We start from the raw sequence: 72,089 nt of genomic DNA, 5'->3' as shown, positions 1-72,089 counted from the left end.
ATGAAGACTCTACTCTCAAAGGAGATTACAACCAGGTTATTAAGAACTAGAAGTCAGTCTGCTACTTATTTTATCTTGACATTTGATTAGTCATTATCTAGAAATAGCAATACTATATTCATAAAGAAACTCTAATAGTCAACTGTTACATCTTCCTTACATAATGAAGCTATGCTATGGCAATAAATTGGCTCTGAAATCTCAGCAACTGAACACAATGTATGTTTGTCACCCTTATCATGCCCTGGTGTGGGCTGGGTAGCTCTTCTCCATCTTGGAGGTATACCATTTGAAACACGTGGCCCCCAAGTTTTCCTCATCAGGGAAAGAGAGAGTTTAAAGGCACACTGGCTCTTACCTGCCTCCATCCCTCTGCTCCAGTTCATTGATTATAATTAGGCACATGGTCTGAAACTAACTTTAAGGGAGGCTGGGAAATGTAAAAGAACAAATAAGCAGTGAGCACTAATTGTCTGTGCCATAATAGCCAATATTTGTTGAGTATTTTTATATGACAATACTAAGTGCTTTACGTCTATTACTCACAACTCTATGTAGTAAATATATCAATTCCACTTTACAGATTAAAAAAAAATAACTGAGGTACAAAAAAGACAAGTCATTTACTCAAGATCCCACAGGTAGTAATTGGTGGAAGTCGAATTTTAAACTCAAGCTCTAAAGACTATTTTTTCCATTTACTATACCTTAAAAATAAAATAAAATAAAACCCCTAATAGAAGTTCCTGTCTCCTTTCTGGACAGATCTTTGAGAAACATTGTATAGAATAATATCTTCTTTCAGTTGGTATGATCTGGAAATACTAATCCAACCTGTTATAGAAGTTTTCCTCTTCCAAATTCTCCTAAGTTGATAGAGGAGAAATTCTTCTTATGAGTAACATCTCAGTTTTCTCCCTGCTCTGCATGAAAACACTTGCTATTTTAAATTTTTCATTCTTTATAACAGTCATTAATAGTTCAAGGATTTCAGTGAGCTCCCTTTGAACTAATAAGCTGGACGAAAGTCAGCCAAAAGCCTTACTATTAAGCTGAAAGCTATTGATGATTAAAATTGTATTGTCACTCCCCACCTAAAAAAAAGATCCTTACAATTAGCATGTTCAGAGCCTACTAAAATATACGTGTTCTTTCTAAATAGGCATCTTCAGTGATGTGGGAAAGCAAAGCCCTTCTCAAGGGCTCAGATTTTCTGTACAAGCTTTCATTCCTCCTACTCCACCCTGAATCTTCCCATCCTTATTCCCATGAGAACAAGGGGACCATAGATAATTGAAATTAGATTTGCCTTAATGATGGGTTAAGAAGAGGGATGACTTACAATGCCTGGACAAAGAGGGAAGAGAAGACCCTATATTGCCACCTACTGGGCTCCATGTTTTTATCAGCCTATCCAGTCTACCGTCTCTGGTTTCAAATCTCTGGCCTCTAGCTTCTTTTGCAGGCTAACTTCCCTCTGACATGTGTCAATCTTTTGGTTTCAGTTTGGATGGAAAAATGTTTATGAAAAAGAAATTAACATTTTAGCTTTCAGCATCAACTATTCTTTAAACTTATGCTAATTCATAAACAAAGATAATAACTAACCACTTCTCCCTAGCACTCAGTTGCTTCCAAGTGTTTTTCATTAAACTTAAGTGAAAACATTTCTCAGGATGCAATTTGAAGAGACTATTATTAATCATACGCCTTGATTAGGCTTGAACAGTGGAATAAGTAAACTGGCTGAATAAAAATTATTTTCTTCTTTCTGAATATCCTTATTTTGTAAGCTGGGTATGGCTGGAGGTTTTGGTTGCCTTTAAAAAGTGAGCTATGTGAAGTGATTTTCCAATTATATATTGATTTGCAATCATGCCTGGCATATAATTTTATATGGCTTTACATTTTAACTACTTGATTATACGGAAGATATTGATATGGCTACCTTCAGGGTCGAAGGCAAAATGTTTCAAATCTTTTCTAGGGCACTTAAGAGAATAAACAATTTAACAGCATAGATTTAAGGAATGAACAGAAGCCCCTAGCACTTAGAAAATTTCACGATACAAAGTTTTTACTGTTCTCAAATTCTTTCTTCTCTGTATATTCACAGTTGCCCAGAGTTATCTGAAAAACACACATGACTTTTAAAAGGGAGATGCCAAGAGTCCCACAAAAATGTGCAAAAAGATTGAGTTATTGGTAAAACAAATTAGCCTGAGTGGATCAGCAGAATTCAAGATTGAAGATTTATTATTTAAAACATAGATTACATATTGTGTTCCTGAGTAGAAAAAGTCCATATTGAAAAGATGCTGATTATTACTAAAAAGAATATATAAATTTGATTCAATACAAATCAATATACTAGCAGAATTTTTCAATGTTATTTGACTAGCTTGATTCTAAAATTCATCTAGAAGAAAAAATGAGTAAGAAGAGCCTCCCCAAAAAAAAACTTTGAAAAAGAAACTGGACTTTTCTACACAATATAAAAATGTGCTCTAAAGATATAATCATGTAAGCAGTGTGATAATGTTGTGGACTTAGGAAAATAGATCAAAAGAACAGAATGGAACATCCACAAATGAACGTATTCGTATGTAGGATAAACTAATAAATTATACTAGAAAATTTCACTGGGGAAAAAGTTAGATCCCTAATATGCATCTAATAATAATAATAAAATTTCAGGTAGTTAAGATCTAAACATAAAAACTAAAAATTGTTAGAAGAAAATTAGGAGACTATAGTTTTGGAAGGCTTGAAAAGGCTCTTTAAGCTATACATCATAATCAGAAAGCAGAAAACCAGAGTCTAACGTTTTACTATGTTGAAATGTGTGATTGACTTTAGGACTTCTGATAAGACAACTTCTCTTCCAGATGCAAGGTTACCTACAGTGAGATTGGAGGCTCCCAAAGCTCCCTTAATCCTGAACCACATTTTACACTTCAGTCTAGAAAGGAAATGACTAAGCACCAAGTGCCCCTGAAGCTAAGTGAGGCCCCAAATGCTCCCATTTAAGCCTCCCTGTTACTGACCCACAGAATAGTAAGTGCCCTCTGAACACTGCCTCCCTCCCAGCATCCCTCCTCTCAACATCTCCACCTTGTCCTAGAAGGAAGCTTCAGTTAGAACTGAACAAGCCTTCCCTAAAAGACCCCCAGTACTAATCTCATTGGGAATTATATCCCCATTTAATTTAAATGCCACCAGAAATTCTGGCTTCCCAGAGCATTATGGAGCCTCATATCCACAGACAGATCTGTAAAGTCTCTCATCTTACATTACCCAAACTTCTCCCTGACCTCCAGCCGTATAATTTGCAGAGCCTAGTGCAAAATAAAAATGTAGGTCTCCTCGTTAAAAAAATTATTAAGAATTTCATGATGGTATCAGCAAAACATTAAAACCAGCATGGGGCCCTTCTGAGCACAGGGCTCTGTGTGACTACATAGGTTATACACTCTGAAAGCCAGCCATACTCTCTACTCCCAACCCCTTTCTTTATTGCCTTATGGCCTCAATTTCTTCTCTAAATGTTTGAAAGCATTCTTCTTAATCTAACTAAAACTCAGCTGTCCTTTGAGGACACTGTTGGATTCCCATATTCCACACCACAGGACCCAGGGATGGAGTAGGTACCCTCCTTAGTCCTCATTCCTTTCCCTTTTCAAAACTTTTCCTTCCTTCTTCAAAAATCATTTCTTTCAAGCCCTTGCCACCATCTAGACCCACTGTCTCTCCTTGATGAAGTCATCAACACATTGCTCCATTGTCCAGCTAGTACATGACACCTCATAGGACCTCTGTAAATATGTATTGAGACAGTTAACACTTTCTTGTCTTAACTTGCACAATTATTTTTTAAACTTGATAGAATGCAAATTCTACTTGCCCAACTGCCTAATAGGAGCAGTCATACTTTAAGCAAAGTATCTGTTTTGCCTGAATACACCATATACTTTCTGTTCACAGTATGGTATGTGGATATTTGCATTCTATATGCTGTGTAAGTTTGTCATGAAACTAGCCAAAATGTGACCTGTTATTAAGCCAACTTGATATTTATATCTTAAATATTTATGATTATTTCTTTAAAAAGTTGGGAGTGGGGAGATGAAGGAATCATTTGATATGACTTCAGAAGAAATGCATGCTCCTTTTACAGCTCCCTGCAGCCGTATGAAAAAAAGAGAACCCATCAGCCTGTGAATGCCTGTGCCTGCACCATGAGAATTTCTATGTTCAACACTTCCAAATACTGCCCTCTTCTGGCTAGAGTGTGCTTGTTATTAGAGTTGTATGAAATGAGCCTGCTTCTGAGAAGAGAGGAATAAATGGAGATAGAGACAATGCGATTGTGAGACAATGAAATTAGAAAAAAAAAAATATGGGAACAAAAATGGGAAAGTTAGATTTATAAACTTCCTAATCTTTAGGTCCACCCACATTATTCCTGTAGAGGTCATCTTGTCCAATGACCTCCAGAATGAAAACAGACAAGGCATACAACTTGTCTGACTTGCCTTAGTACCTGTGGAAAGTTAGGGGCTTGAAAGAAATGAAGCCATAACTGCTCTGATCTTTTTGTTGTTGACAGCCCTCTCTTCCCTTGTATACAGACCCCGTTCCTGCCCTTCATCCCTGCTCCAGCTGTTCCTCTGATCTGCTGCCCATTGTTGGTTGGGCTTCCAGATAACCTGCACACACAGCATGGCCACTTTTAGATACCTCCAGAGCCTCCCCTGATAACCCAGCTATGTATGGGTTTTCTTTCTATCCTTCATTGCTAAAAGGTATATGGAATTGCTTCATCGCCTTCTGCATCTGGGTTCTTCAGCTCTCTGGAAAATACTGCATTGGTGATACAAGAAGAAAATGAAGCAAGTAAACAAAGAGAGGAAGAGGAATAATACCTTTAACTAGAGAAAGTAAAACATTAATTTTGATAACTTTTTAAAAGTTGATCCCACATGCAGTTGGATTCCACATCCCATACAGTATAGAATGCTACTGTACTTTTCCTCCCAATGGTCAATGTCACTTACCTGCATGTAGGCTGCAGAGCGTCCCACCATGTTTCACTTTACAGCACATTTAAAACATGCTAATATACAATGCTAGTGTTCACCAATGAGGCTGCTTAGAGCCAGAGGTGAACGCCACAGGCCCTGGAGGACAGCCTGGAGAGCCAAAGGGATTAATGTTTTAGCACACCAATAATGGGCACATTGGTTAGGAAATAGTGGTCTAGAAAATACAACAGATTAAGGCAAAATAACATGCCTTATCAAATTATCAGGAAATCCTGTGGACAAACCCAGGGAGTCAAAAAGAAAAACAGGCCAATTAGAGTGGAGACGAAACAGATCCAACCCTGCAATTCATGGAGTATCCCACAATTTCTATGGGTTTTTTCCTTGGGGTATCCTCTAGTGCCCCCTGCTGCCTCTACCTTCTCATCCTTTCAGGGCCAGCTCCAACTTCTCTCTGCAGTGAGGTTTTCCTAACAACTTCAGTCCTCCCATCTGCTTTGGCTGCAGGAGGTAGAGCCCATATAACATCATTTGGTACAATTACACTAAGTCTTGTGTTGTTCATTGATTTTTTTTTTAAGACAGGGTCTCGCTCAGCTGTTCAGGCTGGAGTGCAGTGGCATGATCATGGATCACTATAACCTCAAACTCCTGGGCTCAAGAGATTCTCCCACCTCAGCCTCCTGGTAAGTGGCGACCACCACACTTAACTAATTTTTTTATTTTTTGTAGAGACAAGGTCTCACTTTATTGCACAGACAGGTCTTGAACTTCTGGGATCAAGTGATACTCCTACCTTGACCTCCCAAAGTGTTGGGGTATTTTTTTTCAACATATTTAGTCATATATCCATGTTCTCTGGCCTTCCATGGTCAGATACACCTTTGCTAGCCAAGAAAAAAAAACCACCAAGATCCAAACCCTTGTTGGATGATGTCAGGAATCCCAGTCCTCTCCTCAGGTGACTCTGAGGATTTCTGTAGAGGATGCACCTACCTTGGCTGTTGCTTGCCATCTGTTGCTTCTAACTGCTTTTTTGCATGCTTCATGAAATTTCATCAGCATAGCTAATAATAGGCAAGAGTGAATAGTAAAACTGTACTGAGGGCGTAAGATAATATTCAGAATTAGAATGCAGAAAAGGAACACTTAAAACTTGGTAATAATGACCACTGCTCTTAAGTCTACCAGTCTTATCCCAATGTAGAGTCCCACCTGCTGTCTCATCTCAGTCTGTATTGCTGACATGTTGCTATGGCTATGGTTTCAGTCCCTTCTCATATAGGTGGACGTTCCTCTTGATCTTGTGCTGAGTCCAAAACTCCAGTTTCTTTCTGTCAGATTCCAGCCAGAGGATGAAAAACTAATTTACTTCATAATAATTACCCGGAGTTGGAGCTCTTTCCACTCTAAAGGCAAACATTCATTATTCACATTCTTTTGCAAAATTGTCTGTCTCATCTTGGCCCCAATGAGACTTCTCATTTATGAGACTAAACCCAAGAATAAACTTTGCATAACAAAACACCCCTAAAAGTGTTTCCTCAAACAAATAAAATGATTCTTTCTTCCAAAAAAGAAATGATGCTCCTATGCCTAATATATGAAAATGGCTACAATTTTTTCAAGTTTCACCTTTTTTTGTCTTTATTTGCCAAACTTGTCTGCCTTGATGGCAAGAGCAATGCCTTGTCCTCCTAGGTTTGTGCCCAAATATTGTTGATTTTCCATAAGAGGGAAAGCAACCCCTTAACAAGAAGCCAGGAATAGATTCATGTTTGAGCTGCTTGGAGACACCATTAATTATTCCCCCAAATTCTTGTGCACCTCTCCGTCCTGCGGCTGCAGTAAGAACACAGTTTTTATCCTTTCTTGCACTTAGGCACTACCATGTGGCTGAGATTCAGCTAAGGAATGTTAGTGATATGAGGAGCATTTTTTCCAATCTGGGCCTGTACAAAACTGCCAAATGGCTAACTCCTTGATCTTTTCTTCTGGCAAGGCTGAAAGGAAAGCCCTCCCCCTCCCCCACTCCCCCACAACCAGGGCAACTTCTGAGTGCCTCATATGGAATGTTGAAAATAGAAACTTCATCAGCCTAGGACCCTGACTGATTTTATGAGAAAGGGATAGCTTCCTAAACTGCTCACTTGCCCAGTGCTCTTTTTAGTGCAAGAAATAATTTTCTATTTTATTTAAGCCATTATACTCTTTTGGTCTTATTTATTGCAGCAACCAGCTTGTCTCAGTTCAAGCTATAAATGGATACCTATAGTCAGAGAAGCCCCTACTCAGATGGAAAGTTAGCAAAGGTCTGTGTGGTGGGATAAGGCACACTAATGGTTAATGAGAGGCTCACTCCCCATGCCCTCTCAGCCTCCATTTCAATACCACTGTCTAAAATTCCACCACATGGATTTCATTACTTTGGATAACGACGTAATACTTCTAGGAATCTTCTTTTAAAATAACTATCACCTGAAAGAGATAGTACATTCAACCATGATCTTCCATGAACCTATTAGGATAGATGAGTTTCTCAGATGTCTTTGCAATGAAATACGTAGTGAAAAGTTGAGAAAGGGATACAGGCAGTAAAATGTTGAAGGGAAGATTAGGGGAGATGAAGGAATATATGGATCATGGAGCACTCGAGTTTTTGCTCCAACAGAAACAGTGGAGCTGTTTTGACTCCACTGCGCAGTGGTGGGCAGAAGGTGGCAATGGAGACTGCAGAAGAAACCTTGATGGGGAAATTGATGCAGAAGGTTCAAAGAGGGAAGATGAAAGAATTGAAGGTGGGTTTCTTGCTTGATAATATAGATGAACTCTGGTCCTCAAATCAGGTGCTTTTGAACACCCTTTGTCTACCCTATAAGCAAGTTATTTTGATGGTCCAGGCTACTTTTTAGATCTGTACATGGCTCCTTAGAAAAGCCCCAGTGAAAATCTTAAGAGAATTTTGGAATTTGTTCAAAACATATGTGCATTTCCAGAGTTCAGATGTTTTGATTATTTTTTCAGTCAGTGCCTTATTTAGAGGTTCCTATAATAACTGTCTACCATTCTAGATTGTGCAGTTATTATCTTCTTTCTGCAGCTCATGGAAAGGAATATGACTTCTCGTACAGACCGGTGGGCAGGGCAAGGCCATAGGGCTATTGGTGCCAAAAGTCAATCATCAAATAATTCAACTGCATTTGTCCATTTATTATTACTTTAAAAACAAGTATGTACATATGACAGAATCAGCTTTATGATTAAGAATATTAAAGACAGTATTTTTCCTTAGCATAACATCAGTAGTCTGCAACCAAAATTTATATACACTGCAAAATAGTTGTGTATTCAATGGTGGCAAATCTTGGAGCCAGTCTTTATATAAGGATATCTGCCCCTCCAGAATGTTGTCTAGTTGCTCTCTTGCTAAAGCAAGCTGTGGAGGTAGCCAGTGACCTTTATGGGCTTGAGAGCTCTATGCATCTGATCAATAGGAGATTTTATTGGTCCTACCTTATGCCACATAGATGCATCTTGCATTCGTTGTCTGTTGTTGCCATAACAAATTACTACAAACTCAGAGGCTGAAACAACACAGATATTCACACAGTTCTGTAGGCTTCAATCCTAGGCTCACCTGAAACAAAATAAGGTAGCGGGGCTGCGTTTCTTTCTGAGGCTCTGAGGGACCATCTGTTTCCTTGCTCATTCCTGTTCTTAAAATAATTTACTTTGCTACTTGTGCTTGTGGAACTGAGGCTCCTGTTTCCTTGCTGGCTCTCAGCTGAGGGTGGCCCTTAGCTCTGAGGGCTTCTCTTACCCTTCGCACGTAGCTCCCTGCAGCTCAGAACCTGCAACAGAGTATTAAACCTTTCTTATGCTGCCATCTCTCTCACCCACACTTCGCCTTCTTCTTCTACTTTTTAGAACTCAAATAAGGTTTCCACAACTCAAGGTCCATAACCTTAATCACATCTGCAAATTTCCTTTTGCCATTTAAGCTCCTGTGTCCACAAGTTTTACAGACTAGGATGTCAACATTTTTGGGGCCCATTATTTTGCCTAACACATTCTCAGCTAACTAAAAGACATCTGAAAACCTTTGGCCTCTAGGGTGATCAGTGTCAACAACGATGGGACCCAGCCCCATGATGCCTAGGGCAGATTTCACTTTCTTATCTCACTCAGTTAAGCTTATGTCTATGCTGGCTTAATTTTATGTTCCTGTAAGTAGGACTGAAAGGCATTGTCAGAGATACCCTGGAATCTTGAGACCCCAGCAACCCCTCCCTGCCATCTTCTTCTTTCTTTTAATTAAAAATAGTAGTAGTTGGAATTTAAACCGTTCAAATTCAACCTCAGTGGATGTCAATGACTAAGTTTACCTAGATGTAGAGAACATGAGACTTCATTATATTTTTCTCAATGAGTGTATCTATTTTATAACAACATTTTAAAAGAACTAAGCATAAATGTCTACCATCCTGTGATAACCAGCAGTGGTTTTCCTGGTGTATATTCTTTTCACAGCACCCAATTTGGCCTCTACTGGAAAATTCACTGGTTCTCATTTGCGTGATTTCTTCCAAGTGCAGAAAAGCTTCCTTTTCATATCTCGCCACAGTGCTCACAGAGAGCAGGCAGGGCTGGCAGAAACAGGTACAGCAGTTTGAGTGGTCCAGACAGTGAGTCAATATGAAAGTCATAAATGATAAGGGAAGTGGGACCATTGCCAGAGGAGGGAAAGGACCTCTCAGGAGTGGGGAAGGAAAGGGCAGGACTTCCCGCCCTGACATTATATGGGATTTAAGCCATATGAGTTGGTCTCAGTAAGGAGTGTAAAGAAGAAGTGCTACTCATGCCAGAAGCAAATGAATACAGAAAGACCAAGTGCTGTTATCTGGTTTGCAGAGGAGAAGACTGGATATTTATTTGCTATGTATATATATGTGTATATATATATATGTGTGTGTATATATATATGTGTGTATATATGTGTGTGTGTATATGTATGTGTGTGTATATATATGTGTGTGTGTATGTGTGTGTACATATATATATATATATGGCTTACAAATGGTCCTGATTATCAATAGGAGCTTCTTTTTTCATAAAGACTCTCAGACTCGTGTTCCCCAGGCTATTATAGCAGTGCATCAGGGAGCCATCCTTGAGACCTCACTTAGAAGTACTTGTTAGAGCCAGGAGTGGAGGCTCATAGCTCACGCCTGTAATCCCAGCACTTTGGGAGGCCAAGGTGGGTGGATTACGTGAGGTCAGGAATTGACACCAGCCTGACCAACATAGTGAAACCCCGTCTCTACTAAAAATACAAAATTAGCCGGGTGTGGTAGTCATGCCTGTAATCTCAGCTACTTGGGAGGCTAAGGCGGGAGAATCTCTTGAACCCGGGAGGCGAAGGTTGCAGTGAGCCGAGATTGCGCCACTGCACTCCAGCCTGGGCAACAAGAGTGAAACTGTCTAAAAAAAAAAAAAAAAAAACAGGTAATGTTTGTTAGAAAATACTATGATATATGGAGCCAAAAAAGAGTCCAAATAGCCAAGGCAATCTTAAGCAAAAAGAGCAAAGCTGAGGGCATCGTGCTACCTGACTTCAAACTACAATACAAGGATACAGTAACCAATACTGCATGGTATTAAAACAGACAAATAGATGAATGAAACAGGGAGAGAGCTGACAAATAAGGCTCCACACTTACAACCATCTGATCTTCAACAAAGTCGACAAAAATAAGCAATGGGGAAAGGATTCCCTATTCATTAAGTGGTGCTAGGATAACTGGCTAACCATATGAAAAAGATTGAAACTGGACACCTTCCTTACATCATATACAAAAATCAACTCAAGATGGATTAAAGACTTAAATGTAAAACATAAAACTATAAAAACCCTGAAAGATAACCTAGGAAATACCGTTCTGAGCATAGGACCTGGTAAGGATTTCATGACAAGATGCCAAAAGCAATTACAGCAAAAACAAAAATTGACAAATGGCAACTGATTAAACTAAATAGTTTCTGCACAGCAAAAGAAACTATTAACTGAATAAACAGAACCTACAGAATGGGAGAAAATATTTGCAAACTATGCATCCAACAAAGGTCTAATACCCAGAATCTATAAGGAACTTAAACAAAACTATGAGCAAAAAACAACTTTATTAAAAAGTTAGCAAAGGACATGAACAGATACTTTTCAAAAGAAGGCATGCATGTGACCAACAAGCATATGAAGAAATGTTCAACATCACTTATCATTAGAGAAATACAAATCAAAACCACAATGAGATACCATCTCATACCAGTCAGAATGGCTATTATTAAAAAGTCAAAAAATAACAGATGCTGGTGAGGTTGCCAAGAAAAGGAAATGCTTATACACTATTAGTGGGAATGTCACCTAGTTCAGCCATTGTGGAAAGCAGTGTGGTGATTTCTCGAAGAACTTAGAATTTCCATTCTGCCCAGCAATTCCATTATTGGGTATATACCCAAAGGAATATAAATCATTCTACCATAAAGACACATGCACATATATGTTCATTACAGCACTATTCATAATAGCAAAAACCTGAAATCAACATAAATTCCCATCAACAGTAGAATGGATAAAGAAAATGTGGTACATATGTACCATGGAATACTACACAGCCATATAAAAGAATGAGATCATGTCTTTTGCAGTAACATAGATGGAGCTGGATGCCATTATCTTAAGTAAACTAATGAAGGAACTGAAAACCAAATACTACATGTTCTCACTTTTAACTGGGAGCTAAACAGCAAAAACACATGGACACAAAAAGGGAAACAACAGATGCCAGGACCTACTTTAGGGTAGAGGGTGAAAAGAGGCAGGAGGGAGAAGATTTTAAAAACTACCTATCAGATACTATGCTTATTACCTGGGTGATGAAATAATCTGGGCACTAAACCCCTGTGACACACAGTTTACCTATATAACAAATTTACACATGTATCCCTGAACCTAGAATAAAAGTTTTAAAAAAGGAAATGCTATAATGAAGCTATCTAAAGACCCCCCATAATGGATCTGAGAGATTGATATGCTCACTCAGAGTGAGAGATTTCCCCTCTCCATGCCCCTGACTAGAACATCCTTGTTCAGCCCCCTTCTGGTAGGACAGACCCTAAAAGTTTGACGTTAATTGAATGCAAATGAGCATCAAGAGATCCTGGAATTCCTCCTATAACTTCAACTAGAGGGGAATTCAGTTAAACTTTGTGCAGTGCCAAGTAACAGAATGGTGAGGAAATTGCATTGTTGTTGATGCCTGTAAGAGCATTACATCCCACACCCACCAATAATGGCCTGGGTTAGTGTAGACTTCCAAGTACCTTCATCTAGTATCTGCTCTTTATAATCTAAAACAGTATCTATGGAACTATTTCAAGGTTTGAATTCATAGTTCATGGAGGTGCCAAGCATTGTTAAAGAAATTATTTTATTTTGAGAGTTACAAAGAGCTGCACAGATGTGAACTCATTGTGGGAGGGCCATTGGCAGAGAAGGTGAGCTCTTTCCCATTAATAGAGAGACTTTAATGACTTGCCTTGATAATAGACCAGAACTCTTGGGTTGATGTCATTATAACTGAGCTTGCTCCAGATTTAATTCCATGGAACATTTGTAGGCCAGCCAAGGTGAAGCCATCGTGGAATCTCCATACTCAGTACCTTGATGTGTCTCAAGCTGGCTCACAGTTCCCTGTGGCTGCAACGATTTCTACAAGAACTCATTCTTTTCAACCACTTCAAGAACTCACTGACTTAATGCTTCATACACATAAGGATGCTGGGTTTTTAATTTTTATTTTTGTCATACTCAAAAGTCACTTATTATGACCTGAGTGACAACTCATTTCATAGTTGAGGCCAGAATTTTTTATATTCCCTGCTACTTGATTTCTGAACATCAGCAAAATGCAGAAGTGTCTTTTGAAAAACTTAACACTGTCCACTTCAAGCTTGTTTTCACCTCAGTCTAAGTTAAACCCAAACCAGCAGCAGAACTGCAAGATTCCCATTTGCCTTAGTTACTTAAATAATATACAAAATGTTTCAGATTTGTCAGATCATTTGTGTTAGTATGGATAATCTTATTAGTGATGAAATCTAGCATATATATAGCAATGGATGAGTGTGGGATTGGAAGTCCAGCAGTCCTGAATTTACTTCCTTCACTATTCCTCAACTCAAGCTCAGTGTGACCTTGAGTTAACTATTTAGACCAAATATCAGTTTTCTGATCTGTAAAATAAAGATAATGATATCCATCTGTAGGCTTGACATGAGATGTATATAATGTAACATATATGAAGCACTTAGCACAGTGCCTGACCCACAGTAAACTCAACATCTATTTGATGTTTTTGTCATTTTGGTTAATAAGGTAAAACAACTAAACCATCAACTATGAGTCATTAAATGCCGTGATTTTTCACAAGATTTTTATTTGAGGGTATCTAAAGACTTTTAAAAAGTTCATCTCTTGCTTCCTTTGAAGCACGCAGGAAAAACAGAAATATCTGCACAATATCCTAACTTAACCCTGTGTAATAAGTAAAAGTATGACCAAAGTATTAGGTAGAATAAATTTGCCTGTGTAATTTGGATCTGACTATGCTGTGTAAAGTCATGAATGTGAGGCTTGCAGGAACCCACTGGATCCAGAACGGCCCTGGAATTCCGCCATAAAATGAACAAAGATCTCAAGCAAAACTGCTGGGAGTCCAGGCAAAGCAGCACAGCCCGGGGGAGCAGAATTTCCTGGGCAGAGTCCCTCCCTGACCCTGGCGTCCTCCCAGGAGAGCCCCACCTCGATGAATAAACATTCAAGGACTCTAAAATACTAAGCAGTTTCACAACCCACTTACTGTGCATGAGCCTTGGGTGGGGAGGCACAGAACTTTCTGGCAGGCATTTAGACCACAACAATAAAACACCTATAAACCCCTATGACGGCATAAAGAATTCATGCTGGACTTCTCCTAAAGAAGGAAGGAGTTAGCCTCCACCTATTTTGATGAATTGTATTGCAGCAGTCTCCTGACACATGAGGCTGGCAGTGGCTCTGAAATATCTTGTATCATTTCTTGCCATTTGAAAGCGAGAATGAGTTAGATATGGTTCCAGTACATTGAGTTCTCAGCGATGTTTTGAATGTCTCTGCTGTTGAACAATCTTATAGAGAAAAGAAGCACCCCAATCAATAACTCAAAAAATGTCCCTGGATAAAAGGACATGTGGAACGACAGGTTATTTCAGAAAGCTCAGGGAGAGGAAGGAATCCGGTTCTTCCTGGGATTAAGGAGTTGCCTGAAGTTGCCTCCAAAACCCTTGTGCACTGAATAAGAGTCCTAATTGTGAAGTTCAAAATCTTGTTCAGGAAAGAAAATGGAAGGAAAATGGGGACCATTGGCTCTGAAATTTCTTTTAGACAAAAATCCGAGCTCTGATGAGAAGCAGCCTGCTTGTAAATCTGCCTGACAAAAGTGTGAAATGGTCCCCAGCGTGCCTATGCACATGCAGCTGCTTGTTAAAACCAGAGCATTTTCCCAACTGCATAATAGTGAGCAATGCTTGCAACACCGAAGCGCTGAACTGGGCCTCCCCTGCTAGACCAACCGTTGGTCAATTCCAGTTTTCCTTGTTTCCCCTCGTCAGCTCCTTTTTCTCCTTCCCATTCTATCCCAATCTCTTTCAAAGGGATTAATTTCTGTAACACTTCAGTAGAGAGAAAAGGGCTTTACTTGGCAGCTTTGGGTTTACAAGATCGTTGGTGAACAATCAGTCTGTCTGGCAGGAAGGTACGCCCACAAACATTACAGGGAACCAACTGGCTCTGGGCACTTGTCCAAGCAGCTTCATTTAAAGCATCAAGATCATAGAAGCCTTTGGCTGGAAAGTTAAAGGAAAAAAGCAAAAAGAAACAAAGAAAAAAAAAATACCAAAAACAAAAGGGAAAGAAAAAGGTAAAATGGATCAGTTTTTATTCGGGAGAACCATATTCTACTTTCTATGGAAAATATTTTCAGGAAATACCTGTTGACTGAGTATTTTAAACAAATTATATTACTTTTGCCTCCAAAAAAGAAAGGGCTGCTCGCTCTTTCATGTGTTGAATAAAATTAGCTGGGAATCAGACAGAGGCTTTTCACTCTTTGGATTTTAAAAAAGGAAAGACATTGTTTACATGTTATGATATGCATTCTTCACTAATTATTAACATCTTTGCATACACATTATTATTTTGCAAATATAACTTTTGGCCTTCTTTCAGTTGACTCTAAATATAAGCTTACAAAGGGGAATGAGCATGTATTTGTATTTTCCTTTTCTGTAATCCTTCAGTGGAATGTTTTTAGAAGCCAAAACTGACAGTTGAGAGTGAATTTAAGATGAATTATATCCTAAAAACTTATCATCTCTTCATGGTCATAAACTCAGATATTCTTTAAGTAATCAAAGTGGAGAATACGAACAGAATAATCTGACAAAAAGATATGTCCTTAAGAAAATAACAAAGACAGATGAGAAATGTATAATCTTCATTGGTAGAGCACAGGGAGAAAAAAGCATATGGCTTTACTTTAGAGAAACAATGTGGCATTTAGCTTTAATAAACCTTAGTTACAATAGAATGACTTTAGTACATTAAATTGACTATGTCTTAGAACCACTGAAAATAGGCCCCCAAAATGTAACAAGGCACTCAAAAACATATTACTTAGTTTTTATCTTTGGCACAGCATAGATTACTTCGTTAAAGCTTAAGCAATTCTCATATGATTTCTAGCTAATGGTTCACACAACTACAGTGAACCTTAAATTTTTTAACATGTCTGCTCCTAATACTCACTTTCTTGCTCCATGGGAATTTAAATCCCAGAAAAATCTAGTATTTATTCTTTGGATAAAGCAAATGTCACTGTCTATGTGGGATATGAATGTGTATTTTGAGTGCTTTGAAAAATGAGAAAAGAATGACACTGACTTTCTCGTTACTCATGCGAGTTTTAAAATGAACTCAAAAATTCCAGAGTAGTCACTGACTCTCACTTGAAGGTGATTCATCACATTTCTAAGTGTTTTTGCATAGGGCCTTGACTTCAGATCAGGAAGAGGGGTTATTTGAACCCTATGACTACAATGAGTTCATGGGATAAAAATGGTAATGTGAATTCTTTTTACCTAGAGAGGAAGGGCATCTTCAGAGATAAATAACACGGGAGTGAGAGGAAGACTGCAGGGAAGTGCAGTTATAGGACCTATCTTTTCCATCTGTAGGCAATAACAGAATAGTGAACCACCAGGGCTTTCAGACCAATCATTCCTCTTACTTCTAGCCTGATGGTAGTTATGGTCAAGCAGAGAAAGTGATAAAGATCAGAAGGGAAGGAAACATCTTTTGACACCCAATGAGAAATGCTGGAAAGAGAGTTTCAATGAGGTAAACAACCTGTTTGTGGAAAATGCTCTAATTTCAGTAGCTGGTTGTTTTCATCTTTAGCTGTTTTCCCACCTGTATGAAAAGTCCTCTTTTTGGCAAGGACTGTGAATAGCTGGGGTCTAGCAGGATATAGAATTTATCATACAATCTAGGCTCTACTTTGTGGGTTGTTATAAAACTCTCTTTGTGTCACATCTCTGACACAAGTGCTTTGGACTAATTGACATTAAATGACCCCCAACGTACTTTTCAACATTGCAAATCTACGGTTACATAGGAGAATGGATGAACTGAAAGATACTCCTCTTAAAACCAACACTGTCCTGTGAGATGGTTTCGGGGATCTACTGAGAAAATGACAATGGTAAAAATATGCTAAGCAAGTCTGAGCTTGCATGGCAAAAATATTTTCTTAACTATTCTCGTACCCTAAAAGAATAAACTTGAGGCTTTGTGATGAGGCCAAACATGGCAGTGTAGTTTCAGTTTCATTTGGTTTGCACCATGCTTTACAAATGATTAAATGCGAAAAATTCTGGACATTTAAAATAGATGTCTAGATTTCTAGTTTGTTTTGTGTTATTGAAAGATATGAGTACATTGGACTAAATTTCTTAATGATAACACCAGCTGGAACTGGGCAGTTGCTTGTCTCCTTTAGAGTGAGCTGACGCTCCACAGCGCATCATAGTCCTTACCTCCCCTTTGTTGCACACACGGACCCAGTTTACTCAATGTCATAACCTGACTAGTGGACTTGGTGAAAATTCGAGTTTTGTATCCCTGCTCTATGAACACCAAGACACATTCATATCTGGAAACATGACTTTGGATGTTCCCAAAGGTTTTTTTTAAGTTTCATATTTTTTAAAGTTTTATTCATTTTTATTTTTTAAATATTTTATTATTTATTTTACATTCAAAGAGTTTAATGATGAATGAAAGAAACTTTTGGGAAATACAGCAAATTCCCATAGGTCCCTCTCATGCACAGTGTTGCCAAGACATAGTGTCTTTATGTCTCAGCATCAGAAGATAATTCTTTGGACAGGCATTTCAGAACTGTTTTTCTTATTTTTCTGTAACCAAGGCAGGAAATGTTGTTGATTTTGGTCGTTTGAACAAGTAAAAAAAGAATACTTCTGCTCTTATTAGTTTAGAGAGAAAAGTCTCCCCTTATGCACTCAAATCTTTTTTCTAGGAACTTACCAGTAATGGTCCTGACTTCTGGTTTTTTAGGTACTGGTCTCCTTAACTCTTTAGGCAACAAGTTGTTTTCATTATGCCATTTTTTCAGACATTGTGGCTCATGAATGCTAATAGATTTTGTTCCATATTCACAACCACAAATGTAGCAAACAACTGCTGGTGGACGCCGTATCATTGTTGGCTGCAAGTAACACAAAATAAGTCATGAGTGAACTCCCATTCACAACTGCTACAAAGAGAATAAAATACCTAGGAATACAACTTACAAGGGATATGAAGGACTTCTTCAAGGAGAACTACAAACCACTGCTCAAGGAAATAAGAGAGGACACAAACAAATGGAAAAACATTCCATGCTCATGGATAGGAAAAATCAACATCATGAAAACGGCCATACTACACAAAGTAATTTATAGATTCAGTGCTATCCCCATCAAGCTACCATTGACTTTTTTCACAGAATTAGAAAAAACCACTTTAAATTTTATACTGAACCAAAAAAAGAGCTCGTATAACTAAGACAATCCTAAGCAAAAAGAAGAACAAAGCTGGAAACAGCACACCACCTGACTTCAAAACTATACTACAAGACTACAGTAATCAAAACAGCATGGTACTGCTACCAAAACAGTTATATACACCAATGGAACAGAACAGAGGCCTCAGAAATAACGCCACACATCTACAACCATCTGATCTTTGACAAACCTGGGAAAAATAAGCAATGGGGAAAGGATTCCCTATTCAATAAATGATATTGGGAAAACTAGCTAGCCATATGCAGAAAACTGAAGCTGGACCCCTTCCTTACACCTTATACAAAAATTAAGTCAAGAAGGATGAAAGAATTAAATGTAAGATCTAAAACCATAAAAACCCTAGAAGAAAACCTAGGCAACACCATTCAGGACATAGGCATGGGCAAAGACTTCATGACTAAAACACCAAAAGCAATGGCAACAAAAGCCAAAATTGACAAATGGGATCTAATTAAACTAAAGAGCTTCTGCATAGCAAAAGAAACTATCATCAGAGTGAACAGGCAACCTACAGAATGGGGGAAAATTTTTGCAATCTATCTATCTGACAAAGGGCTAATATCAAGAATCTACAAGGAACTTAAACAAATTTACAAGTAAAAAACAAGCAACCCCATCAAAAAGTGGGCAAAGGATATAAATAGACATTTCTCAAAAGAAGACATTTATGCAGCCCAAAAACATATGAAAAAAGCTCATCATCGCTGGTCGTTAGAAATCAAAACCACAATGAGATACTATCTCATGCCAGTTAGAATGGTGATCATTAAAAAGTCAGGAAACAACAGATGCTGGAGAGGATGTGGAGAAATAGGAAAGCTTTTACACTGTTGGTGCAAGTCTAAATTAGTTCAACCATTGTGGAAGACAGTGTGGCGATTCTTCAAGGATCTAGAACCAGAAATACCATTTGACCCAGCAATCCCATTACTGGGTATATACCCAAAGGATTATAAATCATTCTACTATAAAGACACAAGCACACGTATGTTTACTGCAGCACAGTTCACAATAGCAAAGACTTGGAACCAACCCAAATGCCCACCGATGATATAGTGGATAAAGAAAATGTGGCACATATACACCATGGAATACTATGCAACCTTAAAAAAGGATGAGTTCGTGTCCTTTGCAGGGACATGGATGAAACTGCAAACCACCATTGTCAGCAAACACAGGAACAGAAAACCAAACGCCCCATGTTCTCACTCATAAGTGGAAGCTGAACAATGAGAACACATGGACATAGGGAGGGGAACATCCAATACTGGGGCCTGTTGGGGGTGGTGGGCTACGGGAAGGATAGCATTATGAGAAAAACCTAATGTAGGTAACGGGTTGATGGGTGCAGCAAACCACCATAGCACGTGTATACCTATGTAACAAAACTGCACATTCTGCACATGTATCCCAGAACTTAAAGTATAATTAAAAAAAGAAAAAAATTCTGTTAGATAAAGCTTAGATTTGGAAATAACATTTTAAAATTATACCACATTTAAGTTAGCTGGAAAATCAACGTGATTTAAAAAAATCCCCACTAGTCTGGTGACTTTATTTTTTTGGCAATTAAAGGATTAAACTATATTATTTGAGTAACTAGGATTGGGGTGAGGACATGGCTTCAGAGGAAATAAAAAAGAGCTAACCAGAATTCTTCATATCGGTACTATATAAATTATATTTTCTCATTTAATAAATATTGATTGATTGCCTTCAGACTATTATATCCAAGTTACTATGCTGGGAGAATACAAAGATAAATCAGGTATAATTGCTCTTCTCAATAACACCAGGCTCGAGTACACCCATATATCTGAGAAGAAAAGTAATAAATGTCAATGGAAAGTTTATAACAGACATTGTTAACACTATTATGCCCGCCCACATTGGGATCATGTCAACAACTTTGTACTGCAAGCACTTGTGATTCTTTGCCTTTTTTGATATGGAGTAGGCTCTGCCCACAGCAGAACAGCTCATCAATTGCAGATGAGAGTTAGCGAATAAATACCCAGCTTCCTCACCAAGGTTGATTCCATATAGTCTTCCAGAAGTCCTTAGAGTGACTGTACCACAGTCGCTTGTTAACACACTATCTAGGCTTTGTTCTCTTCCCTGTCTCTCTTCCTATTCCTTTACTGGGGTATCATGAGATCACCTCCCAAATAAACTACTTGAACTCAAATTCTTAGTTTTCTTGTTCCTGGTAGAACCAAATCTATGGGAGAGTTAAGGATAAGATACAATAGGGAAATTCAGCTTCTGTCTAGGATATAGAAAAGGACAAGAATCATTGCTTCCACCCAAACAATGAGAACAAATTGAATAGCTTACAGAATCATAATTTTTGAGCCCATTGGAGACTCAAAGTTGCAAGATAAATAGATGAACTAAAAGGCCTACCTAAGTTTGAAGATAGATCAATAGTACCAAGAAAAAGCCTCCAAGCTCCAAACTTTATATGAGACATAATTTTCTGCCACAAGAAAAGGGCAGAGTAGCTGAGTGTAAGCCCCTCTAAGGTGCAGGCATGCAGGGACCGTCTGTGTGTACTCTCCTACCCACCATGTCTTACACTCAGTGATAGGAGGTGACAATCTGACATTGGGGAGAGGAAGGGGCATTGACAGAAGCCTCTACCATTTTAGGAACCCAGGGCCTGTCTAAATCTGAGGATAGACCTATAGAAAAGCCTTGCACAGAGTACAAATAAAACTTATAAATACAGAAAGGCAATTTAGAGAAGGAGAAAAACATTGATTTTGTTCTGGATCTGTTGAGTTTGACATAATTGTAGAATTTAAATAAATAAGTGCAGCCAAAACAGGAAATACAGGCCTGCAAATTCAGTATTCATTTATTTCAGAGCTAGTCACACATTAAAAAAATGTTTAAAACCATGAAAATTCTATAAATAGGAGTATGGAAAGAATATATGGAGAAAAATTCTTGGGAGAATATTTATAGTAGGGATATTGGACAAGGGAAATTACAGCCAGAAAACACAGAGAAAGGTTCAAATTTGTAGTTAAAGAAACAGGGCACGCAGACAAAAGATTCTGGAAACATTTCTGGTTTCCAGAAATATGGTGTCATCAACCTTGTCAGATGCTGCAAAGAGTAATGAGGGGCTGAGAAAAGGCTATTAGATGGAGTTATCAGTGGATTCCATACCAGTGACTTTTGAGTGGTTAGTTCCAAAGGAGTGGTAAGGGTAAAAGCTAAATTGTTAGGAGTTAAAAATTATATCAAGGAAGAGAACAATACACTTTCAAAAAACTTGCAGAAAAGAAACTTGAGAGACAAGCAAAGTAGAAGAAAGGTTTGTTTTGTTGCTGTTTATAGGAACGGGATGCCTTAGGCAGAGAGGAAAAGATTATAGGCCCACAATAAAATAGGATAATTAAAAATTACAGAGGAGGCAGTAGAAGATGAGATTAAGGGCATAATTTGAGGTGTCAGCTTCTGAGAAAAAAAGAAAAGTTAGAGAAAGGGAAAAAAGAAAAGTTAGAGAAAGGGAAAAGTTGTTTGTAGAGAAGTGAGGAATTGGTGATGCTCACATACATGGACTTAGTCTTCTAAGTATGAGACAAAGTGATCTTCAGAGAATGAAGAGATTTGAATTCTGGGAAATAGTGAAAGATCCTGGGATTATGCACTCTGCAGAATGTAGTAATGATTCAATTAGGGAAGAATATTCACTGAATAATGGAAAAGACCTAGTTACATGAAGCTGCAAGATATTTTGTTGGAATTAAATGACTTTTTTTCAATATGCTCTTTAGTAGCACCAGGTGGCATGAAAACAGAAACGAATTAAGCTGATTGTGTGGTCTCCTTTGGGGAAATAAAACTTGGGTAATGTGCATGTCTTAGAATCAGCCTACTTTTAACTATAACTGTTGGGACTTTCACTTTGCACAGACCAATATCAAAACCAGAAGGAAACACATTTATGATTTCTGATTACCAGACATAAAAAGAAATTTTATATGAATAAATCCACAGTTAATATAGACCAAGCAAAAAGGGAAAATAAAGTGACTCCCTGGATGATTGAAGTTTTTATAAAAAGGGTATTATTTGAAGTGGAATTTTTTTTCTATTATTCTATACTAACTTATGCCAATAAACTGTCTACATTTATCAAAATAACTAAATAGTTATCTATCCTTCTTTTTCTTAGCCATATGGTAGGTTCTAACAATTGAAAAATTGAAAAGTGACATTAAAAATATTTGAGAAATTCAAGAAAGACCCAAGAGAAAGTACAAAGCATAAGCAAAAATTTTCAAGATGTTTAAATGTTTCTGTTTTTTTACATGTTTATTTACTGGAAAGGTTAATTAAATGCAGATTTTTAGATTAAAATGAGAAGTTATTCTTTTCACTTTGAAAATAGCGAATTTAATAAAATTCCACATGGAAAGTATGAGCCAAATCCAGTATTTAACCACGTATATAAGCAAAATAAATGGCATGGGTCATAAATGAAGACATTCGTGTCACCGTCAGAAGATTTCCTTTGGAAGGAAAGTTAGAAGAAAACAGGCAGACACAGAGGTCAGAAGACATGTACTGAACAACTGAAATGGATGTGGGAGAAAATTAATACCATAAAAAGGCGAAGATGTTCTACATTATATTTTCTAAAGCTTCTCCCATGCTCTATATTTGTGGTTGAACTTCAGTTGAACCTGCAATATACTCCATATTCTTAGGTTTTGGGCATCTTACTCCTAAGCCATGCTCTGGTGAAGCTCAAACAACCCAGCCACAGCAGAAGAGAAAAATACATCCACATGGGTCTGAACAGAGATAAGACCTATTTTATTTTTCATTGATTTTACAATTGTCAGTCTGAAACTTCCAGGGAAAGCTGAGCAATCTCCAACTTGTGGTTATTGCCACTGCCCCAGCTGCCAAGGTTTTCCTATTTGGCCTCTTTCTCCAGTCCATGGTTTTGCTATTGGGCCTTTTTCAGATAGAAGCGGATATGTGGGGGATGGAGAGAAGGAACAGAAAGAAGAGACTGTAGCTCTGGCAGAACCAGCAGAAGTCCCCCTCTTAGCAAATGTGCAGCCTGTAGCTTTCAGTGGCATGGCATAACAGAGTAAGGAGGGCAGTGGAAGGGTGGTTGAGGAGGTTATGTGAGGGCAGGGGGCCCTGTCTATGGAGGCCCTTGCCAGGACCAGCCAACTCCAGGAAAGTGTTATCAAAGAAAGGCAAAGAGGAAGTCGATAAGTCTGAGGTTGCTGAAGAGCAAAGAATTAGATCAACAGTTTTCCTGTAATATTTCAGATAATATTTTGCTGATGTGGCATTACTTTTCTAACATCAAGGTAAAAGACATGTTTTACAAAAAGTTAATCACTAGATCTATGTAAGTGTGCATAAAAGTCTATCAGGGCTCACCACAATTTTGTTTCTGTGCTCTCAGTTTCCTGGGAAAGTTGATTTAGGCTAGATATAGACAGGCACTTGAACATTTTAGGGAAAACTTTTAACTTGAATCCACTAACTTTTCATATGTTTTCAATTATTTTGCTGGCCACTATTTGGAATTATCATATTATTTTCCACACAGCATCTTTTTCTTTCTGTTAATGTCTTTTCTCTGTCAGGAATACTTCATGTTCAATGTTTTAGGCCAGGTTTGTGTAACACACAGGGAAGTGGATATTTAACAACTTTTATCCTAATTATTGTATATAACCTGGCATCCATACCTTCATTGTTACTGTTTGAAATAAATAGTCATAATGTCACTATTGAAGCAGGAGAGAAAGATTAAGGACCAAGAAAGGAGGCTGATTTGTTGGAGAACCTTAAGAGAGGTTTGGATAAAAGAGGAATGGACATAGCTGTTTCAGAAAACCGAGACTAGAATACCTATATTTCAGATAGGTTCAAATTTCTCTAGATGACCTCTCTGATAGCTCAGGCTAAAAGGAAATTACTGTGAAATACATAACTCAGTAACTAATAGCGTTTATAGAAAGAAGTATGACAATTGGTCAGAAGGAAAAAAATATTCCTAGCACTAAATTTATTGCATGAATTTATGAATTTTAATAAAAGACATAATGAAAACTAAAATGGAAGTCATTACTAGCAGTTTTACAAAATATCAGAAACACTCCACATTTGTTCATTTCTTTTTTTTTTTCTGAGACGGAGTCTTGCTCTGTCGCCCAGGCTGGAGTGCAGTGGCACGATCTTGGCTCACTGCAAGCTCTGCTTCCCAGGTTCATGCCATTCTCCTGCCTCAGCCTCCCAAGTAGCTGGGTCTACAGGCGCCTGCCATCATGCTCAGCTAATTTTTTGTATTTTTGGTAGACACAGGGTTTCACCATGATAGCCAGGATGGTCTTGATCTCCCAACCTGGTGATCCATCCGCCTCGGCCTCCCAAAGTGCTTGAATTACAGGCATGAGCCACCGCACCAGGCCTACATTTGTTCACTTCTTATACTAATTATACAGAAGATACGAAGTGATAACTTATAGCGTGAAAGTATAGTTCTGTGATGTTATTTACAAGGGAGTTCAGAGAATGTGATCCAAGCATCACCTTATGAAATAGAAATTGGTAAGAAATGTTGATGGAGCAATAGTCTTTGAAAATCTGATTAGTGTAACAGTGATCTCCCCAGAAAAATGCATATGTATACAGAATTGTGGATATGATATCGAATGATTGGTAGATTCCCTAAAACCCATCTATTAGCCCCAGGAAGTGAGCTATTGGGCCTTTAAACAGAGCCAAACTTTTTCTTCCAATAGATGATTCGTTGTTAAAGGGGCCATTTGGCACAGTTTAAATGGCTCAAAAAGTTCTGAGTTGAAGCATTCAAGAACTTGGCACCATATCTGGCTTTAGGGTGATTCTAAGCACTGTTTTGCCTAGAACAGTCTTATTATATACCTGTTGTCTTGGCTAATATTAATAGCTCTTCTTTTACTCCCTAAAATGTCCCTGTATAATAAATACATGATATAGCCACTCTACCCTGATCCTCTTTGAAAAACATTAGTTAATATAAGAAATCAAGGGATGAAACAACAAAAAAGCTAAAAAGTATAGAGATTGTGATTCAAAGAGTGGCAATTAATCCGCTTAAACCATAGAAGGCAAAATAACTACAGAAATTGTAGAGGCTGTGCCCAGTGGCTCTTATCTGTAATCCCAGCACTTTGGGAGGCCAAGGCAGGTGGATTGCTTGAGCCCAAGGGTTTGACACAGGCCTGAGCCTGAGCAATCTAGTGAGACCCCATCTTTACAAAAAATATAAAAATTAGCTGGGCATGGTAGCACATGCCTATAGTTCCCAACTATTAGGAGCCTGAAGTGGGAGGACCACCTGAGCCCAGGAGGTTGAGGCTGCAGCGAGCTGTGATCATGCCACTGCACTCCACTGTGAGCATCAGTGTGAGACCCTGTCTCAAAAAAAAAAATTATAGAGAATATAAAATTAATTATCAAAATTGGCAGGGGAAGGAGCAGTACAAAGAAGTTAATGACATTAAATTCCTCACTTTTCATGTGAAACAGTCAATTGAAGCAGTGTAAAATTAAAGTTTGAAGTTAATCTTTTGCAAATACATTAATAATTACTTTTTTTAACTTTAGTGGGTCCTTTTAAAAACTAAACTTAGTGAAGAAATATTATCCTACAGTTCAGCAAAATTATTAGTTTCACTTTGGTGCCTTTTTGTCAAATGCAAGTAATTTAAATTTATCTCTACTAATAATCTCACTTCTATGAAAACATATACATGTCTACTTATGCATGTCTGTGTACACAGATGCCTGGAATGATATTCACTAAGGTCAAATTAGGGGAATGTGGGGTAATTTTTATACTTTCCTAATGGCTTGGATTTTTATAATGAATTTGTACCATTTTTATAATAAAAAGTAATAAAAAAATCAGCTCTGGAGTCAAAAGTTAACCTGGATTGGGCAATAAAATCAGCCTTAAAGGTAAAATAATGCAGACTAAATTATTTTCTGCAAATTACTTAAATAACTCATAAAAGATATTCAAAGATTATATATATAATATAGTTTAGTATTATAACAAACTAGTAGTTGGAATTAGAATGAATATTAAGAATGAATACAGCTTTGCATAGCATAAAATTACAATGCTGTGGCATAATAAGAAATGCATATTTGGTCTCTGCACCTACTTCCTGACACAGAGCTTTCAAAACCCTTGTAACTTCTTGAGTGACAGGGGTGATAGGAGCTTTTAAAATTATATTTGGTCTTTTCCCTGTTTCTGAAACAAGAGCTTCTAAGACTTTTGGAATCCCCGGGGGTGATGAGTGTCTTTTTGTATGCTAATGAATGACTGGTGGCTAGGACCCCCCAGACAGCTTTAAGATTCGGGCTGGTTGCCAGAATGACCAAGGCCTGATCAGAGGGCTGGAAATTTCAGTTCTTCTCGCTGACCTCTGAGGAGGGAAGACGGGCTGGGGATTGAGATAATCACTAATGTTCAATGATTTAATCAATTATCTCTGTGTAACGGAACCTCCATAGAAACTCCAAATGAAGGGTTTCAAAGAGCTTCCAGGTTGGCAAATCCATTGAGGTGCTGGGAGGGTGGTGCCCCCAGAGAGGTCACAGAAGCTCCACACCACCCCTAACCCCATACTTTGCCCTATGTACCTATTCATCTGACTGTTCATCTGTATCATTTGTAGTAAACTGGTAACATAAATAACACGATAAAGTGTTTCCCTGAGTTTTGTGAGCTGTTATAGCAAATTATTAAGCATGAAGGGAGGATCATGGGAAATCCAGTTTTTAGCCAAGTTGACAGAAGTGTGAGTAACCTGGTGTCCCAGTAGTGGAGACTGGCTTCTGAAGCTGGGAAGCAGTCTTGTGAGACTGAGCCCTCAACTTGTGAGGTCTGCGCTAACTCTGGGACAACACGCAGTTGTCTGGAGAACTGGAGAACTGGTTGTTGCTGTGGGGGAAAAAATCCACACATTTGGTGTCAGAAATGTTGTCAATAGAAAAGATTTTCCTTTTAAATACAAAATAAAAATACAGTACTTTAAGTTACATTATTCCAATACTATTTTATTTTGCTAATTGTTTATAGTTGAATACATATCAGTTAAATACTTGTATGATGAAACATAATTGAAATTCTAGAATTCTGCTCCACTGCTTTAAAAAGCAGTAACAAATGTCTGGAAAAATAGTCTGAGAACAAGATTTAGCATGAGTTCATTTCCACCATAAGATAATCCTAAATGCAGCTTTTACAGATATTTTAATTTTGTCTAGGCTGTTTCCCACACCTGAACGCATTAGTCAAAAAATGAACTCACAAGTAACTAAGTGGGGCTGTGTGGTACTAGTCATCTTATTTTGAAAAGTGGTGGTCAAAAGGATAATTTGGTGGATGGATGAAGCAGGCCATCCTTTGGATCCTGTATTGCCCATTCTAGCTGGCTTGACATATCGCCATATAATTTTCATCTTCTCAACTATCTCCACTCCCCGCCACTTGACTGTTTTGTGCAAACTTGGCCTATCTAACATGATGTCAGTAATTTTATGGTTCTCTGTGGCTACAGACTAAAGTCCAACACTTCATATTGACTTCAGCCATGGCCAGTCTTAGCCCCATGAAACACATCTTTGAGCCACACCAAACTGGACACTATTCCCCAAGCTAGAGGCCACAGTCCTCAACTTTGCTGTCTCCATGCCTTCATTCATCTACTTCATCCAGCACCAAGCTGGAGGTTGTGGGGAATCCCAATCCTTAACTCTTCTTAGTTATGGAGGCAAACATATAAACTATTAATTTACAAGCCAAAATGTGTAAGTGTCATGATATGGGGATATAGTGCCACAGGAGTCTGAAGCAGGAAGAAAGGGAAGTGTTTTGATCAGAAGCCAATCAAGTGGATAATATCTGAAGTGGGTTTATTGAATGGTAGAACTGTACAAGAGAGAGAACTCCCTCAGGCAAGCTGCTAAACAACATGACCTTTTCAACAACTGTTTAATAGTACTGTAGTATGTGAACATGAAAGTTGTAATGCCCATAATGGAAACAAGAAGTCTGCTTAGAGGAAGTGTACAAGTGAGGATCAATCTGTTCCACATAGGATGGAAACACGAGTGGTTAGACCTTGAGAAAACAGTTGAATGTCGCAACATTTTCTAAGCGTCTCCCCTGGCCCTCTGCCTTTCCACCTCGGTCCAGATCCCAGACTTCATCCTCCTGTCAGAACAGTGGGGTGGAGATTTGACAAATAATACTAAAAGGAAGGGCTTTCTATAAGAGAGCTGCATCAGTCAAGTTAAGGTGTTATGCTGTTTTGGCTAGAGAGAGGGCAATTTTGGGGATTGTGTTGAGCCCTGAACGCAAGGATGAGGACTTCATATGTTTGAGACACAATCAGATTAAGAAATGGGCCAGATGGGACAATTTATGATTTTTTTTAGACGGAGTCTTGCTCTGTGACCAGCCTGGAGTGCAGTGGCACAATCTCGGCTCACTGCAAGCTCCGCCTCCCGGGTTCACACCATTCTCCTGCCTCAGCCTCTGGAGCAGCTGGGACTACAGGCGCCCCCCACCATGCCCGGCTAATTTTTTTGTATTTTTAGTAGAGACGGGATTTCACCGGGTTAGCCAGGATGGTCTCGATCTCCTGACCTCGTGATCCATCCACCTTGGCCTCCCAAAGTGCTGGGATTACAGGCTTGATACAATTTTTATACAATAAACCATCTTGGTTATCCCATGTTGGAGAAATGCAAATTGGTTCTGCCTGCACTAAAGCTCTGAAGTCACAATAAAAAAACATGAATGCGGCCAGGTGTGGTGGCTCACGCCTGTCATCCCAGGGGAGGCCGAAGCGGGCGGATCACCTGAGGTCAGGAGTTCAAGACCAGCCTGGCCAAAATGATGAAACCTCATCTCTACAAAAATACAAAAATTAGCTGGGCATGATGGCAGGTGCCTGTAATCCCAGCCATTAGGGAGGCTGAGGCAGGAGAATCGCTTGAACCTGGGAGGCAGAGGTTGCAGTGAGCCGAGATGGCACCATTGCACTCCAGCCTGGGAAACAGAGTGAGACTCCATCTCAAAAAAACAAAAAACAGAACAAAACACGAATGCAACTGGAAACATCCATAAATAGAGCAAGAAAGTTGAATACAGTGATTCAATGGTCTATTACTGAGCAATAAAAAAGAACTACTGCTACTTGCACCAGTGGATGAAACTCAGAATCATTATGCTGAAAGAAACCAAACACAAGAGTACACACAGCATGATTGTATTTATATAAAATCCAAACTAATCTGTAGATTAATGGTTGCCTGGAGGCTAGAAGTGGAAGGTGATAAAGGAATATAAGACATTTTGGAAGGTAATGAAAATGTTCTATGTCTTGGTTATGGTGGTGGCATAACAGGTTTCTAAAACCATCAAAATTCATGAATTGCACATGTTTAAAGGATGCAGTTTATTGTTTGTAAATTATTTCTCAATAAGGCTGATTTAAAAACACTCATGCAGATACAGTTTAGTGGAGTATTTTTGCATTTCCATGCTCATGCAATGCAGTCAGTTAAAAGTCAGCAGTACACATTGTAAAAGAAATTCCAGAATCAAGCAGTGTATTTTAGTTATTTTTGCCAGGAGCTAGAGAATATTTCAAATGATCTCTATTCTAAACTCTTTAATTTGTCTCCCAAGAAGTTTTCCTAGTTCAAAAAACAAAGCATATAACCACAAAAGAAAACAAATAAAAAGACCTAGAGAAAATTAGAAAATATTTTATCAAGACTTTTTTTTCAGGACATTAAATTTTTTGTAGGAGAAAGTCCATTAGGAAGCAACCCCATTTACATAAGATTTCATCAAGAAAACTCAACCCTAGAGTTTCAGGACCTGAGCCCTGCAGCCAGAGATGAATAACATAAAAGCAGGACTCACCCTCTGCACTCACGTGCATGGCATCTTGTCTGTTTGAAACATAACTGACCGGTTTCTTGGCTAGCCATATGTAGAAAGCTGAAACTGGATCCCTTCCTTACACCTTATACAAAAATTAATTCAAGATGGATTAAAGACTTAAATGTCAGACCTAAAACCATAAAAACCCTGGAAGAAAACCTAGGCAATACTATTCAGGACATAGGCATGGGCAAGGACTTCATGTCTAAAACACCAAAAGCAACGGCAACAAAAGCCAAAATTGAGAAATGGGATCTAATTAAACTGACAGTGTGGCGATTCCTCAAGGGTCTAGAACTAGAAATGCTGTTTGACCCAGCCATCCCATTGCTGGGTATATACCCAAAGGATTATAAATCATGCTGCTATAAAGACACATGCACACATATGTTTATTGTGGCACTATTCACAATAGCAAAGACTTGGAACCAACCCAAATGTCCATCAACGATAGACTGGATTAAGAAAATGTGGCACATGTACACCATGGAATACTATGCAGCCATAAAAAAGGATGAGTTCATGTCCTTTGTAGGGACATGGATGAAGCTGGAAACCATCATTTTCAGCAAACTATCGCAAGGACAGAAAACCAAACACAGCATGTTCTCATTCATAGGTGGGAATTGAACAATGAGAACACTTGGACACAAGGTAGGGAATATCATACACCAGGGCCTGTCATGGGATTGGGGGAGGAGGGGATAGCATTAGGAGATATACCTAATATAAATGATGAGTTAATGGGTGCAGCACACCAACATGGCTCATGTATACATATGTAACAAACCTGCACGTTGTGCAAATGTACCCTAGAACTTAAAGTATAATTAAAAAAAAAAAAAGAAACATAACTGACCAGTTTCTTATCTTCCAACATAAGAGGCACTTCAAAGTTCATTAGTATATAAATGTGTAAGTGTGTACATATGCACAAAACACATATAAATTCAGTTAGTCCTCATCTACAGTTGATTTTAGGGATACTGAAAGACTCCCCTTGTGTCACACCATTTATTCCTTTATATTTTCCTTGTGCTTGCCCTTGTCTACCCTCCAGCCTACAATTATTTTCTTTAGGGTCATTCAGCTCAAAAAGAGAGAGCTGAGAACTTTGGCTCTAGAAGGGCACAAGAACAATTACCCATCTGCTACCAGGGAATAAAGGAAGCCTCCTGCATTCACACATTGGAAGGCAGTAATTTGCTGGATTTATTTTTAACCATTACAAAAGCAGTAAGCCTGTTCTTTTAGATGAGGTCATTTTAGTGGGCCTTTGCCAAAGAGCCACATCAAAATGTAAACTATGTTATTACTAAATATGTATGCAAATGAAATGCCTGTGTCCTTCTCCCAAGTAACATGCTTTGTACATTCCTTGGAAATATTTTTTTAAATGCAGAAAGTTTAATGGTCTTTTTTTTTTTTTTGTAGGTTGCATCATCCCTACATCAAACCTACATTTTGTAGGTTGCATCATCCCTACATCAAAATAGCCATATTCCCTGTGTTCATTTGAGGTTATTCATTAACCTAAGAGTCAAAGAGAACTCAGGGCACCCAGAGGTAAGAGAACATCCTGCAAGGGAAATAGCCCCTGTAAGCCTGAACCGCGACTTGGAGCAAATCAGAAAAAGGCACTCCTACTTTCAGACACTTTCCAACCATACGGTTGTAATCATTAATCTGTAATAACACAAGTCACAACATGTAGAATTAAAAAATGGCGACCACGGGTGAGATACACATGACAATCCTTACCCTGTCTCACAACTGGGCCTAGAACTGGCCGTATATGTCAATGTGTACTTTGTCTCTCACATGGAGCGTGACTGGTAACCACTACAATATGCTAGTCCATAAATATCTGGGATGAATCAGATGCTTTTCAATTTGAAAAGCCAATAAAACAATAGGATTCTAGATTTTGATACTGCATTTCCATTGTGAGCAGAAATAAACCAGAGACATCTGCTGGAAACACAGCTGAGACTGATTCACGTGAGACCCGCACTAAATGCAAATGCATCTGGAAGAAAGGGCTGTCCCTCAGCAGGTGATTTAATTGAAGCCCAGATGTTGTTGCTCAGAAGTATTTTCTGATTACTGACAGTGCGCCAGGGACTGTGCTGGGTACAGAACTGAGAACTGGCCCTAACAGTGGGAATGACCATATTGAACTCACCACTTTATTTACTTTCTTTTCTTTTTGCCCCTTTCATCTCAGTCCAACCCCTTTATTTAGAAAACAATTTTTAGCTTTGTCCAAAGCTCTATCTCTGAGACAGTATCAGGTTGACAGATCCCTATTTGGCTTGTGCTGAGCCCGTTCACTTTAAATTACTCAAGATACAGGGGCAGGGTGAGAAGGGGACCTGCTGAGTGGAGGAAGCATTCTGACTTCTCTGCCCACTAACATGTTTGAACTCAGACTGATTAGTTTTGAAAACTACTCTCCAGATGTGCAGCCTCCCTAGGATCCTGGACTTTTGGTCCTTAAAAATTATCAGAAGGTTTGGCTCCAAGGGTCTGATCCAGAAGAATAGCTTCATCGTTCCAGAGACTCCCACAGGTGATCCAAATGGTAGTTGGCTGCTGGGGTGAGTTACCCTATGCTCAGGTATGAAGTGTGCATGCCCCTGGTCCCGGCACACGGCTATCACACAAACATGTGGCTCCTTCAGCATCCGCAGCTGTCTTCTCCTGGCCCAGGCATGGGTCTTTACAGCATCTCACCTGGACTACCCAATAGTACTGCCTCCTCTTGGCTTTCTACTCTGGATTTCAGGTTGCAAGCTGATGGACCAACAGCCATTTTAACCAACAGGCATGTTTTACTTGGTCAGCACAATGTTCTTAAAAGTTTTAAATGTGAATATCTTTAGGTGAGGCTTACTCTCTAGTATACCACAAGCTCTACCACTCCCTGTTGCCCTCTATGCAGCCTGTTCTGCCCCTGAAAGCATTTGAGCTTGTGACTCTGAGCTGCCTATTTTTCCAATCCCTCTCCTCACTCATATCCCCAATAAAAGGTATTTTCCTTATATCTCATTTCTAAGAAATGAACTAACCTTATTGTTAATTCACATTAATATGCCAGTGACTAAAAAGGGTTTGTCACCTATCAAGGGAATCTTTGCATTTTAGCTGAGATCTCCTGTAGAGTCAATGCTTTCACTCAAAAGACTGAGTCATTGACTGAGGAATTAAAACAAAACTTGCCAGGTAATAGGAGAGGTATTTAAGAGAAAAAAAAAAAAAAAGGGTAGTGACACAGAGATTGTCACATTGAAGATTCCTTGCTCTTTTTGAATTTAAGCATAATGACAATTACAACAGAACTTGACAAGAGGCTTGAAGCCTATCCTTAGGCAAAAGAAGCTGTACTTTAAGGCATGAGACTGATTTCCAAGATACTGTGCACACAGTAAGCATGGGTAATCCTTGAGTCATTTACTCTCTGGAGGATTTTTGCTTTCCCTGCTCCCAGCTGGATCCCAGGCTGTCAAAAACAGGGCACATCTTGCCAAGGTCTGTGGGAATTATGTGATTGTGTAGCTATTTGAATGCGTGTCATTCCATCAATGAGTGTTTCTCTTTCTCCATGATAAAATTAAACTAAAAATTTGGGCCTTAGCTTCTGTTTTAGATTTTCCACACTCCTGATTCCTTCCATTAAGCCAAATAATTGAGATTTCTGTGGTAAGTGCACAAGGCATATCATAGAATGCAGGAAGTTTGGATGGAGGAAGTAAGAGTGAGCGTTCCCCTCCCTCCAAACTTGGTGAAAAAGGCTAAAACCTCTTTTATAAATACTTGTGTATGTTGCAATATTAAACATTCTGACCAAGTGGCATAATGGCAGCTAATTACCAGCATTTACTAACAGGCCCTGTACTAAACACTTTACATGCTTTATTTCATTTGTTCTCATAATAACCCTCTGGGCAGAGCTCAATGCCCCTATTTTATAAACCAGGAAACTGAGGCACACAGTGATTACTAAGTGGAATAGCTGGTTTCTGTTGCAGAGATTTGGGTCTCCTGTGAAGCAGGCAGGGAGAAGCTGACAGATAAAGTTTTGTTAAGCACCATCCCAGGTCCTTTGCAGGCATCCTCTCATTCCAACCTCTTATGGTGGAAACTGAGGCTTGGGGAGGTTAAGTAACTTGTTCAAAGATATTTGATTTAATTGTGCATCTATGATCTGAATCCAGGTCTGTGTGATTCCAGTTGCTTCTAGAAACATGGGAGATACAGTCATCAGTGGTCAGTGGGGTATCATGCCCTGCCTTACATGTCCAGAGTCAGCCATTGAATGGGACTGGGGAAAAACTAGCAAAACTCCTGCCCTTGCTCTCCCAACTACCTCAAAAGTTTATTCCTTTGGGTCAAACATTACCTTCTCCCAGATAGGTTTTCAGAATGCAAACAGTCCTATGAAGGATGGTTTTCTGTTAAGTTTATAAAATTATCTTGACCCTTTCCAACAATACCAAGGGGTGGGGTGCAGAAGTAGAGAGAGTGCAGAAGGTGCTAAAAGGCAAAGGAGATTAGAATATGAGGCGAGGCCATCAGAGACTCATTTCTCCAAATCAGAATTTTGCCTTCAGCCATTTAAAACATAATTTCAACCAACTCGACTGAGACTGAATATATACAATTAAGTTTCTACTCTCTTAGTCATGTCCTACTACATGCAAAGTATAAATAGCATTTTAATGTGTAGGAGTAACTGCATAGTTCAATCCTAAACCTGAACAATTGCAGAGTTTGATTGTCTAGAAACCACTGGTATTTCACATTTACTTCTGGTGTTTTTAAACAATTCTCCCCAAATGTCATATCTGGAAGGATCATTGTTTGAAATTAAATTGTTTTTGGAAATCACTGGATGCCGCATAAAAGAATTTCCCAATCCGGCCTGTCTATTGGCCAACTATAAAAGAGTCTGTTACTTGTGATTTGGAGTTTTGTTTTGTTCCTTTGAACCTAAGAAAGATTTGACATTCATTTGGAAATGTTGTTTTTATTAAACTATCTTTATGTATTTAATTTTTTAAAAGGAACTATTGATATTTCCCATGCATGCCTGACATTTTAGTTATTTAATTGTTAATCTTGAGTTACAAAGCTGAAAAACATAGGTCAAAGAATGAATTCCAAATTAGACTCTAATTTGGTCTAGGTTTCTGAAAGAAACAATTTCCTAGGTGAAGGTTTTTTTTTTTTTAATTTTCACATTTGAGATAAGAGCTGTTTCTGCTTTGTTTTTCTCATCTTAGAAGAACATAGTTGGAAGGTGAAGTGTTTGAGGTATTGATTAAATGTCTTGCCAAATTCTTGTCTGAAATGACTTTCCTTGAAGAAAATGGTTGGAGAATGTTCTTGGTGTTTGGTTCTTGTGCTCATCAGTTTGGATACAGGCCTGACTTTTATGCCAGTTGGCTTCTAGGTCACAGAGTAAAATGGAGAAACAAGGGAAAACGGAGGAAAGACAAGAAAAATCCATGGGCTATGGCAGACAATTTGTCCAGTGCATATAATTAAAGAGATGAAAAAAAATGCTCTCTGACCTGAACTTGGATGTTGGGTTATTTCTAGTGCCTGATTTGTCTACAGCTTATGTGTTAGAGAGCACATTGTTCAGGGGCGGAGGCCAAAAAAAGGAATTTTCCTATAAAAAAGAAGACCATCACCTTGGATAGGCCAGAAAGAATTCTAACTTTAAGATATTTTTTAAAAATTTTCCTATCAGAGTTGACCCCGCTCTCTCCTTATCCTTTGCTTCTACTCTCTGTGTTCAATTACTTGAAGCTTTAACATGGGACCAGTGATACCTTTATGTTCCCACCTTCTCTGATTAAAGGTAACCTGGGATATGAGAGCAGCATGGGAGACTTTAAAGATGGGACCATGGCATCAGAGCAGGTGCTTGGGCTGAGAATATTGGAAACTTATTGAGTTCCTGGATTTACTAGCCCTTTCTTCAATTTGTAGATCATTTCTTTTTATGTATAAGACAAACTTATAAAGTAAATGTTAGAAAGAGACAAGAGATGTAAGGGAGAGGAACACTACACAACATAAAGGGAGAGAAGAAGATGGAGTCCTAAGTAAAGTTCTCTCAATTCCCCACCTATCCATAAGGCTGAACTTATGCCTCACATTGAGCAGTGAGATTCTGTTCATGAGACAGTCACCTCTGTTTCAATAAGGACTCCTTATAAATTGCGTTGCACTGCCTTTGTTGGAGTTTTAAGAATTTTGGGAGAGATTGTAGTTGTTGATTTTGGAATTTGGATTTTTAAGTACTGAAGCGATATCCATTTGCTCATTATGTAAAGATTCAGTATGCATGATCACTAGGAAATGTGGATGTACGTGTGTTTGGACTGGAAGCAAGTGATGGGGGAAAAAGGCTTTGAAGACATATGAAATTAAGCTAGATTAACTTTTTGAGCGTATAACTATGTTATGGTTTTTGTTCATTTTAGGCCTAAATAATATTTGAATTTATAATATGTGATTCTCTCCTCTCACAGAAGTGACAGTCAGTATTTTTCTTTCTGGAGAAGCAGAAAGCCACATACAGAAGCGCCAATGCAAAGAAAGAGCACCTATTTTTGCTTTGGGCTTTGGGCTCTGGGAGATGTAGTTGTATCTATCACAGTCTCTCTACCCAGCAATATGTGATATATAATTATAAGTCAAGGATGAGTTTTAAAATAATTATATTAGACTGTGATTTGTACAGGTGAGTATTATCCTTTACATTTTTAGATTAGAAAGCTACATGTCAATTTCACTGATGAGGCTGTTGCTCTAAAATGTGTAACTTTCCCCACCTTCAACACACACATATTCCACACATGTAATACATATACACAAATTCCCTTGGGTTGCCTTCTGAAGCCAACAATGTAGAAGAGAACTGGTCCTGTTACCTTAGTGTTGTGGTCTGTCGATGTGAGAGCCATGGGATCATAGAATGCTGCCCTGATATGCAGGCATGGTTGGCACCAAGGAAAGATGAAGAAATGGCACAGGCAGTTGGATATTAGTGGTCCAGCGGTCAGCATCATCAAGGGGTAGTTTGTGAGGTCGAGGCTGGTTTTCATGACATCAGCACAGCTGAGGAGGTGAACTAGGACCACTGAAGATTATTAAAAAGGTCGGATCTACAAGTAGGATCCCACTGAATGTTTCATCTACCACCTCCAAAGAAGCGGAGATCATAGAGGGAAATAATTCTAAAAGACTGAGTCTTTTTTTTTTGAGACGGAGTCTCGCTCTGTCGCCCAGGCTGGAGTGCAGTGGCGCGATGTCGGCTCACTGCAAGCTCCGCCTCCCAGGTTCACGTCATTCTCCTGCCTCAGCCTCCCAAGTAGCTGGGACTACAGTCACCCACCACCATGCCCGGCTAATTTTTTGTGTTTTTATTAGAGACGGGATTTCACCGTGTTAGCCAGGATGGTCTTGATCTCCTGACCTCGTGATCCACCTGCCTCGGCCTCTCAAAGTGCTGGGATTACAAGAGTGAGCCACCGCGCCCGGCCTCTAAAAGACTTAGTCTTGATTTCAGGAGCTCAGTTTAACAGAAGGCATGAAGAGACAAAGGACTAAGAAGGTTCTTAACATTAACCTTTTTCTATCTCTTTATACCTCTCTCTTTCTCATCTGATAGGCTTGATAAGATTGCCTGATATTTCATTGAGAAAATATGAGATACAAGCTAACAGATAGTAGTTACTTTATCTCCCCACTAATAACCTACAGGCTTGCCTTCATCTATATTCATCACTCTCCTGAAACAAAAAAAAAATTGCCCTCTCCTATTGAAGACCTTCCTTCCACACACACTGGTGATCCCATCTCCTGGTGCCTATTTTTTTTCCAGGGTTTGCACTTTCTCTGATCACCTCTCTTGCTTCTTCAACCTCCTTTTCTCCACTGGATCATTATTCTAAGCATTAAAACATAATCTAGAAGCTCTCACCTTTAAAAAAAAAAACCTCTCATCCCAATACCTCTATTCCTAGCCTACCTACTATTTCTCTTCTAGTCTTCAAAGCCATACTTCTCAAAACACATTCTATCTTTATTCTCCATACGCTCTGCAGCTCTCACCACTGCACTATGTTCTTTCCAAGGTTAGCAGCAGCTGCATCCATACTGCCAAATTAAATATTTTTTGGTCCTCATTCTACTCAACCTCTCAGCATAAAACACTGTTTTCCACGCCTTTATTTACAACATTTGTCTGATCTCAGCTTTCATGGCACCCTACTCCAGGCCTTTCTCTTGCATCTCCAGACCTTCATTCTCCAGCTTCTTCCCCTCTAGTCCCTAAATATTGTATCTCAGGGCTCAGCCCTGGGCCTGTTTTTCTATCTGAGTATTCATTCTGATTGCTTTAAATATACGTTAATAATGCACAAATGTATATCCCAGCCCAGTCCTCCCTTCTGAGTTCCAGACTCATAGATACAGTTTAACTCAAAGATCTCATATGCATTTTGAATTTGATAAGGCCAGAATTAAACTATAGAACTTACTTCCCCAAATCCAACCCTTCCACAGTCTTCTTCATCTTAGAAAATGGTACTACTAGTGCGGTTGCTCAAGCTAGAAATCTGGGAGTCATCCTTGACCCTCTTTCTTGCCCTCCACATCCCAACTATCACCAAGATCTGCCCATTGTACCTTATCTTTATCTCTGCTACCAACATGATAGGTCAAGGCATCACCAGCTCTCACTTGGGTTCCTGCAGTAACCAAACTACTGACCTCCCTGTGTCGACAGAGCAGCTGGAGGAAACTATGCTACCTCTTCAGCCTCATCATGTGCCTGTCCCCTCTCTCATTAGGCCCCAGCCACATGCACACTCTTTCACTTCATTATAAGATCTTCCTTACCTCAGGACCTTCATACATGCTGCCCTTGATCCGAATGTCTTTTTCTCTAACCATTCCTTTCCTCCACATGTTTCCTCTTGGCTAGTGCTTTCACACCTTTTATGTCTTAGCTGAAATATCTTCCTCCCACAGGTTTTCTCTAGCCAAGATCCTGAATGTTTGTCTTCCACCATTCCACACTGTCATATCACAATTTTAAATTGTATGTTTTTAAAAAATTCCATATGATTTCCTCAATAGGACCAAAAACTCCAAGCGGTCAAGAACTATGCCTATATTTTCATGACTCTATATTTAGTACTTAGTCCAATGCCTAATGATAAGTGTTAATGAATGAATGGAATTCTGTCCTCTTTTTCCTAACACTCACAGGTTGGCAGGGTAGCAATACACATTTTTTATATCACTTCTATGCCCCTTTCACAGTGACATGAAAATATATGAATTTTTGGAATTAGACAGAATGACTCTGACAGCCACTTGCGAACCCACTGTATGACTTTAAGCAAGTTGCTTAACCACAGTCTCCCAACCTGGAAAGTGGGAAAATAATGTTTATCTTATAGTAACATAATGAGAATTAAAACGACATCAGGTATATAAAATGCTAATCATAAGGTGCTGTGGTTTCAATGGTGGTGTCTCGTCCAAAATTCACAGTGGATCTTACTTCCTAGTGCAACAATGTTAAGAGGTGTGGCCTTTGTGAGGTGATTAAGCTGTGAGGGCACCACCCTCATGAATGGGCTTCACACCCTTATAAAAGTGTTCAAGGGTAGAAGAGGGAGCACCCTTCTTGCATTTCCATCCCTTCCACCACAGCATTTCTCCCCTCTGGAGGATCTAGCAACTAATTACCATCTTGGAAGTAGAGCATTCCTCACAAGTTCATAAAAATCCTGCTGGTACCTTGATTTTGGACTTCCCAGCCTCCAGAACCATGAAATATAAATTTCTGTTCTTTATAAACTACTCAGTCTTTGGTATTTTGTTATAGCAACACATATGGACTAAGACATTAAGGCATTCAGTAAAAGTTAGTTGCCTGTCTTCTATGCCTTCCTCTAAACTCCAAATTCTTCTTACCCAATAGATACACATGCGCACATACAGAATTTGAAAAGATGAGAATATCCTGCCCTCATGAGTTTTTCTGATTATGCTCTTCCCACTGTGAGTTTTGCCTGTAAAGAATAAGATACTTAGCCAGAGAAGAACATTTCTGGCTTTAAATCAAATATGTAACTCTAGCAATAAATAACTGGAGTTTATCTAATAAGGGCACCTTCTCAAATACATTTGGGGATAACACAAAGGAGGAAAAAGTCAATAATATTATTTGATAGTACAGAACACATTACTTTAAAAGAAAACACCAGATGGCAGCACCAGATGCTGGAGATGTGTCTGATGGGGCTTTAGCTCAAACCTGAGGACTGAGGATGCTGAAAGTAGCTTAAAACTGTGTTCAGAGAGACAATCATTTATAGAAAAGATAATTCCCCTTAAGAAAAATAATACATATTTTGCAACATAGAACAAGGTTTTTAGGAACAGCATTTCAAATGTTACAAGTGAAATCCTAGGAAAATAACCCCAAGCCTTACCTAATAAAAACTTATTAGGCAAAAGCTTCATTTTGGTTTATAGTTAATTAGCTCTCTTCTGTTCCAATTAGCTTGAAAGGGCCTAAAGCTAAAGAATGAATTACAATCACCTTCTAAAAACAGGCAAAATTTTATCAACTATTAAATGCAAATATTAAAATTTATTCATTCATATTAAGATAAGAATAATTACTTCTATTATATTCCTCAGCATAGCTTAGAAAATAATTTACTAAAATAGACATCAAAGAATCTTATTAAATGTATGTGATATTAAAATTTAAAATGTTAACATATAATTTGATCCATATTATGAATCAAAATTTTATCTGCGATTGACACCCCTTTTAAATTTTTGCTAAATTGGTATTACCCATCTAGGCTTTTCTTTTAGAGGAAAGAAAGGAAGTGTGATGCTGCTCATTACACCATGAAATACATATACACAGTCCCAGGACCATTCCACCTTTTAAATAAAAATCCACACTGAAAGTTTTATTCCCCTTAAATACTGTTTGGTGTCCTTCACAACTTTCCCGGGAGATCAGGAAGAGTGAGTTCAGTGCTATACTTTGGATGTGAAACAGTGAGACAATTTGAGCCAATATATTGGTTAGAAGGCAATGCAAAATGCCCACTGAGATCCTGGAGCAGAACTTGTCTAATCAGTGTTTGTGTTTAGATTTGATAGAAGGATCACAGGAGCATCTGTGTCATAAGAGACCTGAGCCAATCTATTTTGGAGAAACATTCTGAGGGAAAGGTAATTCATTCTGCCAGTGAAACAGTGACTGTGGGGTCACTGGAGTGAATTGTTTTCCAAGTACTATGATCATAGTTCTGAAACTATTTCTCTCACCTGAATCCACTACAAGATTGAAACCTGTGAGAACATAAGGCAAGATAGCTGATTCTAATCTGAAATCAGACCAAGGATTCCGGAGGGAAATCTGAATTGTAAGAAGGAATGTATGAGTGTCACAGGCTGCCAAAAGTCAGCTTTCACAGACAGATGAAATTCTGAAATCTAATAATCATTAGAGTAGTGTTCTTTATGGAAAATGAGTAATTCATAGCACTATCTAAAATTTAAATGATAGAAAGAAAAATATCTATAGGGAGGATCAAATCATAACTAAACTACACAGTGAAGGAAAGGCTTTCTACTGAAAGCACTATGGAATGGTAAATATCTTCTCTAAGAAAGGGCTAAAGCCCACTGCTTTGAAAGTTCTTATGCTCCCTGGAAGCCTAAGAGTTTTCTCCTTCATAACTAACCCAAGCTTGTTTTAAGTCTGGCAGCCAAAGGGTCCCTATGTTGGATGACCTTTCTATGACCTCTACGGAATCTTGTGTGGTCCCCAAACAGGCCAGCACACATCTGACAGTGGTCGGGGCCAGTTTCCCATTCACATGTGTGTTCTCAGGCCTGAGAGCAGGGTTGGGTGTGCTCTGACATAGCCATGTCCTCTAGACTGCCTCCCCCTACTCTCGTCTAAATGCATAAGTAGAGTCACTGAAGGGCCATCGCTGGCCTCTCCTGACATTCTCCCCTCCAGATGACTGGGTGAGTCAGGAAGGTGTTTCCTCAGGAAGCTGGGGGCCCAAGCCAGACAGTTTCAGCCATCGTTACTGAGTAAGAACATGCTGTGCTCAGCCTGTTGGCTCCACTCTTGAGCACAAAGTATGTGTTACAACAACAAGCACAAGAATACTGACCACACGCTTCCCTATCTCTAGATCTGTAATGAGAACATTTGAAGTAAATACATACCATCAAGAAACAGTTCTGTAAGGCAGAAATTGAACAGAGTTTCTGATTTGTGGCCCTGAGACACAGCTTCTTGTACTCTCTGAATCCAGACCCCACACGTTATGGAAGAAAAGCAACAGACAGAAGATGGGAAAAACAGGTCATGTTTATAAGACCAGCTTGAAGACCATGCCACACTGAGGAGTTTGGTTTTTCATTAGGCAAAGAAACTAGCTGTTTTTTCTTCAATGTTCATCGGAAAACTTGCTCAGCAGCTGTGAGTGACTGTTCAACTTTCGAATCATTGTCTTGGAATCTTCTAAACCAGTAAGACCATACTTATTTTATTTTAAACATGGAATTTAGGAGCAAAGGACTAGACAGTCCTCAAAGTAACAAAATAAAAAAGAAAGAAAAATTAAATCAGAAATAAAGAATGCCCCTCCCCAACCAATTCCTTTGGTTTAATCTTTTATAATAGCTTGGTATAATCTTCGTTTTCTTTCTTTTTTTTTTTCTTTCTTTCTTTCTTTTTCTTCTTCTTCTTTTTTTTTTTTTTGAGATGCAGTCTCACTCTGTCACCCAGGCTGGAGTGCAGTGCGTGATCTCAGCTCATTGCAACCTCCAACTCCTGGGTTCGAGCAATTCTCCTGTCTCAGCCTCCCGAGTAGCTGGGACTACAGTCGTGCCCAGCTAATTTTTGTATTTTTAGTAGAGATATATTGGTCAAGCTGATCTTGAACTCCTGACCTCAGGAGTTGGCCTCCCAAAGTGCTGGGATTACAGGCATGAACCACCACACCCGGCCAAATCTTAGTTTTCTTAAGAATCCATTATCCCTGCAGGCTGGGCTTTACATTATCCCCAAGTGCTGGGATTACAGGCATGAACCACCGCACCGGGCCTAATCTTAGTTTTCTTAAGAATTCATTATCTCGGCAGGCTGGGCTTTTCAAGTAGCAAGCCATGGAAAAAAGACTTTTACCAGTTCCTGTTTCTCATAATTTGATATTCTGTAAGGCTGACACAAGACAAAGCATCCACAATCTGGTTTAATGGACAAAGAACATGGACCAGGCCCTATCTTGCAGGTAGCCACCCTCATAAGCATCTCTCTCCAATCCTTGCCCATGGTGAAACTTTAGATAAAACCCTAAAAGCTCTTTGCCATTCAAGCTGGGGGTTCCTGGCGTCATGCTTATTCAGAATGGCTCAAGTTGGGGGGGTGGGGGTCAGGGCCTTGTCTTCAGCCTGAACACAGGGCACAGAGCAGCAGCAGGAACCAAGCACCTCCCAGAACATAACCTAGTTGCTTCAGTGTCTACACTGGGGTTAATTTCCTACTTACTACAACCATATAAGTGTCAAAAGAAAAAATATGCTGTATTTACAGACCATGTGTATTTTTGCAAGTGCTTCAGTGTTTAATTGTTGCTAAAGTCATTTGGGGATTTTGACATAGATTCTATTTTAGTAAGATAAACTCAGCATAACCCAGCATTGCCAAAAATGAATTCCTAAGGTAGATGACTAAAATAAACCGGCAATAAATATTGGCTGTTGGAATGGGAATTATATCTCTGTAATGTAGACACAGCATTAATGACTCATTTTCAAATTACAGTCTCTCCCAGGGATTATTCGTATCAGGGACCAGGGAAGAAAGAAGTCCATCTCTTCTTCTTTTAGACAGCAAAATTGAAGAGGAATATGAACCCATCAGGCAAGGATGTTCTTATATCTATTCAGCCAAGAGAGGTATAGGCCGTGGAGTTCAACAGGGAGTTAACTTGAACAGGATGCATTGAGGCTGATACAAGGCATTGATAGAAAAAATACTGGGGCTGAGGTGGCTGATTCTGGGGATAGTTTTCTCTCGTTCCCCTACAGGAAGAGGGCGCCACCAGGTTCACCTAATGCGTCTTGTGTGGCATGAATTACCTTATCAGTTACACTGGGTGCTGCCCTGTTTCTTTGCTGCTTGGAATTAGTGGACTCTTTTAGGCCTCCTTTACTCCCTAAAGTCAAATTCTGATATTTTGGCCCATGAGGATGACTTTTACAACTTCTCTGGTGTACCAGAAGGCGGTCTGAGGTAAAGATTCGGCTACAATGTGGGCAGGATACAAGCTGAGCTTGATTTGGTCCCGCTTGGCTGGACTGTGCATTCGGAAGGGGCTGAGGCTTCTGTGGGAGTGGCTGGTGGAGCTCCACAGGGAGCTGGTCATTTTCTATTTTCCACTTTTCCAGGCATTTGGGCTCATGAATAGGAAGGGACAGGGTGCCAAATTCCTTACCACAAATGTAGCAGATAACAGTCCTTGGTCGGGCTGGGGTTCCACTACAAGCTTTCTTGAGGCCAGTAAGATGATCAGAACTGTTAGAGTATGGTGCTCTGGGATCCTCACCCTTTGACTTGCAGCTTCTGTGATGAAGAAGAAGATGATCTGGCAAGAATGTGTGGCCACAGGATTCACAGGGCAGTAGCTGAGCCTGGGCACTCTGAAATGCAGCCTCATTAGTTGCCTGAAGACTGTAGGACCCACTGCTGCTGAGGGACTGTGGTTTGGAGGGTTCTGGCCTCCTCAAGTGCTTGGGCAACTTGCTGTTTTCAATATGCCACTTCTGCAAGCACTGGGGTTCATGAATGGCAATTGACTGGGACCCAAATTCTCGACCACAGATATAGCACACCCGGAATCCAGGCCTGCGGGCCGGGATCACAGGGGGGCTAAACTGGCTTTCCGATATAATTCTTCTACTTGACGGTTTTGATAGTATCACAGTCCCAGGTCTCTTTTTCTGAGTGTCTGTCTTTATCTTTTCACCAGGATTAACACTCTCTGTTTCTGGCGAAAGGCTAGAATAGGAGTCACTAGAGAGAAGCCCAGCTTGGTTGATAAGGAAAGTGGGTTCTTTAGAATGGTGAGAAGTTTGTTGTAACTTATTGGAAATTCTTTTCTTCTTTCCTCTTTCCATTAACAAAGATGTCTTTCTGTAGTGCTTGCTCTGATTTCAGGCCAGACTCACTTTTGGTTTCTGCTTAGAGTGAAGGTTAGTGAGGTTAGTTGTCCTGGGGTTCACACTGTTGCCAGTACCTTAGCCCCACAGACCATGACTCAGAGCTTCATTGCAGGACAGCAGTCTGGAATGTTGGAAAGTCCTCATTAAAGCTGAGATGTCTCCAAGATCTGTGGAGGGGGGTGGGAGACATAAGAAGTTATTATGTATACACACACACACACACACACACACACACACACACACACGGACATTTAGGTTGTTTGTTCTGTGTTTTTTTTTTTTTTTTTTTTTTGCTTGTTTTAAATATTGACCTTGTATACTTTTTGACTAGCACAGTAACCAGCATATGGGATTTGGTCAATAAACTGACATAAACCTGAGGAAATCTTCCATCATCAATTGCACTATCACTGTATTGAAAATCGTGTTCTGCCCAAAAAGTTAACTTGACAATTACAGCACATCATAGATACAGAAGACTCAAACCAATAGAGGCTGAGACCAGGGTGGTGGGACCATAGAAGAGAAAACTGCAAACTGTGAAAATTAGATTAATGAAATCAGCAGGTCATATGAAAAGACCCCCTGGGCCCCACAGAAACTTCCACTACGTCAGAGATCCTTAACTTGTTAGTGACATGGGTTTCTTTGACAATTCCGTGAAGCCTATGCACTTCTCAGAAAAATATTTTTGTAAGAAAAAATAAAAATTGTTGCTATCACAGGTGAAATCAGTTTTACTGAAATAATTTGTCAACTGTTTCTAGTTGTGGTATACATTTTAATTGAGGTAAAGTTGTGTCACAGACTTCTTGAGTGTCCATGGACCTGAAATTAAGAACTCTTGCAGAAGAAGTAATTCAAGAATGAATCTTATGAGGATTATCAGGATAGCCCTCAGAGGGACATAAACTTCTTGTGACACATCATGTATTCACTTTTGTTTATTATGGGAATAGGGTATTAATAAAGTGGAGCTATAATTCTCCAGCAAAGAGTACAGCCTAGGCCGGCACCCATCCTGGTGGGATATCTGCAGATCTTTCATGGAAAGATGATACACAGCTGCTGCTTTAGGCTCTTTTTTTTTTTTTTTAAAGGGATCATACCTACTTTCTTGTTTTATATATGTATGACTTCCAACTATTTTTAAATATAAAACAAAGGCCCTGGATTCTCCAAGGATCCCCACCAGAAGAAGTGGCAGCTTAGATATCCATTTATGGGAAGAATCCTAAATTTTTATATTGGTAAAAGTTATGAGTAAATTTTACCATGGGTTTATAATCTGGCTCCCCAAAAAGATTATTTCAGAAGCCTCAGGACCTTTTTCATTTCCTTTATCATTTCATTTATCAGGATGATAAACTCTAAAGCATCCATTCTTCACAGAAGAGCAGCCCCTGGTGTGAAGCTGGATCCTGTACATCACGGCAAACACTTCAGTTTGGACAGTGCAAGGCCAGCAGTCCTGGTAATATGGAAACCCCGGGTCCTGGATTTGATAAAGAACAAGAAGAGCTGTGATATCTGTGCCCAGCTCCTGTACTTTGGTGCCAACAAAGGTCTGAATCCTTGCCTTCAAGAGTGTCAAATCAGGTCTGGCACGGAGAAGGAAGTTATTCTTCATTTTGACAGATCCTAAGACAGTAATGTCAACAGATGTGGGAAAAGTATGTGTTGGCCCCAGAGTGGCCAGCACAGAAAATAAAACAGAGAAATTTATCACTTGATCAGTACCATCTAAAAGAGAAAGTAGATCTATGGAACACAGGAATAGGGTAAAATTATTTCATTAGGTTTTAAATCCAGCCCATGGGTTATTTCCACAAACTACTCTGCTTCATTGGCTCTGTTCACAGAGAAATTTTAGTTTATCATTTTCCTTGGTACTAGGAAATTGCAGACACTAATATGACTTAAGAAGACAGATTAGAAAAATAAATGCAATCAAATAAGCCTCCTTCCCCTAAATTTTCTCTCTCTCTGCCTCTCTTTTTCTCTCTCTGTCTCTCTTTCTCCCTCTCATACACACACACACACAGAGTCAATTCTGTTCCCAGCAGATTAGAATACTGAGAAATCCCCATGACTTTCCCCAGCAACCCCTCCATCTCCCTTTTGATAAGGTAAGAGAGGTAATATTTACTGAATGCCAATTATGTATCAGATAGGGCACAGATTTTTTTGTAAACCTAATTTTAGTTAATTCTCAAATGATTATGAAGCAGATATTATTATTTCAATTTTATAAGTAAAGAAACTGACTCAGAAAAGACAAGTAATTTGCCCAAGACTGTCAGTTTCTAAATGACAGAACTGTGAATCAATTCCAGCTCTCTTTGGCTCCAATACGTGGCTCTTTCCATTATTCATTCTGCCTAAATTCCTCCAGCAGAGCTTCTTCCCTTTAGTTTTTATCCCTGTTTTAATGTACTATCCATATGCCTCAGGGGAAGGTAACTAAGCTCTCACCAGCTGTTATGCTTCCTTTTAGGAGAAAGAAGAGGCAAGAAGGAGGAGTGCAGACAAGGTACAGAGGAGAAGCCTCTGAGAGGGACAAAGCAGAAGAGAGAGACTGGGGCTACGGAACACAATGTTTTCAATGTTAAGTGACCGGGGACTTTTTTTCTTCAACTTTCATTATAGGTTTGGGGGTACATTTGCAGGTTTGGTATATGGGCATATTGTGTAATGCTGAGGTTTGGAGTACACATGAATCTGTCTCCCAGGTAGTAAGCATAGTACCTAATAGGTAGTTTTTCAGCCCTTCCTCCGCTTGCATTCACTATCTGTTGTTCTCATCTTTATACCCACATGTACTTGACATTTAGCTCCCACTTATAAGTGAGAACATGTGGTATTTGGTTTTCTGTTTCTGCATGAAGAATCACTTTTGCCAGGCTGGGTGCAGTGGCTCATGCCTGTAATCCCAGCACTTTGGGAGGCCGAGGTGGGCGGATCACCTGAGGTCGGGAGTTTGAGACCAGCCTGACCAGCATGGTGAAACCCCGTCTCTACTAGAAATACAAAAATTAGCTGGGTATGGTGGCTATAATCCTAGCTACTCGGGAGGCTGAGACAGGAGAATCGCTTGAACCCGGGAGGCAGAGTTTGCAGAGAGCCAAGATCGCGCCACTGCACTCCAGCCTATCTGACAAGAGTGAAACTCCATCTCAAAAAAAAAAAAAAAAAGAAAAAAAAGAATCACTTTTGCCATATACAGTTGTTTTCTACATGTAGTTTTTCCTGAGTGATGTGCAGTACAGATTCTTTTCTTAATTTCACCAATATCTTCAGAAAAATCTACATAACCAGCAGAGGTAGGGACCAGTTGGGGGAATGGGGCAGACCACCAATGAATGATGTGTTTTGTCTGTCTTGATCATGGGCACAGGGTAAAAGTGAAGGCTTCCCCAAGAGACCAGGTAGTGCTCAGTTTGAAGCCACGTCACCATTTTGATTAGGGATAGATCTTACCGCACACAAACATTTGTGCCCTGCAAATATTTTCTATGCAGCAAACACGATGAAACATCACAAAACGTCCATTTGAATCTTCAACTTTTCTTTTTCTACCATCCCTTTCCTTCTCCAATGTTCTCCTGAAATTTTTCCCTTATTGTGACTAAAGGTATCAAAATATGAAAGATGAGGTAGCTGGAAGCCAGTGAAATTTTTGGGAACGGAGGTGTCTTATGGAGAAATGCATAATGTTTCCGCCAGTGACTGTGCAAAGGCAACATGCCATGGCACAGCAGTGTTGGTTGCTCTCCCTTTATAAGTTAGCTCTAAAAGCAAAAGTGCTGGAAAATACTAAATGCATATATTTAAATCACCTAAGAAATTGGCCTGTCACCCAAAACGTCATAAAGCAATGTTGCTAGTTTATAAAAAGAACCACTTTGCAAAGCCAGACAGTTTTACCTCAAGCATCTCTGGAGAAATGTTCACTCAGTTGGCCTGAATTATTCGTTTTGACCATATCTGCACATAGGACATTTACAGAATGTCCTGGAAGGCATCACTTTTTATCAACATGATGCCATTTTTCCATTCTCTTCAGGGTTCATGGGAAGGGAGAGACAAACACACAAAGATGAATGTAATAACTGTGGAAATCCAAAAACCATCTTGGCATTAGAAGGTGTCTCTCTAAAAGAGAGGGAACAGAACACAATGAAAAGTGTGATCATATCTTTTAAAAAATAATCTAGTCCTTTGAGGATGAGTTCATGTCCTTTGCAGGGACATGGATAAAGCTGGAAACCATCATTCTGAGCAAACTATCACAAGGACAGAAAACCAAACACTGCATGTTCACACTCTAAGTGGGAACTGAACAATGAGAACACTTGGGCACAGCATGGGGAACATCACACATGGGGGCCTGTTGTGGGGTGGGGGGATGGGGGAGAGATAGCATTAGGAGAAATACCTAATGTAAATGACGATTTAATGGGTGCAGCAAACCAACATGGCACATGTATACCTATGTATCGAAACTGCACGTTGTGCACATTTACCCTAGAACTTAAAGTATATAAAAAAACTAGTCCTTTGAAACAAAAGAAATATAGTTGATACATGATATGACCCCTTCTCTATTAGTATTGAATTCAAATTCTTTAAATGAACAAAAACATAAATAAGAAAGATGGAGTTGGGGCTGATGGTGGCTCTGATCAAGATTCTAAAATAGAGGAGGTTCATCTTCAATGTTCTTCACCCACCCCATTCAGCAGCCTCCACTCCCTAGCCTAGTGTTCTTGTATGCTCACCAGTCTGTCTTACCTATGAAATCTTGCTTTCCAAAAGGAACTGATGGACTCATTCACACCAAGGCTTATAATTGATGAGATAATGTCCCTTCTAATGTCTGGCAGAGACAGTTAGTTCCTTACCAATAGCCATTCCATTCAACTCCCTCAATCAATAGAGCCCCAATTTTCAGCTGGGCACATCTACAAGCTCCTTTGTCGTTAGTGAAAATATTGTGTGGAACTTGTAAGAACAATTCTTGAAAAGGAAGAAGAGAACAATTGCTTCTCTTCCTTTCCTTCTTACTGATGCTTAGAAGATGGATGTGATGACTGGTGCTTTAGCAGCCAATTGAGAACAGATTTCATTTATGTAACCCTTGATATGACAGAGCAGAGACCTGGATGGACTTGGGTCCCTGGTAATACCGGAACCATCATAGAAGCCCTGGAGTGCCTTCCTTGGACTTTATTTACATAAGAAAAGTAAATTTTTATTTTTATTTTAGCCATTTTTAAGAGTCTGTTATTCACATGGAAACCTAATACTAATTGAGAGATATCTGTATTTTAATACTGGTGATTAGCACAATTCATCCTAATAATGTTATTTCAAATTTCAGATTTTTTTTGATGAAGGAATTTTTTTTGAGGGAGTAGAGGTTTGGGTGCAAAATTGACTTATTAAATATACACTTCTTAAAAATCAGAAATTAAAAAAATTGATACTATAAATACTGGGTCAATGGTTCTTATGAAATTGATCACAACACTTCCTTTTTTAGAGATTCTTTTAAGAAAAAAAATTTAATGACTATTTTTTTTCCACACGCTTATTAAAGAGCTAGCAGATAGCAATATTGTGCCAGTTATTAACTTATTGTCTCTATACTCCCAACCTTCTTTTCTATATTTAGCTTTATGATACGGGTACAGGGACTCTGCACATCCCATTTCTGCTTTGCAAGCTGGCTCTGTGTTATGCTCTGCCAACAGGAATAATGGAAGGAGAATGCAAGAATTGGGGAGCAAGAGGGCATTTAATCCTTTTAAAGGCTTCCTGTGTGCATGTGGTCACTGTGAGCATTATTCCAGCAACACTCCTCTACTCCAGCAGCAGCAGTTCTTTTCAGTAGCAGCAGCTGAATCCAACCAAATTTGTAAAACCAGACGAACTGACCCTTCCCCACCAGGTGCAATCACCAGCTAGTCTGTGCCTCCTCCTTGGAGATCTGATTTTCAACTCCATAGGGTGCCTCTTCTAAGTTTCTAAATTTTAATAATTCAAACGGATGTAACAACCCTCAAAATATAAGTAATAATAATCTGTGATATTCAAGCTACATATTACTTAAATATTGCAATAAATATAAATGCAAATTAATTCTTTCATAGAATCTCACAAAATAAGATGCTTATCTGAACATTTAATCCTCAACTCATTCAGACCACTGAAAATGCGTTTTTGTTATTTTTACACTATCGAAGTGCTTTAAGAGCTAGAATGTATTGTTCTTCCATTTTCCAGTAGCTGAACAAATTCATAAGGGAAGCCTACTGTTCTAAGCATGCTTGTACTTTGCTAAATTTCATGTGACACTCTTCACCTGCTGACCCCCCAGCCACAAGGCCACCACTGCCACAGAGGGAGCCACAGCAAAGTGATCCTACTCATAGACCAAAAATGACCAGGAGTGTTGAGGGCAGCTTGTCTGGCTCATTCTCACTGGTTCTGCATACTCTCTTCTAGGCAGCGTCTGGTCCCATGGCATCTGCAGACCTCAGCCAATCTGATGTGGGTGGGAAAGGCCATGTGAGAGCAGCTGGGACCTAGGGGCAGTATGGTTTAAGAAATATAGGAGCAGCATTTGAAAGGTAAAAAGTGGAAACATCTTCATAAAAGCCACTTAGCCTGAGGCATGGCTTTGAGAAAATATTGGCATTTCTAGACTGATTATAAATAACTGATGAAAAATTCCTTTTCTTTGTCTCCCCTTCACTATGAATAATTTTAGGCCAAGAAATAAGTTATTTCACTTTCATTCAATCTAATTGTCAGGTATGAACATAATAGTCTATGGTGTTAGAAAAGCTATGAAAAAAGTGGGAGAAATGCACTCTTTGTGCTTCTAACTAGAGCCCTCTGCAAAAGGCATTTTATGTTGTTAAGGCTTATAATATCACCCTGTGAAAACAGTTGTTAGATCAAGCCTGTAATTTTCACTCTATATTGAGTAGCCAAATCACAGAGTACCCAAGAGTCATGAATGCCACACAGGTATGATCATATAATTGTAATATTGACATTTGCAGTGGTGGAGCACTGGTTATACAAACTGTCAGTATAATCACATTAGAGGCCTATAATATATAGAAATTCAAAGGATAGCCCAAAAAAGAAAAAAGTGGAAGAGTCGAATAACAAGTCTTCAAAGGAATTTCACATGCCATATTTTATCACATTTAGGATAATTTTATTCCAACAGGATAGCTCTATACCAATATGTCTTTTTCAAGATTGTTTAAGCATTGGCTGATAGGCACATCTGGTCCATAGCTATGTTCCTTTTAGCCTGCAGAAAGTCAAAACTGCTTGACTTAGTTCCTATTATTTTAAAATTGGGAGATGTCATATAAAATAAGGATTTTTGGTTTCTCTTGAAAAGTGGAAGAGCTGGCAGAACAGAGCCCACATTCCTGTGTGGCAACATCTAACATAAGCTGATGCTGAGTAACAGCTGTGCCTGTAGCTCAGAGAGCCAGCCTTTACTCTTCCAATGCTTCTCACTAGCTGGATTCACTAATTTATAGTTCATGCTTCTTGCTTGAAAGTGTCCTGTGGGGACCTTTTTCTTCTTAATTAAATATTGAAAATCACTTCAAGGAACTGAGAATCCAACTGAAGTCTTCTAGGATATAATTGTTATAAATTCAACATATTTATTAGTAAATATTTAGAATATTTAGGAAGGAATCTTCCTAATGAAAGTAGGTTAGGGCTGAAATGCTTCTGTCTAGGAGGGAGGGTAAAATCCAAGAAGAAAAGACAGAATCGGTGACCTAAGAAGGAATTTTCATAAGTTATCAAAGGGTTATAGAAGATGATATATACATAACTTTAGAGAAAAAAATAAAGCAGCCAGTGTTTAGAACAGCTACAGGTGGGATTATAGAAGAAATAAAAAGAAAAAAAGGAAAACACAAACAGACAAAATTGTGTTTTGTGGATCTTCTAAACTTTTTGGAGGCATTCCCATAATTATTTATTGATCGGTTGATATCATAAGAACTACTCTTCTATTTAAGCCAATGGACCTTTCTTCACCATTAAATGACTCCCCAGATGAGGACTGTTAGATTATTAAAGAAATAATCAGCCAATTAAAAGAACCATAAATAAGCTATTAGCAATATAGACCATAGTTGGATTGTAAAGATTTGCTCTGGAAATACTTTATAAGAGAATTATGCTTCCTCTTGGGGATTACAGGATTTGGTACACTTTTTCTTTCTGCCAAGCTGTCCATTTTGTCAAGAAATACCTATAAATTAGTTTGAACTGCAAATGTATAAGAACAGTATAGTAGCCCCTTCTCAACCTAGAATGAGATCTATAGCCATCAAGTGTCTAAAATTGATATATTATGGTTTTTAAACATTGGATGGAAAAACCCACAGATAACCATATTTCAGTATCTACATTTTAAAAGAATTGCAAATAGATGCATATGTTTGCCAGCCCCCATTATGTGATATGCTTGCACAGAGTTCCCACTGTCTTTATACTCTTGATTTAGTTGAACTCGGTACGACACTTTTGGCACAGACTTCTGAGCCACGCTGTGTTAGTATCAGAAGTGTGGTCACTTCTGTGTGTCCAGGTGGAAACAAACACAATGAAGAATACAGTTGTGCATGAACGGAGCTGCTAGGCCAGGATAAATTGGCATAAGAGAGATGGGCTCACTGAATCCGGGAGGAATCTTTCTAACACATCACTCACTTACCTTACAGCAGTTTCAAAGTTGTGCCTTATTTCTGTCCACCTCCAGGAGGTCAGTGCCTCCTGGAGCCTGGCTAACACTTACACTGATTATCAATACCATTCATTACAGACATCAACACCCTTTGTTAATAATGCGCTCTCCACCCAAAGCTGTTTCTGAGGAAAATGCCTGGGAAGGAAGTCAAAAACAGCAGAGTCCATAAGGCAGCCTGGGCCTCTGCTGTGTGCATGAATGAATGTGCCTCTATTTTCTGATATGCTCTCCATGACGTTCCTGGCGGTAACTCTGGAGACCTGGTAGTTTGTATGTGCCCACAAACTGAAGGCTATTTCTGAATATGGGCTTTTTGTTGCTGTTCTCCCCACATCTCTCATCCTTCTATGTGAATAAGTCATTAAAATACGATTGTCATACTATTTGACATCGCTGAATCATGGCAACAAGGCTCTCTTTCATGGGCCGCATAGTTAGAGCTCACTGATGATTCAGAATCCTCAGCCCTGCAAATTCTCATTTCCCAGGAAAGCTTATACAAGATATCCACTGCTGGAGAAAACCACCAGAATGAGTCTCCTGGTGTCTAGGGGAAACTTGTTCATTCTTTGTGTCCCCAGACCCAAACAAACATGCAATGTGGTGATGGTTCATTTAAAAACCTCTTCAGCTTCTAGTTTAAATTTTTTTGTGGTTCAACATTTATAGAAAGCCTCCTTCCACTCCATGACCAATAACTCTCAACTGCCTTGTTCTGTTTGCCTTTAGTAAACACAAAGATCACGTGTATATTTTAAGTCACACATAAGATTGGAAATATTAGGATACTGGATGGGAAGAGTTTAATTTAAAATCAACTTTGTGGTTGCTGATGTGTCCTATCTTTCTTGTGTTTTCAACAGGGTCTTTTTTCCCACCTTCTGTGTTCTATTTCACTTTGTTTCATTATTTCCACTATCTATCTGAGCTTTAAGTTTAGGACAACCCAACAACAATACCCAATAAGGACAAGATGCCATTAGAAAGACAGTGAAGAATATAGCACCCCATGATTGACACCACTGCTAATGTCCTCTGGATTTTCCATTTGGCTGGAGAGATAAGGCAATGCCAACAATTCCAGCTCACTACTAGAAAAATGTGGCTTATATTTTAATTTCATTATATTCTGGAGAAAGCAGCACTAGAAGTGACGGGCCCAGTCTAATCACATGAGTCGTCAAATGTGGAGAACTTCTTCCCCAGTCAGTGAGAGAGAGACAGCAGCAGAAAAAATTTCAAGTGTGAAAGGGCCTCAATTAGCTGTTCCAAAGAAGGGGTCTAAGAGCCAAAAAAATGCAGGCACCTTTTGAAGCCAGGAAGACCAAGGAAACAGATTCTCTCCTACTGCCCCCAAAAGAAAGATGATCGTGCTGTGAGCCGGGTGTAGAGGTTCATGCCTGTAATCCCAGCACTTTGGGAGGCCAAGGCAGGAAGATCACTTGAGGTCAGGAGTTCAAGACTAGCCTGGCCAACATGGTGAAACCTCATCTCTACAAAAAATTAGCCAGGGCCGGGTGCAGTGGCTCACGCCTGTAATCCCAGCACTTTGGGAAGCTGAGGTGGATGGCTCATGAGGTCAAGAGATCAAGAACATCCTGAGCAACATGGCAAAACCCCGTCTCTACTAAAAATACAAAAATTAGCCAGGTATGGTGGCACACGCCTGTAGTCCCAGCTACTTGGGAGGCTGAGGCAGGAGAATCGCTTGAACCTGGGAGGCAGAGGTTGCAGTGAGTCGAAATTGCACCACTGCACTCCAGCCTGGCAACAGAGGGAGACTCCATCTCAAAAAAAAAAAAAAAAAAAAAAAAAAAATTAGCCAGAGGTAATCCCAGCCACTTGGGTGCCTGAAGCATGAGAATAGCTTGAACCTGAGAGTTGGAGGCTGTTGTGAGGTGAGATCGCGCCACAGCACTCCAGCCTGAGCAACAGACTGTTTCAAAAAATAAAATAAAATAAAAAATAAAACAAAAGCTGAAAACACATTTCCATTTTGTGGTGTCATTTCCTATATGGAATCCTAACCTAAAATGGATCCCCCATCCTGCTGTGCCATGACACTTCTGTATAACCCCATTAAATGTCCCCTTGGCATCGGTAGCTCATGGGCATTGCTGTTTATCCAGCTCATACCCATTCTGTATGCTCTACATAAACATGAGCAATGCGAGGATAAAATTTGGAATATACTGTAAAATAGCACAAGAACATTGGAGATGCTGCCTGTGGTGCCCAGAAAGAAGTAGATTTCATTTTAATACAGGAGTGAGACTGAATATTTTGTCTATAATTGAGCCAGAATTAGAAATTCTCCACAGGTAGAAGAGTGTCAAACAAAGACAAATGGTAGCATTAACATGATGTAGCTGTCCCAAAGATGGGGGTCCCTTACTCTTTTCCTGCCTGTATGCTCCCTCATGAAGAAAGACATACATGGTAGTTTGGATTTAATTGCAGTTTATAGTTCCCTAGGTGTATTTCACTTTGTTTTGTTTTATCATACTATGATCTTTTAAAATATATCTTGCCACTCAGATGTTAAGAATTAATGTTAATTTTTTAGGTTTGATGACATTATAATTGTATTTTTTATTGTAATTTTTACTGAGATAATTGTAGATTCACATGTGGTTGAAAGAAGTAATACAGAGATCCCTTGTACACTTGCCCAGTTCCCTCAATGGTAACATTTTGCTGAACTATAGTGTAGATATTATACTATAATAATACCTCAACCAAGATGTTGATGTTGATACAATCTACTGAGCTCACTCAGAATCCTCAGTTTTATTTGTACTCGTGTGTGTATTAAGCTCTATATAATTTTATCAACTGTTTAATAAGTATCCACTACTGCTGTTTTTAATAAGAATTTATCACACTGGTAGCATCCGAATTTTGGTTGGAATTAAATTTCAACATGAATTTTGGAAGGGACAAAACATTCTACAATAACACCTAGGGTTTCCAATTCCAGGGTCTAGAAGAGCTCTTCACCTGTGAGGGTTTTCCGTGATGGTTTGTGGTTAGCCCAGCTTCTAGGCAAACTTTTCAGAGAATTCCATTGGCCTGCGTTCATGGGACACCAATAATAGGCATCATGAACATCCTCTTTTTTCACTCTTGTCCTTTACCTTTCCTGTCCACTGTGCTTATAAGTCCTCTCTGTGAAGACCACTCCATTAAATGCAAATATGGCAAATAACTCCTAAGCTGCCTTAAAAGGTTTTTTCTTCTCTATCTTGAGAAATAACAAGTTTACTCTGGATCCCAGGGTGGGAACGTACAGATGTGATGTCATGTCCTTATTTCCTTTCAACAGGCATTAACAATTTCTTAATATTTCACTTTTATTGAGTCACTACTCTTTCTTTCCAATTTAAGTGTTATAAGTTGATTTTCATCTACTTGTTCACATCATCATGTTCCTTGTTTTCTAGTTTTTCAAATACCAGGATCTTACAGTACCATAATTATATGGAAAAAATACACAGAATAGGCTGAACTACCTGAAGATGTTATGAAATCAATATTTGAAAATTCTTACATTTAGGATTTGTCCTGTAAATATCATGAAATAACGACAATTTTTTAGGTAACAAATCTTGATCCTTTTTAGTTGACTGTAAAATTCCAGTTACAAAATTGACAATAAAATTAATTTGGTTACATGAAAGATAATTACATTTTTAGGGAATGATAATGAAGCCTGTTTCATATAGGCAAGGAATGGGTAGTGTTAATTTAAGTAATTTTAGCTAAAATAGCATTCCTGTGCTACTTCTGGGACTCTCTGTTGAAAACTTTATTTAGAAACTGCTTAACACACATAAATGCCCCAATAGTTCAAATAATTAAACTCTGTTTGACATGGTATTTTACACTGGAAACAGGTTAACTGAAGGGGAAAATGTGGTTTTAATTTTTGTTGATTGAAATGTCATATGTTTCATATATAAGATGGTTCACTTGGAACTGAACAGATAAAGCAATCCAAGATTTATCTGATTTTAATGTTTCACAATCATTTAGTACTTTTGAGTGGAAATGCCATGAACTGATTCAAGGAATGTAAATATTAACTTTTATTACACATTTGTGATTTTAAAATGAACCAAAATGGAAAAAGTCTTTCACAAAATAATTATATATTTTTCTATTCTTTCAATGGATATGTATACTTGATTGTCAAGAAAACAGAATTTTATCAGTTATATTTATTATAACCTCACTGAGGACTCTGCTTCCAATTGTTCAGACACATGAATACACATACACATACACACACAGACATACACACATACATCACAGACCTTATACATTCCTCTCCATATTTCTTCCGGGTCAAGGGGATGTATTGATAATCAATGTTATAATCTTCATTTAGTAATTAATCCATGCCACAATGCTAGTCCATCTGACACTTATTTGGTGATGATATGCTGGATTGTAACTAGGTCATATGGTACTAATAAGGACAATTGTTGGCTGAGGGTCTAACTGAAACTCGAGATTTGAGTCTTTGCCCAATTGCCTTTTTCTTCTATTTCCAGTCCTCACTACTCTTCATTTTGTTCTTTGTTCATTTCACAATAATTTCACTAAAATAACCTTTTGAACATATCTTTGAACTTGGGAGAAGTCACATTGGTGGTGAGGCCAGGCTGAGAAGATCATGAGGATGTTTGCCTTTGCCTCAGCTCTTCAAGTAGATTCCTCCTCTTATTGTGGGTTTGCATGTGAAATGCAAGGTAAGGAATTAGACAGCGAGGGAAAAGGGAAAAGGCACTAACAGACACTCTATTAACAATATTTAGCATGTTTTTGTTTCCTATGTGATTGCCCATTAATAATTTGGCTGAAAAAAACATCTTATCCTAAACTATCATCTTCTTATATTTTCCTTCTGCTCCCCTTCTCATCTTAGTATTTTCTGCCTTTGCATTTTAATATATCTCCTTTCCCATGTTTTTTTACTCCTGTCTTCATTCTACCTATTTGATATTGGATAACCTCTTGTGATGTTACATCAATTTATGTAGAAGCATTTCCACATCTAGCATTGAAGTGGTTGGTTATTCCTTTTGGCTGTTTTGCCTGCACTCATAAATCTAATGCCAGGCAGGTGAACGGGTGCGCCTCGCATCTGTGGGCTGTTTCAACCACGTAGGTGAAGAGGCACTTTCGCTCTCAACCCCCATCTATCCTTTTCAGAGCAGTCACATTTAACTCCTTAAGCTACAATCACAACTTAAACCTCTGCTGACTGACTGCTCCATGGTTGTCCCACTACTCTCAAAATAAAATCCAACCTCTTGACCTTGAATGCCCTCTGTAACCTGGTACCTCCCTCAGTCTCTGCCTGTCTCCTTTTGCTCTCCCCTTTCTGCACCATGCTCCATCCATGTTCACCTCTCAGTTCCTCAGGCAAGTCAAACTGTCTCTTACTTTGGGAGAGACTCAGGGAGGGACTGGGAAGAGGCTTTGCATATGCTCTTGCCATTGCCTAGAATCTTCCTCCAGTTCTTTGCTTGGCTTTCTTATTTTATCCTTCAGGTCTCTATTTATTGTCAACTCAGGCCTTTCCTAACTACTCTTTTTTTTTTTTTTTTGAGACAGAGTCTAACTCTGTTGCCCAGGCTGAAGTGCAGTGGCATAATCTCGGCTCACTGTAACCTCTGTCTCCAGGTTCAAGCAATTCTCCTGCCTCAGCCTCCCAAGTAGCTGGGATTGCAGGCACCTGCCACCACACCTGGCTAATTTTTGTATTTTTAGTAGAGACGGGGTTTCACCATGTTGGCCAGGCTGGCCTTGAACTCTTGACTACTCTTTTTCAAATAATTTCTCTCCCTCTGTCCCAAACACACACACTTACACACCCACCTGCACCCATACACATGCACATACACATGCCCATTCACGTTCATTCATGGAACTGATGTCACCATCACCATCCATCATAGTTATGTTCAGTGATGCCACTGTTTATCATCTTTACAGCACTCAGCACCTATGTTTTTGTTCTGTTTGTTTGCATGTGTAATATTTATCTCTTTAAATTGCATGTGAACTTCAAGACAATAGAGACTTACTTGCTCTCTACATAGTTATATCCCCAGCACCTAGCCCAGTGCCAGGCACATTGTAGGTCATAACAAAATAAATTTAATGTTGACTGAGCTGAGTGAGATTAGCTTGATTTTATATTAAATTTTAAAACAAAACTGAAGTTCATTATTTATATGAGGAATAAAAAACATAAAGGGGCTTTTGGAAAAGAAGCGTTATCAGACAGTTTTGTAATATTTTCTCAAGTCTTACACATATGTGATCATTTAACTCTTGTTCATTTTTATAATGCTATCTCAAGGAATTAGCATTATGATAATATTATAGCTTTAAAAGCATAACTATACTGAATCCAAGATAAATGAGAATCTCTCCAAGGACCATGAACTAGACCAAGCACTATACGTCATGTTAAAGATTATCAAGTAGTGAGCAACCAGAATAGATGGGCTGCTGCTCCCTAGAGAATGGACCTAGACAGGCACACCAAAGGTAGCCATGTGAGCAGCTAGTCACTTGTGCTGGGGGCACTGCCTAACTAGGTAGAAAGCTGAAGGAGAATCACAAGAGTTTGGCTTCCCTGAGCTAAATTTATTCATACATTGTTTTTCTTGACCACATATGTTCTGAGTGCTAATGACTTTCAAAATTTAATTTCCCTTGGAAGTCAGATCTCTTCTTTTTAAAATTTTTAATTATTATGAATACATAATAATTGTACATATTTATGGGATAGGTATGATATTTCGATGTAAGCATACAACATGTAATAATCAAATCAGGGTAATTGGGATATCTACCTCCTCAACATTTATCATTATTTTGTGTTGGGAACATCACAATTCTACCGTTTTCATTATTTTGAAATATTTACAATAGCTTATTGTTAACTATAGTTGCCCTATTATGTTCCTGAACATTACGTCTTATTCCCTCTAACTGTATTTTTGTGCTCATTAACCAACCCCTATTTATCCATTTCCCATTACCCTTCCCAGCTCTGGCAACCAACATTCTACTCTCTACCTCAATGAGATCACATTTTTTTTTTTTTTTTTTTTAGCTCTCACATTTGAGTGAGAACATGTTCTACTGTCTTTCTGTACTTAGCTTATTTCACTTAACATAATGTCCTCTAGTTCCATCCATGTTGTTGTAAATGACAGGATTTTACTCTTTTTATGGCTGAATAATATTCCATTGTGTATATGTGCCACATTTTCTTTATCCATTGATCCACTGATGGACACTTATCTTGATTCCATACCTTGGCTCTTGTGGATATTGCTGCAATAAACATGGGAGTGCAGATATCTCTTTGGCATACTGATTTCAACTTTTTTTGTCTATATACCCAGCAATTAGTTTGCTGGATCATATTGTAGTTCTACTTTTAGTTTTGTGAGGAACTTCCATACTGTTCATAGTGGCTGTACTAATTTACATTCCTACCAACAGTGTACAGTGTACAGTGTGCCCTTTCTCCACATCCTCGCCAGCAATCAATATTGCCTGTCTTTCTGATAAAATCCAATTTACCTGAGATGAGATGATATCTTGCTTTAGTTTTGATTTGCATTTCTTTGATGATTAGTGATGTTGAACATTTTTTGACTGTTTGTGTGACTTCTTTTGAAATATGTATATAGACCTTTCACCCATTTTTAATTTTTTTCTAATTAAAAATTTTTTTTGAGATGAAGTCTTGATACGTTGCCCAGGCTGGTCTCTAACTTAGGGCCTCAAGTGATCCTCCCACCTCAGCCTCCTGAGTAGCTGGGATTATAGGTGCATGGCACCAAGCCTGGCTTTTTGCCCATTTTAAAAATGTATAATTTGGTTTTTCACTATTGAGTTGTTTGGGCTCCTTATATTGTCTGATAATCAATCCCTTGTCAGACGGGTAGTTTGCAAATATTTTCTCCAATTTGTGGGTTGTCTCTTCACTTTGTTGATTGTTTCCTTTGCTCAGTAGAAGCTTTTTAGCTGGCTGTGATCCCATTTGTCCATTTTTGTTTTGGTTACCTGTGCTTTTGAGATCTTACTCAATAAGTCATTGACCAGACCAATGTATTAGAGTGTTTTCCCAGTGTTTTCTTCTAGAAGTTTTATAGTTTTATGTCTTAGATTTGCTTTAGTCCTTTTTGATTTGATTTTTTTCTATGGCGAGAGATAAGGGTTTCGTTTCATTCTTCTGCATATAATTATCTAGTCATCTCCCTTCTAAAGAGAACCCCCAAGTACCAGGCACTCAAGAAGAACATTTTCAAGGCCACAGGTCTTTCAATATCAATGTATGATTTTTGGAAAGTGTCTCATCAGAACTCCTTGAACATTAGAAGGGCTAACAAACTATGGCCTACAGGATAAATCTGGCCATTGTTCAGCTCTTTTGTAAATAAAGTTTTACTGAAACACAGCCATGTTTATTCATTTATGTTTGTCGTTGACTGCTTTTGCCCTACCATGGCAGAGTGTATGGCTTACGAGCCCTTAACTATTTACCATTTGGGCAAAGACAAGAAAATTTTCTAACCCTTCCATTAGACCATTTAAATTAGATTTCATTTTAACATTAAGACATCAAGTTATTAATCAATGTGAACTTACAGCACACAATACAACCAGAATCCTACTAAGTGCTGTCTGCACAGAACTCCATAAGGTTCCTGTTAGAGTCTCCTCTCAAACAAATGCTTGGCTGCATTGCACCTTGGGGGACCTTCTATTTGCAGTTTGCCATCCTCTTTAAATGATTAACAACTTGCCTTCTTTATATTCTCCCTCTCTGCTGCCCCCAACATAGTGTATTCCTATTGCCATATTTGTGGGCAATGATATTTAGAAATTGCTTCTCCGTGTTTGTAAGACTCCACAGAAATCATCACTGATCCCTCAGGAAGGGTGTTCTGGAATTGTTCACATTCTTCACCATTTACAACTTACTTCTAGAATAGTATATAATCCTGAAAATGTATCATTCACCAGATAGTCTGGGAAAATGAGTTAAAATAATATTACATATTTATTCAAATTATGTAGACCCAGAGAAGAAACAGTCATATGAAGGTCCAGTTGGTAAAACTAAAAATTCTCTTAGAAATAATAGATAAGATTTGAATTCTCAAATAAGCTGGAGCTGGGCGCTATGGCTCACGCCTGTAATCTCAGCATTTTGGGAGCCAGGGTGGGAGGATTGCTTGAGCTCAGGAGTTCAAGATCACCTTGGGCAATATAGTAAGAGCTCATCACTACAAAATGTAAAAAAAAATTAGCCAGGCATGGTGGTGCACACCTGTAGTCTCAGCTACTTGGGCAACTGGGGTAGGAGGATCGCTTGAGCCCAGGAGGTCGAGGGTGCAGTGAGCTGTGATTGTGCTGCTGCACTCCAGTCTGGGTGACAGAGCAAGACCCTTTCTCAAAGAAATAAATGAATGAATGAATGAATGAATAAAATAATCTGGAAAATGCAACTAATAGAAATAATAGTTTACATTTTAGTCTCAAAAGAAATAGGTATTTTATGGAAGTGATAGCAAGATTCGGAAAGGCTGGAAAATATTTTTTCTTAGTTAACATTTGAATGTTTATAATTTTCTGTCAATTTGCAAGAATATGTGATGACATTTATTCTGATGCGTATTTTACCAGGTATAGATTTTTCTCTGTAATTGTGAGAAATATACTGTTAAACAGGAAACAGAGTTGATGTTATAAATAATGTTTTCTTGCAGAAATTATGAACAAATAAATATTCTCCTCCGCTTTTTCCTGTCTAGAACAGTGTCTGGAATACAGTAGATGCTCAATAAATTACTGAATAAATTAACAAATAAAAATTAAGTTCAAGTCACATTCTATATTAATGGGCTTGAAAAATACTTATTTTTTTCACTGGGATTATGATTCCTGAATAAGTTTATAACTATATTTTTGGCTTTTGCTTATTACAGAATCACTTAAAATAAGGTTGCTGCCTGGGGAAACATTTGGGCAACATGCAAGGAGGACTGCCCAACCTGATTCTAATTCTTGCGTATGGTTCACTAGTAAGCCATCATGGAAGAATTCAGCTTCCATATTTATTTTGAATACTTGTTTCAGGTATTTAAATAATATAAGTTGGCTTATTAAAATTAATATGCCAATAAGGATAGACAAACAGATCCATGTAACAGGATAGACAGTCCAGAAACATATGGTCAATTTACATACATGATCAATTCATTTTTGATGAAGATGCCAAGACAATTCAATGGAGAGAGGAAAATCTTTTTAACAAATAAGAGTGGAACAACTGGATGCACATAGGGAGAAAATATCAACTCCCTACTTTCACTACACACAAAAATTAACTCAAGATGGATCATGGCACTAAATATAAAAGCAAAAATGATAAAACTTTAAGAAGAGAATATCTATGATCCTAATATTTGCAAAGATTTGTTAGACAAAACACAAAAGAACTAAGTATAAAAGAAAAACATAATAAGTTATACTTTCTCTTAATTATAAACTTCTGCACATTAAAAAAATTAAGAAAATTAAAAGGCAAGACATAGATTGGGAAGAAATGTTTGCAATACGTATATTTAAAAATTGGATTATCTAAAAATTTAACTTTATAAAGTTAAATTCTAAAATACCCAATGGTATTGACATTTTAAATAATTACCTAACAAAAATGAAAGTATATGTCCACAAAAAGTCATTTACAGTAGCTTTACTCATAGTAGTGAAAAACTGGAAATAACATAAATATACATCAATGGATAAATGAATACAAAATTATAGCATATTCATACAATAGAATATTGTTTCACAATACAAATGAAGAAACCACTAATATACACTACAGGGATCCCTTTGAATAATGTGCTGCCAAAAAAGTCAAATGCAAAAGAAGTATAGGTACTTAATTATTCCATTTATATGAAACCCTAGAATAAGCAAGGCTAATCTGTAGTGACAGAAAGTATATCAGTTATTGTTTGGTGAGTAGGTGCATGAATGGAAAATTAACTACAAAGGTTAATGGACATTTTCTTATATTTATATCTTTGTTGGTTTCATGGATATAATCATTTGTCAAAACTCATCAAATTTTGTACTTAAAATGGGTGCATTTTATTGTATGTGAGTTATACATCAATGAAAAATACATTAAAAAGAAAAAATGTTAAATGAGTAAAAGTTATGAATAGATAATTTTTAAAAAGATACAAATTTCCAAGAAGTTCATAAAAAGTACTCCATTAGTCATCAGGAATATGCAAATTATGACCACTGTGACATATTATTCCATATTTATTACAAATATCTACCCTATCACTCATTAGTTTCACTCCTGGGTCCGAATCCAGAATAAATAAAAACATATATCTAATAAGACTTGTGCAGGCTTCCTTTTTTTTCCCACATATAAGTGAGATCACATAGTGTTTGTCTTTCCTTATCTGGCTTATTTCACTTAGTGTAATGTCCTCAAGATTCATCCATGTTGTTGAAAATAGCAGTAATTTCTTCTTTTTTAAGGTTCAATAATATTCTATTGTATGTTTATACCACATTTTCTTTATCCATTTATCTGTTGATAGATAATTTGTTACCATATATTGACCATTGTTAATAATGCTGCAATGAACAAGGGAGTGTAGATATCTCTTTAATATACTAATTTCATTTTCTTTGGATATATACCCAGCAGCGGGACTGCTAGATCAGGTGGTAGTTTTCCTTTTAACTTTTTGAGGAACTTCCATATTGTTTTCCATAATCCATAATGGCTGTATTAAATTACAATCCCACAAACAGTGTATAAGGGTTCGCTTTTCTCCACATTCTCACCAACACTTGTTATCTTTTGTCTTTTTAACAGCCATTCTCACAAATATATGGTAATATCTCCTTGTGATTTTTATTTTCCTTTCCCTAATGATTAGTGATGGTAAGCATCTTCATATACCTACCTGTTGAGCGCAATAATGGTTACCATGAGTGGAGGATGAGGTGAAGGGAAGATAGGCAAAGGGTACAAACCTTCAGCTATAAGATGAGTAAATGCTAGAAACCTAATGTACAGCATTGTGACTATAATTAAGAATTATTATAATTAATAATAATTGAAATGTGTTAAGATAGTAGATCTCAAGCATTCTCACCACAGCCAAAAAAAGGGAATTATGTGATATGATGAATACTTCAATTAGCTTGATTGTGGTAATCATTTCACAATGTCTACATATATCAACACATTTCATGATAAACTCCAAATATATGTGATTTTTATTTGTCAGTCATACCTCAATAAAGCTGGAAAAAAAGTTAGACATAAAAACTAAAATTAGGAGAAAAATACTTTGTGCAAGAATCTTTATAGCTGCTTTAGCTATAAGAGGCCCAAACTAGAAAAAAACAAAATACCAATCAATGTAATAAACAAATGTAAAGTAAGCGTATAATGCAATTATACTTACCTTTAAAAAGAATTGTATTACTGACTTAAAAAGTCACATTGAAATGCTTGAAAAAATATTCTGCTGAGCCAGAGACATCAGTCCAACAATATAATATATATGGTATCATTCTATTCATATAAAGTTCATGAATGGCCAACTATTCTTTGAGGATAGAAATCAAAACAGTGGCCCCCGTGGAGGGAAGATTGGCTGGAAAGGATGTGAGGAAACATTCCAGGGTAAAAGAAATGTCCGGTGCCCTGACTGAGGTGACCATGACACGGTTGTATATACCTGTTAAACTCATTGATTTTAGAAACTTGAATTTAAGAACTCAAGATTGGTTACAATTTACTCCATGTCGATTTTATCTCAAATAATTAAAAAAAAAACAGCCAAGACAATTGAGTAATTACAGCTTTTAACACCCCTTTTCTTTCATGGATAATCTGGCTAATAAACATATAGTTCTGAATTAATGTTAAAACCCGACTTCTTTTCTTTGAAGAAAGTTATTTTAAAAATCATTCTTTTAAATACAATTTTATTATCTTTTAGATATTAGAACATCTAATCCATAGTTCACTCATCATTGCCAGCATCCAAAGAAGTAAAATGACATTTATTGTTTTGTTTAGTAGTACTAGAGATTTTTCACTTAAGAACTAATTATTATTATTATTATCATTTGGGTTTCTTTTCAATAGCAAGGAAATATTTGCTGAATACTGGTGAGAAGCCAATGGAAGAGAACAAGAATATCTAAGAGAAGCAGTTGTTATTAGTTGAAAGGTTTGGGATTTAAGACCTACCAGACAACAGAGAATGCACACACCCTGCGAGAGCCTCACCTTGTGACATTTGTTCTTTACCTTTGTATTTTGCCTTTTAGCATGGCATGCTGAGCACCTCTGAGTTTTCAGGGAAGGAGCTGACGGAAACAGGAACAGAATAGCTGGGAGCTCCAAGATTCGCATTCCTTGCAGGAGTTGGTTTGAGTTTTTGAGGCTGCTGAGTAACAGGAACCGCAGCCTTTGTTGCCTGGATGTATCCTGGCAACCTGTCAACAAAAGGGACGGGACTGAGTTCTCTAGTAACTGTTGGGAAACAGAGAACAAAGTAGGTATGGATTTCAGCTTTCTTTTAAATTGACTCCAGGAACTTTACCGATGGACTGAGCAACCAACAGGGACAGATAAATTTAAGTCACAGGCTCTTCTTGGTGTAGAAACACAATGTTTTATTTTAAAGAAGAAAAGAAAACAATATTTACTGATTATCTTATTGATCTTTTCTAGGGACTTTAAAAAATACTGTGACGGTTAATATTGAGTGTCAACTTGATTGGATTGAAGGATGCAAAGTATTGTTCCTGGGTGTGTCTGTGAGGGTGTTGCCAAAGGAGATTAACATTTGAGTCAGTGGACTGGGAAAGGCAGACCCACCCTCAATCTGGGTGGGCACCATCTAATCAGCTGCCAGTGCGGCCAGAATAAAGCAGGAAAATGTGGAAGGACTTGACTTGCTGAGTCTTCTGGTCTTCAGCTTTCTCCCATGCTAGATGCTTCCTGCCTTGGAACATTGGACTCCAGGTCTTCAGCTTTTGGACTCTCGGACTTACACCAGCGGTTTGCCAGGGGCTCTCAGGCCTTTAGCCACAGACTGAAGGCTGCACTGTCGGCTTCCCTACTTTTGAAGTTTTGGGCTTCCCTACTCCTCAGCTTGCAGATGGCCTATTGGGGAACTTTACCCTGTGATCATGTGAGTCAATACATCTTAATAAACTTCCCATCATATACACATCTATTCTATTAGTTCTGTCCTTCTAGAGAACCCTGACTAATACTAATACCATCTATATAGAAGAGCTTGGGCCAGGTGCAGTGGCTCACACCTGTAATCCCAACACTTTGGGAGGCTGAGGCGGGTGTATCACCTGAGGTCAGGAGTTCAAGACCAGCCTGGTCAACATGGTGAAACCCAGTCTGTACTAATAATACAAAAATTAGCCGGGCATGGTGGCACACACCTGTAATCCGAGCTACTTGGGAGGCTGAGGCAGGAGAATTGCTTGAACTCGAGAGGTGTAGGTTGCAGTGAGCCAAGATCGCACCATTGCACTCCAGCCTGAGCCACAAGAGTGAAACTCCATCTCAAAAAAAAAAAAAGAACAAAAACTTGACCTCTAATATTCCCCAACCCTGCCCCTTGTCTCCAGATAATGTAATTGGGATATGGAGGTAATTCACAGGACTCTTAATTCTGCTGAAGTGACTCTTCAGGACACACAGTCTAGAGATCCCAAGGGACAGTAATGTTTCATATCGTAACTTGTAATAACGCTCTAACTATTCTAGATATCTAATTTATGATATAAAATATTTCTAATTTAGATGCTTCTGAAATCATAAGATACATATACAAATAATAATACATGCATACAATGACATAGAGCTGATATAATATCAGTGAGTAAATGTTCAGATGGGGGCAAGAAAACCCTGTTTTACATGTTGCCTTTTACTGACCTGTAGGCCCCTAGTTAACACACTTTTCACTTTACACAAACTGCATGTTTTATTGGCCTTATTGTGAACTAAATGTGATCTTTCTCTAAAGAAAGTGCCCAATAAATAAACATCATCCCAAATGCACACCCAATATTCAGTCCAGTGGCTGGCTATTTGGGCCAGATGGCAGAAGAGACAGGAAGTGTTGGCCTATGACAGGACAACCTCAGGAAAACATCACGAGAGTGGATATTTCTGAGCTAAAGCAGGGCAGAGTCTCTATCCTGGCTGGAGCAACTCTTAGGAGGCCCAAGAATAACAGAGCTTGCAGGCTTTGTTAGCTGTAGCTAATGGTGCACTCACGGCCCTCTCTTCCCTGGTGCTGTGGCTGAGCTGCCAGCTGCTTTTCTGTATTCATCGAAGCTGCTTCTAAAATTGGCTGGAATGGAGCCTTTGTTTCTTCCCAAATTCTGGACTCATTTTTAATTCATGGGTTTGTAGTTTCAGTCAGAATTGAACTTCCTGGTGTTCAAATGTATTTCATCTTGGCAAAACAGGAGTTCCTAGGTGCTCTGTCTCTCCCTCCTTCTCCCTGTCTCTGTGTCTCTCTGGTCTTTTTGAGTGACCAAAACTTTTAAGCTGCTCGTATTTTTTTTTTTAAGCATGCGCAGAGGCATCTTGGACATCAAAAAGCTCTTACAACACACAACCTTTTGATGATTTAAGTGTAAATGAAGCAGAAACATATGGATTCTATTTTCCATAAATCACATACGGTCCTAAAAAATCAACGAGGGTGTGTGTTTTACACGATGTATTCTGTTTAGTTGAACCCAAAACATCTGAAGCATACTTGGAGGTTGATGAATCCAAAATATTTACCCATCCCTATTTATAACATTGTGGGGGAGCCCTTGATTTATGGTGACAACTAAACTGCTCACATCTGTTGAGTGGGCAACCAGCAACCAGTGTGAGCTTCAAAGATAACCGTGTTCCTTCTTCTGTTCTGGCTCCAGGCATTCAAGTCAGCCTCAGATCAAAGACACTGAAGCCTTTACTTGAGCTGGTCTGGTTTGCTCTTGCTTGAGCTTTTCTCACCTAAAACAATTGCCAGTTATTTCAAATTATGTGATATCCAATCACGCTTGTGTCACTGTGGGGTGATGCCAGCCTCCAGCAATAATCCAGATCTGACCCCTTGTGGCAGCAGCCCCACCACAAGGAATTCTGGATTATTTTCCCTTCATAAAACCACAGCTGTTGTGCCTGCACAAGCCCCTGACTTTTTCATTAAAGGAATGAATCACATTTTCATGGAGCAGGAGAAATGCTTCTCCTTGCTGGTATCTCTGCCCATCCTCAAGACTCTTCATTGATGCAAAGCCCAAATCTTACTTTGCAAGCTACCAATAATCCTTTGGAGTTTATTTAAACTTGGCAGAGACTACATTCTGTGAGAAAAAAAAAATTGCAATGGCAGCAGCAGGGATCCAAACAGGATGTTTGTGAAGTCTGACAAAATAGGTGCACTAAATGCCTTGTTCTTGTCTACCTAATTATTGTTTACTTCATTCTTATCGCCTAACTCAGAAACAGCAAGTTCCAGCCACCTGACATCCGTTATCTCAAATCTTTTAACCATCCTACAAGGTAAGCATTAGTATCCTTGTTTGACAGATTAGAAAACTGAGGCTCAAGAGCATTAAGCAACTTGCCCCGTTGGCAAGGCTATTCCAAAGCAAATCTGGGATGGACATGTGTGTCTTTCTGGTGCCCAAATGGCTTCCCTTCACTGCCTTCTGCTAGATCTTGCTGCCATATTCCCATACCCAATAAATAATATTTTCTATGAGTTGCCCAGACTCAGTAAACACTTAAAACCTAGACCCTCATGTCTCTGAAACTGGAGGCTTGAAGAAACACTGAAGAAACATTATATATAACACTGAAGAAACATTCCCTGTCCATAGGAAGGGAGATCAAAAGACAGAAATCCTTCTGTCTATCCTGGCAATGTTTTTATTATGAGTCTGACCTCAAAAGAGAGAGTCATTTTTCAAATACGCCTTTTGTCACAAGAGCAGTCTTTGTATAAATTGAGTTTTATATACTGTAGTAGATTGAACTGTAAAACGTCTAAATTTAAAATAGTGCAAAAAGTGTTCTCTGGTAGATTCGAAGGAAAGGAGGAGAGGGTGCACTTTAAATATTTTAAAACTTAAAAAAATATATTGTATTTGATGCACCAGAGTCCTGTCCATCAGATCTTAAATCTTCAAGGAATCCTTGCCCTAAGATAGTATTTCTCAACTTTTTTGTGTTAGTGCCCCTCTGCCACAAAGACTTTTAAGGTTTATTTTCCTAATCTTCCCTCACCCACCATGAAATTTTAATATCACAGATATACCTTATATCTGTTTATGTACTGTGGTTCTTTGGCCCGCCACAAACAAATGCAATATCTAAGATTATGTCACCCTTGAAACCAATTTTCACTGCTTCCATGGGGAATGCATGCTGAGGGTCATACAACCAGAGAGCTGACAGTGTTGGCCTCAGATGATCTCATGGCCAAGCTGATGTACAGAAAAAGTGGCCAGGACGCCACAGAAACCATGGTAATCCTCCACAGATTGCCTAAACAGAAGAGAGGGG

At 38.6% G+C, this 72,089-nt stretch overlaps 1 protein-coding gene across 3 annotated transcripts; it reads right to left on the bottom strand.

Annotated features, from left to right (window-relative positions):
* Positions 1 to 14,819: 14,819 nt before the first annotated feature.
* On the bottom strand, positions 14,820 to 67,976 carry LOC129037357 (zinc finger protein 475). 3 transcript variants are annotated; one of them, XM_054489365.2, is made up of 4 exons: positions 67,794 to 67,976; positions 44,865 to 45,758; positions 17,749 to 17,929; positions 14,820 to 14,987 (listed from the first exon to the last, which is right to left on the bottom strand). In XM_054489365.2, exons 2-4 carry the CDS (start codon positions 45,084 to 45,086, stop codon positions 14,836 to 14,838), a joined length of 555 nt encoding a protein of 184 aa, XP_054345340.1. In that variant the 5' UTR covers positions 45,087 to 45,758; positions 67,794 to 67,976; the 3' UTR covers positions 14,820 to 14,835. The 3 variants fall into 3 exon arrangements, with proteins under 3 accessions (XP_054345340.1, XP_054345342.1, XP_054345341.1); XM_054489367.1 differs by lacking the exons at positions 44,865 to 45,758; positions 67,794 to 67,976 and adding exons at positions 27,137 to 27,270; positions 37,236 to 37,352; XM_054489366.2 differs by lacking the exons at positions 44,865 to 45,758; positions 67,794 to 67,976 and adding an exon at positions 37,236 to 37,722.
* Positions 67,977 to 72,089: the final 4,113 nt, after the last annotated feature.

The sequence above is a fragment of the Pongo pygmaeus genome, chromosome 4 (genome assembly GCF_028885625.2).
Source record: "Pongo pygmaeus isolate AG05252 chromosome 4, NHGRI_mPonPyg2-v2.0_pri, whole genome shotgun sequence".
Taxonomy (NCBI): Eukaryota; Metazoa; Chordata; class Mammalia; order Primates; family Hominidae; genus Pongo; species Pongo pygmaeus.
Note: the sequence above shows the minus strand (reverse complement) of the source record. Positions and strands in the feature narration are given on the sequence as shown.

Excerpts from the sequence above, each read along its gene's own strand:
- LOC129037357 (XM_054489365.2), bottom strand. The coding sequence starts at position 45,086 with ATGAGGCTGCATTTCAGAGTGCCCAGGCTCAGCTACTGCCCTGTGAAT. Across the intron at positions 17,930-44,864 it reads TGTTATCTGCTACATTTGTG|CCAACAATGATACGGCGTCC; the intron begins GTAAGGAATTTG and ends TGTTACTTGCAG. Across the intron at positions 14,988-17,748 it reads AGAAGTCAGGACCATTACTG|CCAAAGGCTTCTATGATCTT; the intron begins GTAAGTTCCTAG and ends TTAACTTTCCAG.